The 68,958-nt window shown below is 46.4% G+C and overlaps 3 protein-coding genes across 4 annotated transcripts; all 3 read left to right on the plus strand.

Annotated features, from left to right (window-relative positions):
• Positions 1 to 34,445: 34,445 nt before the first annotated feature.
• On the plus strand, positions 34,446 to 40,677 carry HOXB9 (homeobox B9). Its single transcript, XM_030966050.1, has 2 exons — positions 34,446 to 34,851; positions 40,442 to 40,677. The coding sequence occupies exons 1-2, from the start codon at positions 34,446 to 34,448 to the stop codon at positions 40,675 to 40,677; spliced, it is 642 nt and encodes a 213-aa protein (XP_030821910.1).
• A 10,980-nt stretch (positions 40,678 to 51,657) lies between these two features.
• On the plus strand, positions 51,658 to 53,139 carry HOXB8 (homeobox B8). 2 transcript variants are annotated; one of them, XM_030966376.1, is made up of 2 exons: positions 51,658 to 52,081; positions 52,775 to 53,139. In XM_030966376.1, the coding sequence occupies exons 1-2, from the start codon at positions 51,664 to 51,666 to the stop codon at positions 53,077 to 53,079; spliced, it is 723 nt and encodes a 240-aa protein (XP_030822236.1). In that variant the 5' UTR covers positions 51,658 to 51,663; the 3' UTR covers positions 53,080 to 53,139. The 2 variants fall into 2 exon arrangements, with proteins under 2 accessions (XP_030822236.1, XP_030822235.1); XM_030966375.1 differs by having other exon boundaries at positions 51,664 to 52,081; positions 52,772 to 53,079.
• A 2,385-nt stretch (positions 53,140 to 55,524) lies between these two features.
• On the plus strand, positions 55,525 to 60,536 carry HOXB7 (homeobox B7). Its single transcript, XM_030966364.1, has 2 exons — positions 55,525 to 55,973; positions 60,132 to 60,536. Exons 1-2 carry the CDS (start codon positions 55,574 to 55,576, stop codon positions 60,383 to 60,385), a joined length of 654 nt encoding a protein of 217 aa, XP_030822224.1. The 5' UTR covers positions 55,525 to 55,573; the 3' UTR covers positions 60,386 to 60,536.
• Positions 60,537 to 68,958: the final 8,422 nt, after the last annotated feature.

The following is a 68,958-nucleotide window of genomic DNA, read 5'->3' on the forward strand; positions in this document are numbered from 1 at the left end:
GATTTCCCCCCCATTTTCCCCCATTTTTTCTCCATTCCCCCATTTTGCCTCGATTTCCCCCATTTCCCCCCATTTTTCCATTTCCCCCAAATTTCCCCCATTTCCCCCGTTTCTCCCCCAAATTTTCCCCATTTCCCCCATTTCTCCCCCCAATTTTCCCCCATTTCCCCGAATTTTTCCCCCATTTCTCCCAAATTTCCCCCAAACTTTCCCCCCCATTTCCCCCCATTTTCCCCCATTTTTCCATTCCCCCATTTTCCCCCATTTTTCTCCCATTTCTCCCCATTTTTCCATTTCCCCCATTTACCCAAAATTTCCCCCATTTCCCCCATTTCTCCCCCAAATTTTTCCCCCCATTTCCCCCATTTCCCCATTTTTCCATTTCCCCATTTTCCTCGATTTCCCCCCCATTTCCCCCCATTTTTCCATTTCCCCCAAATTTCCACCATTTCCCCGAATTTTTCCCCATTTCCCCCAAATTTTCCCCAAACTTCCCCCCATTTCCCCCATTTTCCCCCATTTTTCCATTCCCCCATTTTCCCCCATTTTCCCCCATTTTCCCCCCATTTCTCCCCATTTTTCCATTTCCCCCATTTCCCCAAAATTTCCCCCATTTCTCCCCCAAATTTTCCCCCATTTCCCCCCATTTTCCCCATTTCCACATTTCCCCCCATTTCCCCCCATTTCCCCCATTTCCCCATTTCCCCCATTTTTCCCCATTTTCCCCCAATTTTCCCCCCTCTCAGCCCCACACCCGGACCTGGCGCTCTCCTGGCCCCTCTCCCAGCAGGGAAACTGAGGCACGGAGCCGCGACCCTCTCCCAGAAATCCCTTCCGAGCCCTTTCGGAGCCCCCCCCTCCAGCCGCGCCCCCTCTGATTTCATTTTTTTGGGGAACATTCTCCTCCTTTTCTCTCCCCCTTTCCCGCTCCCCTCCCTCCTCCCCGGCACTGAGATTTTCCCTTTTTTCCCTTTTATTATTTTTTCCCACTAATTCCCCATTCCCGCCGCCTCCGGGGCCATAAATCCCGGGATTTTACTGCAGCCCCTCCCTCCCGCTGGGGGACGCGTCCATCCCACAATTCTGCGCTAAATTCCACGGGTTTTTTCCCCAATTCCCCTTTGGGTTTGTTTTTTTTTTTATTCGCGTTTCCAACCCCGCACTCGAGACCGTGACCCGCGGCCGCCGAGGTCAGACGTCTCCAATCCCCAATAAAACCCACCCCCTCTGTCTGTCTGTCTGTCTGTCTGTCTGTCTGTCCCGAAATTCCTCCGCGCTGATCCCTCCTCCTCCTCCTCCTCCTCCTCCTCCTCCAAGGAAGGGGAAGAAGAAAGAAACAAAAAACCCCAAATCGCGGCGCGTTAATAAAAGTAAAATACGGGCCGGCGGCTCCGGGGGTGGGCAGGGACCTTCAAAGGGACCGGAGGGACCTTAAAAGGCCCCGGTGGGCCCGGCCGGGCTGAAACGGGCTCGGGACGGTGCCTCGGAGCCCGGCTCGGCGCTGCCATCCCTGAGGGTCTTTTATTTTATTTTATTTTGGTTTATTTCGTTTTATTTTGGTTTATTTCGTTTTATTTTGGTTTATTTTGTTTTATTTTATTTTATGTTATTTTATGTTATTTTATTTTATTTTATTTTATTTTATTTTATTTTATTTTATTTTATTTTATTTTATTTTATTTTATTTTATTTTATTCTATTTTATTTTATTCTATTTTACTTTACTTTATTTTGTTTTATTTTATTTTATTTTATTTTATTTTATTTTATTTTATTTTATTTTATTCTATTCTATTCTATTCTATTTTACTCTATTTTACTCTATTTTATTTTATTCTTTTTTACTTTATTTTACTTTGCTTTACTTTATTTATTTTACTTTATTTTATTTATTTTATTTTATTTTATTTTACTCTATTTTATTTTATTCTTTTTTACTTTATTTTATTTTATTCTTTTTTACTTTATTTTACTTTGCTTTACTTTATTTATTTTACTTTATTTCTTTTAATTTACTTATTTTACTTTACTTTCTTTTACTTTACTTTGCTTTACTTTATTTCTCTTACTTTACTTTCTTTTACTTTATTTCTTTTCTTTTACTTTATTTCTTTTTCTTTACTTATTTTACCTTCTTTTACTTTACTTCCTTTTACTTTGCTTTACTTTCTTTTACTTAATTTAATTTAATTTAATTTAATTTAATTTAATTTAATTTTATTTTATTTTATTTTATTTTATTTTATTTTATTTTATTTTATTTTATTTTATTTTATTTTATTTTATTTTATTTATTTTATTTTAATTTTATTTTATTTTATTTCATTTTATTTTATTTCATTTTATTTCATTTTTATTTTATTTTACTTCATTTCGTTTCATTTATTTTACTCGGTTCCTCCGCGGTGGATGAGGCACCCGGGAGCAGCTCAGGGATGGAGTTTGGGGGATTTTTTTTTGTGGTTTTTTGGGTGGTTTTTTGGGTTTTGGGGGTTTTGGGGGGTTTTGGGGTGTTTTTGGGGGTTTTGGGGGTTTTGGGGGATTTTTTGGGGTTTTTTTCGCTCCCTTTGGGATCGGAACTTTGCGGAGCGGGAGAGGCTCGGCCGGGTGCGCAGCGCTGACCCCGCGCAGCCCCGAGGGCCACGAAACCCCGGGAAAAGCGGGAAAAAAAGGCCAAAAACTGCCCGGAGAGGGAGGAGGCTCCCCCCGTGCGCTCAAACCGGGGTTCCCCACCCCGGGGCCGCTTTTCCTGCTCCCCAAAACCGCCCGAGGCTCCGAATCCGCGCTCGGCAGGGAAAAGCAGCGAGAGCAGCGCCCGGGAGCGGCTCCAGCTCGGCCTAGGACGGGATTTTCCATCCTCGGGATATCCTGGACCAGCCCGGGACAAACGAGGAGCGCCCCGACCATGGAACCCGCAGGACTCCCGAAAATCCCCAAAAATCCCCCCAAAATCCCGGCTGGAATCCGAGCTCAGCTCCAGAGGCTCCCGAAGCCCCGCGGCTCCAGGCCAGGTGTGAAGCAGCTCTCGCTGCCGGGTTTGGGGTTAAACTCGGCCTAAACCCGGGAGAAACGGCCCGGGGAGGGAAGGGCGGGAGGGAAATTTGTCCCGGGATTGGGACCGGGACGGTGCTTTGTCCCGGGATTGGGACCGGGACGGTGCTTTGTCCCGGGATTGGGACCGAACTTTGTCCCGGGAGTTGGACGGAGCTTTATCCCGGGATTGGGACCGGGACGGAGCTTTATCCCGGGATTGGGACCGGGACGGTGCTTTGTCCCGGGAATGGGACCGAATTTTGTCCCGGGAGTTGGACGGAGCTTTGTCCCGGGAATGGGAGCGGGACGGTGCTTTGTCCCGGGAGTGGGATGGGGCTTTGTCCGGGAATGTGGTGGAATTTTGTCCCGGAATGGGACCGGGACCGAACTTTGTCCGAGGGATTGGGACCGAGCTTTGTCCCGGGATTGGGACCGAGCTGTGTCCCGGGAATGGGATGGAATTTAGCCCGGGAGTGAAACGGAACATTGTCCCGGGAGCGGGACCGAGCTTTGTCCTGGAATGGGACGGAACTTTGTCCCGGGAAAGGGACGGATCTTTGTGCCGGGAGTGGGGTGGAATTTTGTGTCGGGAGTGAGGTGGAACTTTGTCGCGGGAGTGGGACAGAATTTTGTCCCGGGATTGGGGTAGAACTTTGTCCCGGGTATGGGACAGGGACGGTGCTTTGTCCCGGGAGAGGGATGGGGCTTTGTCGGGGAATGGGACTGAACTTTGTCGGGGAATGTGGTGGAATTTTGTCCCGGGAATGGGGTAGAACTTTGTCCCGGCACGGGCTAGGCTTTGTCCCGGAAAGGGGTGGAATTTTGTCCCGGGAACGGGGTGGAACTTTGTCCGGGAGTGGGACGGAATTTTGTCCCGGGAATGGGACTGAGCTTTGTCCCGGGAATGGGACGGAACTTTGTCCGGGAATGGGAAGAAACTTTGTCCCGGGAACGGGACGGAGCTTTGTGCCGGGAGTGGGACAGAATTTTGTCCCGGGAGTGGGACGGGAGCTTTGAATGGGGTGGAACTTTGTCCCGGGAATGGGACCAAACTTTGTCCGGGAATGGGACGGAATTTAGTCCCGGGAATGGGACGGAGCTTTGTCTGGGGAGTGGGAGCGGAGCTTGGAATGGAGTGGAACTTTGTCCCGGGAATGCGGTGCAACTCTGACCCGGGAATGGGACGGAACTTTGTCCCGGGAATGGGACCAAACTTTGTCCGAGAATGGGACGGAATTTTGTCCCAGGAATAGGACGGAACTTTGACCCGGGAATGCGGTGTAACTTTATCCCGGGCTCGTAAAAAGCCCTTCCCGGGCGGTTTCGGGCCAGGCGAGGTGCGCAGTGACTTTCACGAGGGCGGTTTTGCCGAGCAGCGGGGGGAGCGCAGCAGGGCTCGGGGGCCTTGTCCTTCAAAGTGACTTTTAATAATTAAAATTTAAAAAAATCAAAAATTATATTAAAAAAAAAGGAAAGGTCCCTTGTAGCCGAGACACCCTGAAATTTTAATCCCGGGATTTTCCTGATTTCCTCCCGTTTTTTCTCCCCGATTCCCCGACATTTTAATCCCGGGATTTTCCTGATTTCCTCCCGTTTTTTCTCCCCAATTCCCCGACATTTTAATCCCGGAATTTTCCTGATTTCCTCCCGTTTTTTCTCCCCAATTCCCCGACATTTTAATCCCGGGATTTTCCTGATTTCCTCCCGTTTTTTCTCCCCAGTTCCCCGACATTTTAATCCCGGGATTTTCCTGATTTCCTCCCGTTTTTTCTCCCCAATTCCCCGACATTTTAATCCCGGGATTTTCCTGATTTCCTCCCGTTTTTTCTCCCCGATTCCCCGACATTTTAATCCCGGGATTTTCCTGATTTCCTCCCGTTTTTTCTCCCCAATTCCCCGACATTTATATCCCTGGATTTTCCTGATTTCCTCCCGTTTTTTCTCCCCGATTCCCCGACATTTTAATCCCGGGATTTTCCTGATTTCCTCCCGTTTTTTCTCCCCAGTTCCCCGACATTTTAATCCCGGGATTTTCCTGATTTCCTCCCGTTTTTTCTCCCCAATTCCCCGACATTTTAATCCCGGGATTTTCCTGGTTTTCTCCCTGGTTTTCCTCTCCAATTCCCCGCCGGCTCCGGGAACGGGAAGGGAGCAAATGTCGGGAGCGGGGGCACGGCGGGACCGACCCGGGTTTGTCCCGGTTTGTCCCTCTGTCCCGGTTTATCACCTCTGTCCCGGTTTGTCCCTCGGTCCCGGTTTGTCCCCTCTGTCCCGGTCTGTCCCTCTGTCCCGGTTTATCACCTCTGTCCCGGGTTTGTTCCCTCGGTCCCCGTTTTTCCCGGTTTGTCCCTCGGTCCCGGTTTGTCCGTCTGTCCCGGTTTATCACCTCTGTCCCGGGTTTGTTCCCTCGGTCTCGGTCTGTCCGTCGGTCCCGGTTTGTCCCTCGGTCCCAGTCTGTCCATCTGTCCCGGTGTGTCCCTCTGTCCCGGTTTGTCCCCTCTGTCCCGGGTTTGTTCCCTCGGTCCCGGTTTGTCCCGGTTTGTCCCTCTGTCCCGGTTTATCCCCTCTGTCCCGGTTTGTCCCTCTGTCCCGGTCTGTCCCTCTGTCCCGGTTTGTCCCCTCGGTCCCGGTTTGTCCCGGTCTGTCCCTCGGTCCCGGTTTGTCCAGGTTTGTCCCTCTGTCCCGGTCTGTCCGTCTGTCCCTCTGTCCCGGTCTGTCCCTCTGTCCCGGTTTATCCCCTCTGTCCCGGTTTGTCCCGGTTTGTCCGTCTGTCCCGGTTTATCCCCTCTGTCCCGGTTTGTCCCGGTTTGTCCGTCTGTCCCGGGTTTGTCCCTCTATCCCGGTTTGTCCGTCTGTCCCTCTGTCCCGGTTTGTCCGTCTGTCCCGGTTTATCCCCTCGGTGACATTCCAGCCCCGGGATCATCGGCAAAGCGGGGCCCGAGCCAGGGGTGAAAAGTGGGAATTAATGAAGGATTTAATGAAGGATTTAATGAAGGGATTTAATGAAGGGATTTAATTAAGGAACGAGGCACGCGGCTGGGAGAGGAAACGGGAGACAAAAAAATTGGGGGAAAATCGGGGAAATTCGGGAAAAGCGGGAGAAATTCACGGGGAGAGGTTCGGGCAGAGGGGAAGGGCCGGGGAGCGGCGGGGACGGAAAGGGATGGGAAATAAGGGAAAATTGTGGGAAATGAGGGAAAATGATGGGAAATAAGGGAAAATAATGGGAAATAAGGGAAAATTAGGGGAAAGGGATGGGAAATAAGGGAAAATGATGGGAAATAAGGGAAAATTGTGGGAAATAAGGGAAAATTAGGGAAAATAAGGGAAAATCGTGGAAAATAAGGGAAAATTAGGGAAAAGGGATGGGAAATAAGGGAAAGGGATGGGAATAATGGGAAAATAATGGGAAATAAGGGAAATGATGGAAAATAAGGGAAAAAGATGGGAAATAAGGGGAAATCGTGGAAAATAAGGGAAAATTATGGGAAATAAGGGAAAGGAATGGGAAATAAGGGAAAATTATGGGAAATAAGGGAAAATGATGGAAAATAAGAGAAAAGGATGGGAAATAAGGGAAAAGGGATGGGAAATAAGGGGAAATCGTGGAAAATAAGGGAAAAGGGGAAAAGGGATGGGAAATAAGGGAAAATTATGGGAAATAAGGGAAAAGGATGGGAAATAAGGGAAAGGGATGGGAATAATGGGAAAATAATGGGAAATAAGGGAAAAGGATGGAAAATAAGGGAAAAGGGATGGGAAATAAGGGAAAATTATGGGAAATAAGGGAAAAGGATGGGAAAGGATGGGAAAGGGATGGGAAATAGAAAAGGATGGGAAAGGATGGAAAAAGGCGGGGAAAGGGTCGGGAAAAGGCTTGGAACGGGCTGGAAAAGGGTCTTGGAAAAGAGATGGGAAATAAAGGGAAAATTATGGGAAATAAAGGGAAAGGGATGGGAAATGGAAAAGGATGGAAAAAGCAGGGAAAGGGATGGGAAAGGCTGGAAAGGGGGCCCTGGAAAAGGGATAGGAAAGTGATGGAAAAAAACTGGAAAAGGGTTGGGAAAAGAGATGGGAAATAATGGAAAAGGGATGGAAAAGGGCCTGGAAATGGGCTGGGAATGGCTGGAAAAATGTTGGAAAGGGACTGGGAAAGGGCTAAAAATGGGCCTGGAAAAGGGGCCTGGGAAAGGGATGGGAAAGGTTGGGAAAGGTTGGGAAAAGCTGGAAAAGAGATGGAAAAAGGGTTGGGAAAGGTTGGAAAAAGGGTTGGGAAATCTGGGAAATGCTGGGAAGGGGATCCCGGCTTTGCCCCGTGCCCTTCCCCTCCCTCCCCGCTCACCCCACAGCAAAGTTCGGCTCTCTTGGGTTTGGGGGATTCATTTTTTCCCTGTTTGAAGCTCTGATCCTCCCTCGAGCTCCCCAAAATCTGCAAATCCTCACTCGGGCCGGTTTCTCCTTATTTTTCACACATTTTTTATTCATTAGCAGCTGCTTAAATGATAGCATAATGTTATAAAATTAAAATTAGAATTAGAATTAGAATTAGAATTAGAATTAGAATTAGAATTAGAATTAGAATTAAAATTAAAATTAGAATTAAAATTAGAATTAAAATTAGAATTAAAATTAGAATTAAATCTTAAAATTAGAATTAGAATTAAAATTAGAATTAGAATTAAAATTAAAATTTAGAATTAGAATTAGAACTAAAATTAGAATTAAAATTTAAAATTAGAATTAGAATTAGAATTAGAATTAAAATTAGAATTAGAATTAAAATTAGAATTAGAATTAAAATTTAAAATTAGAATTAGAATTAAAATTAAAATTTAAAATTAGAATTAGAATTAGAATTAGAATTAGAATTAAAATTAAAATTAAATTAGAATTAAATTAAAATTAAAATTAAAATTAGAATTAGAATTAGAATAAAAATTAGAATTAGAATTAACATTAAAATTAAAATTAAAAATTAGAATTAGAATTAGAATTAGAATAAAAATTAGAATAAAAATTAGAATTAAAATTAAAATTAAAATTTAGAATTAGAATTAGAACTAAAATTAGAATTAAAATTTAAAATTAGAATTAGAATTAGAATTAAATTAGAATTAGAATTAGAATTAGAATTAGAATTAAAATTAGAATTAGAATTAAAATTTAAAATTAGAATTAGAATTAAAATTAAAATTTAAAATTAGAATTAGAATTAGAATTAGAATTAGAATTAGAATTAAAATTAGAATTAAAATTAAAATTAGAATTAAAATTAAAATTAAAATTAAAATTAGAATTAGAATTAGAATAAAAATTAGAATTAGAATTAACATTAAAATTAAAATTAAAAATTAGAATTAGAATTAGAATTAGAATAAAAATTAGAATAAAAATTAGAATTAAAACTTAAAATTAGAATTAGAATTAAAATTAAAATTTAAAATTAGAATTAAAATTAAAAATTTAGAATTAAAATTAAAATTAAAATTAAAATTAAATTAAATTTAAAATTAGAATTAGAATTAACATTAAAATTAAAATTAAAATTAGAATTAGAATTAGAATTAAATAAAAATAAAATTAGAATTAAAATTAAAATTAGAATTAGAATTAAAATTAGAATTAAATTAAAATTAAAATTTAAAATTAGAATTAAAATTAGAATTAAAATTTAAAATTAGAATTAGAATTAAAATTAAAATTAGAATTAGAATTAAAATTAAAATTAAAATTAAAATTAGAATTAAAATTAGAATTAGAATTAAGAATTAAAATTAAAATTAAAAATTAAAATTAAAATTAGAATTAAAATTAAAATTAAAATTAAAAATAGAATTAGAATTAGAATAAAAATTAGAATTAGAATTAACATTAAAATTAAAATTAAAAATTAGAATTAAAATAAAAATTAGAATAAAAATTAGAATAAAAATAAAAATAAAAATAAAAATAAAAATAAAAATAAAAAAAATAAAAATAAAAAGAAAAAGAAAAAGAAAAAGAAAAAGAAAAATTGAAATTGAAATAAAAATTGAAATTGAAATTAAAATAAAAATAAAAATAAAAATAAAAATAAAAATAAAAATTAGAATTAAAATTAGAATTAGAATTAAAATTAAAATTAAAATTAAAAATAAAACAAAAATAGTAATAATAATAATGATAATAATGATGACAATGATTATAATACTGATAATAATCTATTTCACATTTAGTGCCCCTCATCCATATCCGGCGTTTATAAATGTGATTTATATAAAATATTTACTCTCCAATATTTAACGAATGCTGATCCTGATCCATATCCCGTGTTTATGATATAACATTTAGTGTAAAATATTTAACTTATCGTGTTCCTAACCCGCATTCGGGCTTCATCGTGGCATATTTTATACGGAATAAATTGAATTTATTTCCATTTAATTCAATTTCTTTCCCTGCAGCTGGGCCGCGAGGGTTTTTGATTACATAAAATCTCCTCAAAAATTCCTCAAAAATGGGGGATTTCGGTTCAAACCGCGCAGGGAGGGGTTGCGGGGGCAGCTTTGTGACATTCAATCCTCTCAAACGCGGGAATTTCCCCTTCAAACCGAGCCCGGGGCTTGGGCCGAGCTTTGTTAAACCCGCACTGGGCGGAGCCGGGAATTCCAGGCAGGGACCGCCCACAAATCCCGCCCCGCCCACAAACCCCGCCCCGCCCACAAACTCAGCCCCGCCCCCAAATCCCGCCCCGCCCACAAACTCCGCCCCGCCCACAAACTCAGCCCCGCCCCCAAATCCCGCCCCGCCCCCAAACCCCGCACCGCCCACAAACTCCGCCCCGCCCCCAAATCCCGCCCCGCCCCCAAATACCGCCCCGCCCCAAATCCCGCCCCGCCCCCAAACTCTGCCCCGCCCCCAAACCCCGCCCCGCCCCCAAATCCCGCCCCGCCCCCAAACTCCGCCCCGCCCACAAACTCTGCCCCGCCCCCAAACTCTGCCCCGCCCCCAAATCCCGCCCCGCCCCCCTCCCGCCCTTTTCCCGCCCGGATTTTGGGGGGGAGGGAAAAATAAAAATAAAAATTTTTATTGTTATTTTATTTCATTTTTCTTTTGTTTTGATACATACATTTATTTGAATTTTTTAATTTTTTAAATTTTTTTTATTTTATTCTATTTCATTTTATTTCATTTTATTTCATTTTATTTCATTTTATTTTATTTTATTTTATTTTATTTTATTTTATTTTATTTTATTTTATTTTATTTTATTTTTATTTTTTTTTTTTTTTTAATTTTTATTATTTTTATTTTATTTCATTTTTCTTTTGGTTTTGATATATATTATACAAATATAAATTTCCCAAAATTCTCCTTTTTTCGGCCCAATATTCCCCCGCAATAACTTCTCCAAATTCTCTTTATTCCCCCCAGAACTCCCTCCAAAAACTTCCCCAAATTCTCCTTTTTTCACCCTGAAAAATTTCCCCCAAATTCTCCTTTTTTCCCCCAGAACTCCCTTCATTTACTCCACAAAAATTTCCCCAAATTCTCCTTTTTTTCCCCAATACTCCATCAAAAAATTCCCCAAATTCTCCTTTTTTCCCCCCAGAACTCCCTCCAAAAACTTCCCCCAAATTCTCCTTTTTTCACCCGGCAAAAATTTCCCCCAAATTCTCCTTTTTTCCCCCCAGAGCTCCCTTCATTTACTCTACAAAAATTTCCCCAAATTCTCCTTTTTTTTCCCCCAATACTCCCTCCAAAAACTTCCCCAAATTCTCCTTTTTTCACCCTGCAAAAATTTCCCCAAATTCTCTTTTTTCCCCCCAATATTCCCCCACAAAAACTTCTCCAAATTCTCCTTTTTCCCCCCAGAATTCCCTTCATTTACTCTACAAAAATTTCCCCAAATTCTCCTTTTTTCCCCCCAGAACTCCCTCCAAAAATTTCCCCAAATTCTCCTTTTTTCACCCTGCAAAAATTTCCCCCAAATTCTCCTTTTTCCCCTCAGAACTCCCTTCATTTACTCTACAAAAACTTTCCCCAAATTCTCCTTTTTTCCCCCAGAACTCCCTTCATTTACTCCACAAAAATTTCCCCAAATTCTCCTTTTTTTCACCCCAATATTTCCCCCAAATTCTCCTTTTTCCCCCCAGAACTCCCTGCTTTTACTCTACAAAAATTTCCCCAAATTCTCCTTTTTTTCCCCCAGAACTCCCTCCAAAAACTTTCCCAAATTCTCCTTTTTTCCCTCCAGAACTCCCTTTTTTCACCCGCAAAAACTTCCCCAAATTCTCCTTTTTCACCCGACAAAATTTCCCCCAAATTCTCCTTTTTTCCCCCAGAACTCCCTTCAGAAACTTTACAAATTCTACCAATTTTACCCGAAAATTCCCAAATTCCTTTTTTCCCCCAGAACTCCCTCCAAAAACTTCCCCAAATTCTCCTTTTTTCACCCTGAAAATAATTTCCCAAATTCTCTTTTTTCCCCCCCATATTCCCCCACAAAAACTTCCCCAAATTCTCCTTTTTTCCCCCCAGAACTCCTTCATTTACTCAAAAACTTCCCCAAATTCTCCTTTTTCCCCCCAGAACTCCCTTTTTTCACTCCGCAAAAACTTCTCCAAATTCTCCTTTTTTCACCCTGAAAAAATTTTCCCAAATTCTCCTTTTTTTCCCCCCAGAACTCCCTTCATTTACTCTACAAAAACTTCCCCCAAATTCTCCTTTTTCCCCCCAGAACTCCCTTCATTTACTCTACAAAAATTTCCCCAAATTCTCCTTTGTTTGCCCCAATATTCCCCCACAATAACTTCTCCAAATTCTCTTTTTTCCCCCAGAACTCCCTCCAGAAACTTCCCCAAATTCTCCTTTTTTCACCCGGCAAAAATTTCCCCAAATTCTCCTTTTTTCCCCCAGAACTCCCTTCATTTACTCTACAAAAATTTCCCCAAATTCTCCTTTTTTTCCCCCAGAATCCCCTCCAAAAATTCCCCCAAATTCTCCTTTTTCCCCCCACAACCCCCCGCTTCATTCCACCCAAACTCCGGCATCTTTACACTTAAAAAAAACCCCAAAAATTCAAAAAAAACCCAATTAAAAACCAGCGCTAATTACATTTTAACGAGCAACCCCGCTCAATCAACCTCGTGTCGGAAACGATCTTTCAAACGGCCGAGGCGGGGGAAGAATTTGGGGTTTTTTTCTCCTTTTTATGGCTGCGAAAATCGCTTTTTTTTCCCCCTTTAAAAGGCGTTTTAGGGTTTCCTGCGCGTTGTTTGGGAATCCCGCGTCTCCGCGATTATTTCTTTGTTTTCTTTCGATTATTTCTTTTTTTTTCTTTCCTCCTTTTTGGGACCCGAATTGATCCTTTTGTTCCTTTTGTTCTCCAAGTTCAGCGCGGACGGCGCCCGACAAAACGGCCGGGTTGGAGATTTTGGGGTTTTTAAAAATTTTTTTAGGGATTTTTAGGGCTTTTTTTGGGTATTTTTTAGGGTTTTTAAATGCTTTTTTTAGGGTTTTTAAAAGGCTTTTAAAGGGTTTTTTTAGAGGTTTTTTTTCCGGCTTTTTAGGGCTTTTTTCTGGGGGTTTGGGGTTTTATTTAATGGGTTTTTAGGGGTTTTTTGTTTGGTTTTTTTAAGGTTTTTAAAGGGTTTTTAAAAGGTTTTTTGGGGGTTTTAAAGGCTTTTTTTAGGTTTTTTTTAAAGGCTTTTTAGGTTTTTTTTTGGGGGGTTTGTTTTTTAAATGGATTTTTAGTTTTTTTTTTATTTTAGGGGGTTTTAATAGGGTTTTGGGGCTTTTTAGGGTCTTTTTAAGGCTTTTTAAAGGGTTTTTAAAAGGCTTTTTAAGGGTTTTTTTAGAGGGTTTTTTTCCGGCTTTTTAGGGCTTTTTTCTGGGGGTTTGGGGTTTTATTTAATGGGTTTTTAAGGGTTTTTTGTTTGGTTAATTTTAGGGTTTTTAAATGCTTTTTAAAGGGTTTTTAAAAGGTTTTTTTGAGGGTTTTTTAAAGGCTTTATTTCGTTTTTTTCTGGGGGGTTTTGGGGTTTTTTAATGGGTTTTTAGGGGTTTTTTTGTTTTTTTTAGGGTTTTTTTAAAGGCTTTTTAAGTTTTTTTAAAGGATTTTTTAAGGGTTTTTTTAAAGGCTTTTTAGGTTTTTTTTCTGGGGGTTTTGGTTTTTTTAATGGATTTTTTTTTTTTTTTTTTTTTTTTTCTTTTAGGGGTTTTAATAGGGTTTTGGGGTTTTTTAGGGTTTTTTTAAAGGCTTTTTTAAAGGTTTTTAAAAGGTTTTTTTTAAGGGTTTTTAAGCTTAGGTTTTTTTCGGCTGGGGTTTGTTTTTAAATTTTTAGGTTTTTTATTTTTTCTGGGGGTTTGGGGTTTTATTTAATGTTTTTTTAGGGGTTTTTTTTTTGTCTTTTTTTTTAGGGTTTTAAATTTTGTTTTTTAAAGGGTTTTTAAAAGGTTTTTTTGGTGGGTTTTTAAAGGTTTTTTTTAGGGTTTTTTTAAAGGCTTTTTAGTTCTTTTCTGGGGGTTTTGGTTTTTTTAATGGATTTTTAGGGTTTTTTTTATTTTAGGGGGTTTTTTTTAATTTTAGGGTTTTGGGGCTTTTTAGGGTCTTTTAAAAGGCTTTTTAAAGGTTTTTTAAAAGGTTTTTTAAGGGTTTTTTTAGAGGGTTTTTTTCCGGCTTTTTAGGCTTTTTGCTGGGGGTTTGGGGTTTTATTTAATGGTTTTTAGGGGTTTTTTGTTTGGTTGATTTTAGGGTTTTTAAATGCTTTTTAAAGGGTTTTTAAAAGGTTTTTTTTTTTGGGGGGGTTTTTAAAGATTTTTAGGGGTTTTTTTTTTTTTTTCTGGGGTTTTGGGGTTTTTTTTTAAGGTTTTAGTTTTTTTTTTTGCTTTTTAGGTTTTGTTTTTAAAGTTTTTTTAGTTTTTTTCTGGGGTTTTTGTTTGTTTTTTAATTTTAGTTTTTATTTGGGTTTTTTGTTTGTGTTTTTTTGTTTTAATAGGGTTTTTTTGGGGCTTTTTTAGGGTTTTTTTAAGGCTTTTTTGGGGGTTTTTAAGGCTTTTTGGGGGTTTTTAGGTTTGGGGCTTTTAGGGTTTTTAGGTTTTTTTAGTTTTTTTCTGGGGGGTTTGGGGGTTTTTTTTAAATGGTTTTTTAGAGGGATTTTTTTTTATTTTTTAGGGGATTTTATAGGGTTTTGGGGCTTTTTAGGGACCTTTTAAGGCTTTTTAAAGGGTTTTTTAGGTTTTTTAGGGGTTTTGGGGGGTAGGTTAGGGGTTTTTTAGGTTTTTATAGGGGTTTCTTTTTGGTGTTTTTAGAGGGCTTTTTAGGATTTTTTAAAGAGTTTTTTAGGGGCTTTGGGGGTTTTAAATGGTTTTTTAGGGTATTATTAAGGGGTTTTTAGGGGTTTTATTCGGGTTGTATTAGGGTTTTCTTGGGGTTGTATTAGGGGTTTTTTAGGGGTTGTGTTAGGGAATTTAAGGGTTTTTTAGGGGTTTTTTTAGGGGCCTTTGGGGTTTATTTAGTGGTTTTTATGTTTTTAGGGTTTTTTTTTTTAGGGTGTTTTTAGGGTTTTTCGATGTTTTGGGGCTTTTCCCGCGGCCGGAGCAGAGCTGCCCTGTGGATTAGGTAGTTTCATGTTGTTGGGCTCGCGCTTCAAACGCAACGACATCCAACTGCCCGGTCCACTGCGCTCACTCCTCGGCGCTGGGGACGCCGCAGGCCCCGACTGTCCCCTGTCCTGGGGCTGCCATCCCCCCTTGTCCCCTGTCCTGGGGCTGCCATCCCCCCTTGTCCCCTGTCCTGGGGCTGCCAGCCCCCCGACTGTCCCCTGTCCTGGGGCTGCCATCCCCCGACTGTCCCCTGTCCTCTCACTGCCATCCCCCCGACTGTCCCCTGTCCTGGGGCTGCCAGCCCCCCGACTGTCCCCTGTCCTGGGGCTGCCATCCCCCGACTGTCCCCTGTCCTCTCACTGCCATCCCCCGACTGTCCCCTGTCCTGGGGCTGCCATCCCCCGACTGTCCCCTGTCCTGGGGCTGCCATCCCCCCTTGTCCCCTGTCCTCTCACTGCCATCCCCCCTTGTCCCCTGTCCTGGGGCTGCCATCCCCCCTTGTCCCCTGTCCTCTCACTGCCATCCCCCGACTGTCCCCTGTCCTGGGGTTGCCATCCCCCCTTGTCCCCTGTCCTGGGGCTGCCATCCCCCCGACTGTCCCCTGTCCTGGGGCTGCCATCACTGTCCTGGGGGGGTGTCATCCCCCCCTTGTCCCCTGTCCTGGGGCTGCCATCCCCCGACTGTCCCCTGTCCTGGGGCTGCCATCCCCCCTTGTCCCCTGTCCTGGGACTGCCAGCCCCCCTTGTCCCCTGTCCTCTCACTGCCAGCCCCGACTGTCCCCTGTCCTGGGGCTGCCATCCCCCCTTGTCCCCTGTCCTGGGGCTGCCATCCCCCCGACTGTCCCCTGTCCTGGAGGTGCCAGCTCGTCTTGTCCCCTGTCCTCTCACTGCCATCCCCTCTTGTCCCCTTCTCCGGCTGCCATCCCTTCTTGTCCCCTGTCCTGTGGCTGCCAGCCCCAACTGTCCCCTGTCCTCTCACTGCCATCCCCCTTGTCCCATTCTCCGGCTGCCATCCCCCCTTGTCCCTGTCCTCTCACTGCCATCCCCCCTTGTCCCCTGTCCTGGAGCTGCCATCCCCGACAGTCCCCTGTCCTCTCACTGCCATCCATTCTTGTCCCCTTCTCCAGCTGCCATCCATTCTTGTCCCCTGTCCTGGAGGTGCCAGCTCGTCTTGTCCCCTGTCCTGTGGGTGCCATCCCTTCTTGTCCCCTGTCCTCTCACTGCCATCCCCTTGTCCCCTGTCCTGTGGGTGCCATCCCTTCTTGTCCCCTGTCCTCTCACTGCCATCCCCTCTTGTCCCCTTCTCCGGCTGCCATCCCCCCTTGTCCCCTGTCCTGGAGCTGCCAGCCCCGACTGTCCCCTTCTCCGGCTGCCGTCCCTCCTTGTCCCCTGTCCTGGAGCTGCCATCCATTCTTGTCCCTTGTCCTCTGGCTGCCATCCCCCCTCGTCCCCTCTCCTGGACCTGCCAGCTCCGCTTGTCCCCTTCTCCGGCTGCCATCCCCCCTTGTCGCCTGTCCTCTCACTCCCAGCCCCGACTGTCCCCTGTCCTCTCACTGCCATCTCCCCTTGTCCCCTTCTCCGGCTGCCATCCCCCCTTGTCGCCTGTCCTCTCACTGCCATCCCCTCCTGTCCCTTGTCCTCTCACTGCCATCTCCCCTTGTCCCCTCTCCTGTGGCTGCCGGGCCCTGCTGGCACCTCCGGGGCCGCTGGGTCCCTCTGCTGTGGCTCTCCCGTGTCCCTTTCCTGGGGCCGCGTCCCCTTTCTGAGTCCGTGTCCCCTCTCCTGGGACTTTGGCCCCACTCGGGACTGTGTCCCCGTCCTAGATCCATCCACGGATCCTTCTCCTGGGCCCTATCCCCTCCCAGATCCGTGTCCCCTCTCCTGGGACTTTGTCCCCTCTCCCGGATCTGTGTCCCCCTCCCAGCGCCATGTCCCCACCTGTGACATTGTCCCCTCTCCCGGGGCCATGACTCCTCTTCATCCCTGTGTCCGTGTCCCCTTCTCTGGCTCCGTGTCCCCTTCTCCAGGTCCATGTCCTCTCTCCTGGCTCCGTGTCCCCTTCTCCGGCTCCGTGTCCCCCTCTCCGGCTCCGTGTCCCCACCCGGGTCCGTGTCCCCACCCAGGTCCGTGTCCCCACCCAGGTCCGTGTCCCCATCCTCCACCCATGTCCCTTCTCCCGGGTCCATGGTCCCACCCAGGACTGCGACCTCTCCTCGTCCCTGGCTCCGTGTCCCCCTCTCCGGTTCCCTGACCCAGCCTGGATCTGTGTCCCCTGACCCAGCTCTGTGTCCCCAACCCCATATCGGTGTCTCCCACCCCAACTCCGTGTGCCCCACCCCGTATCGGTGTCCCCAACCCCAAATCTGTGTCCCCACATCTGGTCCCCAACCCCTGCTCTGTACTCCCATTCCATACTGGTGTGCCCCACCCCATGTGTCCCCAACCCCATATCAGTGTCCCCAACCCCATATCAGTGTCCCCACCCCCCATCCCATATCAGTGTCCCCAACCCATATTACCCCATATCCGTGTCCCCCACCCCATATGTCCACATCCAATATCTTCATATCAGTACCCTATATCCGTGTCCCCCGCCCTATATCCGTGTCCCCCACCCCATATCGGTGTCCTCCCCCCATATCCATGTCGCCCTCCACCCCATATCAGTGTCCCCCCCCATATCGGCATTCCCCTCCCCATATCGGTGTCCCCCACCCCATATCGGCATTCCCCCCCCATATCGGTGTCCCCACCCCATATCAGTGTCCCCCTCCCCATATCCGTGTCCCCCACCCCATATCGGCATTCCCCACCACATATCAGTGTCCCCCACCCCATATCGGTGTCCCCACCCCATATCGGTGTCCCCACCCCATATCAGTGTCCCCACCCCATATCCGTGTCCCCCACCCCATATCCGTGTCCCAAAAATCCCCCAGGGGCCAGAAAGGAATTGGTTTTAGGGGCCGTGATCCCCCAGCTCGGGGTAACGCGGCACAAAAGGGCTGGAGCAGCTCTGGGGTTTAATTATTCCCCTCGATAAAATAAGTTTATTAAAATCCCCCCGGTAATTTTTATCGGGACGGGGCTGGGCAGCGAGTCCTGCCCAATTTTCCTATGGAAAAAAAAAATGGGATTTAGCTGTGGGGATATCGAATATTTGGTCACCCAGAGGGGCCTGGCCGGGGATTTGAGGGACTGAGAAATGAAGGCCGGGGAGCTGATTTTTAATTTCATCACCTCTAACTCCAAATTCACCATCTGCAGCATCCTCAGGGTGCAGAAATTTGGCGAATTTCACCCCAAAAAACAAAAAAGGATTTTTTAGGTGGCCGCCGCAGTTTGGCCGCGTCCTTCCTCCCAACGTGCTGCGCGTGGGAATACATTGATTAAAAAATTGGGGAACAAAACCCCAAAACAACCAAGCAAAGCCCTAAAAGTGTAAAATTTCCGTGAGAAAGGCAGAGGCCGGGTTTGTGGGGATGGAGTTCACGCCCTCCCTGTGCCGAGCTCCGGGGGTGTGTGAGCGCGCACGGAACCGGATCCCGAAATCCCGAAATTGGCGATTTGCCCCTCATAAAACCGAATTCCACATGCTCCAGGCCAAGCCTGGCAATTGATCTCCCTGCCGGGTTTAAAGAATTCAACTTTGATACCAAATCCCCGCGCCTCGCCCGCCATCTGCTCCTACTTTTTGTGGCCGAGCCCGTTCCTTTTATTTTTTTTTTTATTTATTTTTTTTTTTAGTTTAAGCTGGTTTTTGGTTTTTTTTTACAATTTTCTTCCGCTGCCGCAAGAAAACCAAACCAAACAAACGCCCGCCTGGGCTGGGGGTTAAAGGCGGTGTTTCAAACCGGTGATTCCCGCCTATAAACAAACATTTATAGGAGGGGAGGAGAGGGGAAAATCAAACAGCGTCAAAGGACCGGGGATTTTAGGGCTCGCGGTGCCTCCCGCCCCGGGAAGCAGGCGCTGCCTCAAAGCCCTAAAACGGAAAAGGACAATCTGGGGAAGTTAATGATAAACCCGGGCTGGGAACGGCCCCAGAGGCAGCCCCGACCTGCCCGGCACCGGCTGCGGCCGCTGCTTCCGATCTCAGCAACGCGGGAGGGGCAGAGATGGGGATCAGCAACCCCAAAGCGGGGGGTTTGGGGCTTGGGGCTTGGGGCTTGGGGTTTGGGGGTTTGGGGTTTGGGGTTTGGGGCTTGGGGGCTCCTTCCCCGGGAAAACCGAGGGCGGAGATGGGGATCAGCAACCCCAAAGCGGGGTTTGGAGGGGCAGGTTGGGGAAGCAACTCAAAGCGGGGTTTGGGGTTTGGGGTTTGGGGTTTGGGGTTTGGGGCTTGGGGCTTGGGGCTCCTTCCCCTGGAAAAACCGAGGGCAGAGATTGGGATTAGCAACCCCAAAGCGGGATTTGGGGTTTGGGGTTTGGGGAGCTTGGGGATGGGGTTTTGGGCTCCAACCCCTGAAAAAAAGGCCGGGGTTTGGGGCTTGGGGTTTGGGGTTTGGGGTTTGGGGTTTGGGGTTTGGGGCTTGGGGCTTGGGGTTTGGGGCTTGGGGCTCCTTCCCCTGGAGAAAACCGAGGGCAGAGATGGGGATCATCAACCCCAAAGCGGGGTTTGGGGTTTGGGGTTTGGGGTTTGGGGTTTGGGGTTTGGGGCTCCTTCCCCTGGAAAAACCGAGGGCGGAGATTGGGATCAGCAACACCAAAGCGGGATTTGGAGGGGCAGAGATCGGGATCAGCCGCCCCAAAGCCGAGTTTGGGGTTTGGGGCTCCTTCCCTGGGAAAAGGGCGAGGGAAGAGATCAGGATCAGCCCCTCCAAAACGGGGTTTGGGGTTTGGGGCTCCTTCCCCGGGGAAAGGGTGAGGGGGGGACCTGGAGGGGCAGAGATCGGGATCATCCACCCCAAAGCGGGTTTGGGGTTTGGGGCTCCTTCCCTGGGAAGAACCGAGGGCAGAGATTGGGATCAGCGGCCCCAAAGCCGAGTTTGGGGTTTGGGGCTCCTTCCCCTGGGAAAACCGAGGGCAGAGATTGGGATCAGCAACCCCAAAGCGGGATTTGGGGTTTGGGGGTTTGGGGCTCCTTCCCCGAGAGGGGCAGAGATTGGGATCAGCCCCCCAAAGCCGGGTTTGGGGTTCGGGGCTCCTTCCCTGGGAAAAACCGAGGGCAGAGGTGGGTCAGCGGCCAAAGCAGCGCTCAGGTTTTGGCGTTTTCCCTGAAAAACCGAGGGCAATTAAAACAAAACCCCAAAAGCGGGAGGGGGCTTACCTGGGAAAACAGCGGGGTGGGAGAACCGCAAAGCGGGTTTTGGGGTTTGGCAGCCGCCGCGCTCCGGGGTTTGGGGTTGGGGCCCTTCCTGGGGAAAACCGGGGCAGATTGGGGATCAGCCCCCAAACCCGGCCTTGGGCTTTGGGGCCCGGCTGATTCCTTCCCGGGGGAAAGGGGAGGGGGGAAGAGTGGGATCACAACCCCAAAGCGGGAAATTTGGTGTTTGGGGTTTTTTTGTTTGGGGCTTCTTCTAAAACCGAGGAAAGATGGGATTCGCAACCCCAAAGCTGGTTTGGGGTGGGGTTTGGCGTGGGCTCCTCCCCTGGGAAAACGAGGGCGACATTCCTCCATCAGCAACCCCGCCCGAACCCGGGATTTGGGGCTTTTGGGGTTTTCCGGAGGTTTAAATCGGAACATACACCCCAAAGCAGAGTCGAGTCGGGGCTCCCTTCCCGCGGAAAGCCAGGATGAGGGGGTTGGGGTTCTTTGGGGTTTTGGGGTTTTGCGCCATTAAAAAGTTATGGGTTTTTAGGGGTATGTCCATTTACACTGCGCGCACCCCAGGGCAACCGGCTTTCAATTCGCCCCAAAACCCCTTGGAAAGCGTGGTGTTTTTCGGGGTTTTTGGGGTTGGGGGGGCCATTTTTGGGAGATTATTTGGGTTTTTTTTGGGGGGTTTTTTTTTTGGAAATTACACTGCCGGCACCTGTAAGGCAGACCTGAATCCCTTAAACGAGAGCTGGATGAAGGGTTTGGGGTTCTTTGGGGTTTTTGGGTTTTTGGGTTTTTTGGGTGATTTTTTGGGTTTTTTTGGGGGTATCTCAATTACACTGCGGGCACCCTAAGGCAGAGCCAGCGGAATCCCCTAAACAAGAGCTGGATGAAGGGTTTGGCGTTCTTTGGGGTTTTTTTGGGTTTTTTGGGTTTTTTTGGGGTTTTTTGGGTGATTTTTTGGGTTTTTTTAGGGGTATCTCAATTACACTGCGGGCACCCCAAGGCAGAGCCAGCTGAATTCCCAAAACGCGAGTTGGATGAAGGGTTTGGTGTTCTTTGGGGTTTTTTGGGGTTTTTGGGTTTTTTGGGCGATTTTTGGGGGTTTTTTTTAGGGGTATCTCAATTACACTGCGGGCACCCCAAGGCAGAGCCAGCGGAATCCCCTAAACGAGAGCTGGATGGAGGTTTTGGGTTTTTTGGGGTTTTTTTTGAGGGTTATCCCAATTAAACCACCGGCACCCCAAAGCAAAACCTAAACACGAGTTGGACAATGGGTTTGGGGTTTTTTGGGGCTTTTTAGGGTGTTTTGGGTTATTTTGTGGAGGGCGATCCCAATTACACCGCGGGCACCCCAAAGCAGAACCAGCAGAATTTGCTAAACGTGATTTGGACGATGGTTTTGGGGGTTTTGGGGTTTTTTTTGTGGGGTATTTTTGGGGATTTTTTGTGGCTTTTTTTTAGGGTCATCCCAATTACACAGCAGGCGCCCCAAAGCAGAACCAGCACAATCTGTTAAACGCAACCTGGACGATGGTTTTGGGGTATTTTGGGGTTTTTTTTGAGGGGTTATCCCAATTACACAGCAGGCACCCCGAAGCAGAACCAGCAGAATTTGCTAAACGTGATTTGGACGATGGTTTTGGGGTGTTTTTGGGGCTTTTTTGTGGCTTTTTTTTAGGGTCATCCCAATTACACAGCAGGCGCCCCAAAGCAGAACCAGCAGAATCTGTTAAACGCAAGCTGGACGATGGTTTTGGGGGTTTTTTTGGGTTTTTTTGAGGGGTATCCCAATTCCACCCTGGGCACCCCAAAACAAAGCCTAAATGCGAGTTGCACAATGGTTCTGGGGAATTTTGGGGGTTTTTTTGAGCTTTTTAGGGTTTTGTTTCGTTTTTTGAGGGTTATCCCAGTTACACAGCCGGCACCCCAAAGCAAACCAGCGGAATTTGCTAAAGGCGACCTGGATGATGGTTTTGGGGTTTTTTGGGGTTTTATTTTGAGGGGAACCCCCGTCACACCCCAAAGCAGGGTCCGGCAGCTCGCGGGGTGCAGAACCCGCCGCAGGAATTCCCTGGAAGCCGAAAAGGGGAGGAGGGAAGGGAACCGGCCCAGAACGGGGGTCCCGAACAACAAACCCGACTTTATTTCCCTTTTTCCCTTTCCCAAATTCCTCCAACAAACCCGACTTTATTTCCCTTTTTCCTTTTCCCAAACTCCTCCAACAAACCCGACTTTATTTCCCTTTTTCCCTTCCCAAACTCCTCCAACAAGCCCGACTTTATTTCCATTTTTCCTTTTCCCAAACTCCTCCAACAAGCCCGACTTTATTTCCCTTTTCTCTTTCCCAAAATTCCTCCAACAAACCCGACTTTATTTCCCTTTCCCAAACTCCTCCAACAAACCCGACTTTATTTCCCTTTTCTCTTTCCCAAACTTCTCCAACAAACCCGACTTTATTTCCCTTTCCCAAACTCCTCCAACAAACCCGACTTTATTTCCCTTTTTCCCTTCCCAAACTCGTCCAACAAACCCGACTTTATTTCCCTTTTTTCTTTTCCAAAATTCTCCAACAAACCCGACTTTATTTCCCTTTTTCCTTTTCCCAAACTCCTCCAACAAACCCGACTTTATTTCCCTTTTTCCCTTTCCCAAACTCCTCCAACAAACCCGACTTTATTTCCCTTTTCTCTTTCCCAAACTCCTCCAACAAACCCGACTTTATTTCCCTTTTCTCTTTCCCAAACTCCTCCAACAAACCCGACTTTATTTCCCTTTTTCCTTTTCCCAAACTCCTCCAACAAACCCGACTTTATTTCCCTTTTTCCCTTCCCCAAACTCCTCCAACAAACCCGACTTTATTTCCCTTTTTCTTTTCCCAAAATTCCTCCAACAAACCCGACTTTATTTCCCTTTTCTCTTTCCCAAACTCCTCCAACAAACCCGACTTTATTTCCATTTTTCCTTTTCCCAAACTCCTCCAACAAACCCGACTTTATTTCCCTTTTTCCTTTTCCCAAACTCCTCCAACAAACCCGACTTTATTTCCCTTTTTCCCTTCCCAAATTCCTCCAACAAACCCGACTTTATTTCCCTTTTTCCTTTTCCCAAACTCCTCCAACAAACCCGACTTTATTTCCCTTTTTCCCTTCCCAAATTCCTCCAACAAACCCGACTTTATTTCCATTTTTCCTTTTCCCAAACTCCTCCAACAAACCCGACTTTATTTCCCTTTTTCCCTTCCCCAAACTCCTCCAACAAACCCGACTTTATTTCCCTTTTTCCTTTTCCCAAACTCCTCCAACAAACCCGACTTTATTTCCCTTTTTCCCTTCCCAAACTCCTCCAACAAACCCGACTTTATTTCCATTTTCTCTTCCCCAAACTCCTCCAACAAACCCGACTTTATTTCCCTTTTTCCCTTCCCCAAACTCACCCACGCTCCCACTTCCCAGCGACGCCGATCCCGAGCGTTTTATGAACTGCCGAGGTTAAAAATCTCATTTTAAATCCGTTTTTTAAGCTTTTTTTTTTCGCTATCTTTTCAAGCCAGGCTAAACTTTCGCTCCTCGGAAAATCGCCCGCATGTGTAAGTTGGTTTCGCTTCTCCTCGGACAAGGAATTCCCCCCTCCTTCCTTCTCCCTCCTTCTCCCTCCCTCCTCCAGCACTCGCGGATTTTTAACAGCCCGCAGCATTCAAACCCAGCACAGGAAATGGCCAAGGTAAATCCTTCGCCCTTTTTAAGCCACAAAAACTCATTTCAGGCTTTTTTTCCCCCAAAGTTTTACCCTTCAGGAGGGAATTTCGCGTGTTGGGGAGCGGGAACTCCTGACTGAAGTTTCTTTCATGATTTAATTTATAAATTATGGCGGGGTTTTAATTCTGTTTTCTGATCTTTAAAAGCCAAAAAAACCACAACAAAAAACCCCCCAAAAACTGTGCTGGTTGTGATTATAATTATTATAATTATTATAATTATTATAATTATTATAATTATAATATTGGAATGTTTAATGCAATTTAAAATAAACGCTTTGAAGGCTGAGTTATCAGGGATTTATCTCCACAGACGTGGAGCTCACCCTCAGATTTGATCCTCCCTTATCAGCTCCCAAACCCAAACCGGCCCAGAAAAAACCCTAAAATCACTCCGGTGGGCGAAAATCCTGGGAAATTCCCCCAAAATCCTGCCCCGGCTGCGCTTCGGGGTGGAGGAAAAACCCCAAATCTCCTCCGGAGCTCAGGAGGTGAAACCGGCCGGAAGAAGTCGCCAGATTTAATAAAAAATAACGAAAAAAAACCCTTTTAAAAAGTGATTTAAAGGCGGTCCCGGGAAGAACCAGCCGCAATTGCTCCTTCTTAACCCAAAAGTTACAAATCAGCGAAAGGCACGGGCCGAAAATGGGAATATTTCAGGAATATTTTGGGTTTGGCAGCCGGGAAATGCCGATCTGCCCGCGAGGAGGGGATTTGGGCAATCGGGAATTTCTGGGCAAAATGTTCCTTCTGTCCAGAGCCCAGAGAGGGAATTGGGATCGGAGAAAGGGAATTGGGATCGGAGAAAGGGAATTGGGATCGGAGAAAGGGAATTGGGATCAGAGAAAGGGAATTGGGATCGGAGAAAGGGAATTGGGATCAGGGAAAGGGAATTGGGATCAGAGAAAGGGAATTGGGATCGGGGAAAGGGAATTGGGATCAGAATTGGGATCGGAGAAAGGGAATTGGGATCAGAATTGGGATCAGAGAAAGGGAATTTATATCAGAGAAAGGGAATTGGGATCGGAGAAAGGGAATTGGGATCAGAGAAAGGGAATTTATATCAGAGAAAGGGAATTGGGATCGGAGAAAGGGAATTGGGATCAGAATTGGGATCAGAGAAAGCGAATTGGGATCGGAGAAAGGGAATTGGGATCAGAGAAAGGGAATTGGGATCAGAGAAAGGGAATTGGGATCGGAGAAAGGGAATTGGGATCAGAGAAAGGGAATTAGGATCGGAGAAAGGGAATTGGGATCAGAGAAAGGGAACTGGGATCAGAGAAAGGGAATTAGGATCGGAGAAAGGGAATTGGGATCAGAGAAAGGGAATTGGGATCAGGGAAGGGGAACTGGGATCGGAGAAAGGGAATTGGGATCGGAGAAAGGGAATTGGGCTCAGAGAAAGGGAATTTATATCAGAGAAAGGGAATCGGGATCAAAGAAAGGGAATCGAGATCAGAGCCCGGCCCCAGAACATCCCGAATTTTCCCTCCCAGCCAAATCCGCCCCGCGCTGACTCAGCAAAGCCCGGCAGAAGTTTTCCGCTCCGAATTTTATTTTTTGTTTTTTAAAAACTTTTCCCTCTTCCACTTCCCTCCCACCCATCGCACTCACATCTCCGCAATTAACTCCATTCCCAGGCCCGGCCAAACTCGCCTTTCCTGCCTCGTTTCTCCCCAGAAATTCCGACTTTTCCACGCCGCTCCTCGAGTTTCCCTTTCTCCGATTTTGGTTTTTGTTTCGCGAGCAGAGCTCCTCATTTCATCTCCGCCGCCTTTTAACGCGGCATCCCAAATCCAGCTCTCCCAAGCCACAAACCCCTCTCAGAAAAAGGTAAAAAACCAAACAAACAAAAAAAAGAGATGAAAGGATAAAAAAATATTAAAAAATCAACTCGGCGGGAGCGAGAGCAAAGGGATTTTGGGGATTTTTGGGTGAGGTTTGGATCTTTCCGTGCACAGGGATGGAAAACGAGCTCGGTTTCTCTCTCCCGGCTCCTTCCTGGTGAAATTGATTTTCTCCACGCTGCCGCCAGCAGCTTGATTTATAGGAGGCGCGTCGGGAGAGGTTTTAAAAATTATTATTATTATTTCTCTTTGCCTTGCCGGGAGTGTATTTATTCCAGGTGAGACGGGGCCGAGCGCAGAGCGGGTGTTTGCCGTCAAGAATTCCATTTCTCTCCGATTTTGTTTTACGGCCGTTTATCCCTCAGCTGCAGAAACAGCGGCGAGTTTCCACCTTCAATTTTAATTTATTTTTTTTTTTCTCGGTTCTCACGGCGTTTGTGGAATTTCCGACGAATCGCTTCGCGGAACAGCCTGGTTTGATGATTAAAAAATTATATAATAATGATAATAATAATGATAATCATGATAATAATGATAATGGTAATGATAATAAATAAATAAATAAATAAATAAATAAATAAATAAAAAAAAATAAATAAAATAATAATAATAATAATAATAATAATAATAATAATAATAATAATAATAATAATAATAATAATTTCTGAGGGGTAATAAAGGGGAGAAATGTGACAGGGCGAGCTGCCCGCTCGTATTTCACCGCGGTGACGCGCACGGGGTTTTCCCTCCCTGAATCTCCTCGGCTGGTTTAAAACAGGAAGGGGGAAATAAAAATTAAAAATTAAAAATTAAAAATTAAAAATTAAGAATAAAAAATAAAAATAAAAAAATAACAAATTAAAAATTAAAAATTAAAAATTAAAAATTAAAAATTAAAAAATGAAAATAAAAAAATAAAAAAATAAAAAATTAAAAATTAAAAAAAAAAAAGAATAAAAAATAAAAAATTAAAAATAAAGAATAAAGAATAAAAATTTAAAAAAAAAAAAATAAAAAATAAAAAATAAAAAATAAAAAATAAAAATAAAAAATAAAAAAAAAAAAATAAAAAATAAAAATAAAAAAAAAAAAAAAAAATAAAAATAAAAAATAAAAAATAAAAAATTAAAAAATTAAAAATAAAAAATTAAAAATTAAAAATTAAAAAATGAAAATTAAAAAATAAAAAATTAAAAAATTAAAAATTAAAAATAAAAAAAGAATAAAAAATAAAAAATTAAAAATAAAGAATAAAGAATAAAAATAAAAAATAAAAAAAAAAAAAAAAAGAATAAAAAATAAAAAATAAAAAATAAAGAATAAAGAATAAAAATAAAAATAAAAAAATAAAAAATAAAAAATTTAAATTTAAAAAGTAAAAATTAAAAATAAAGAATAAAAAATAAAAAAAAAAATAATAAAAAATATAAAAAATTCAAAATAAAAAATAAAGAATAAAAATAAAAAATTAAGAATAAAAATTAAAAATTAAAAATTAAAAATGAAATGAATCAGAAAAAGTTTGGAGAACTCGGGATTTGCGCGGCGGGAGCGAGCAGCGGATTTGGGGCGTTGCTCACCAGTGAATTGTTCGTTTGCAGCGATCCCGGCAAAGGAGGGGACGCCTGGCGGTCACTGACCTGGGGACAGCCCGCTCGGCTGGGCCCACCGTGTCCCCAGAGTGTCCCCAGAGTGTCCCCAGAGTGTCCCCAGAGTGTCCCCAGAGTGTCCCCAAAGTGTCCCCAAAGTGTCCCCAGAATGTCCCCAGAATGTCCCCAAAGTGTCCCCACAGTGTCCCCAAAGTGTCCCCAAAGTGTCCCCACGGTGTCCCCAGAGTGTCCCCAGAGTGTCCCTGGAATGTCCCCAAATTGTCCCCAAAGTGTCCCCAAAATGTCCCCAAAGTGTCCCCGGAATGTTCCCAAAGTGTCCCCAAAGTGTCCCCACAGTGTCCCCACAGTGTCCCCAGAGTGTCCCTGGAATGTCCCCAAATTGTCCCCAAAGTGTCCCCAAAATGTCCCCAAAGTGTCCCCAAAATGTCCCCAAAGTGTCCCCAAAGTGTCCCCAGAGTGTCCCCAGAGTGTCCCCAAATTGTCCCCAAAGTGTCCCCCGGAATGTCCCCAAAGTGTCCCCGGAATGTCCCCAAAGTGTCCCCAGAGTGTCCCAGAGTGTCCCTGGAATGTCCCCAAATTGTCCCCAAAGTGTCCCCGGAATGTTCCCAAAGTGTCCCCAAAGTGTCCCCGGAATGTCCCAAAGTGTCCCCAGAGTGTCCCCGGAATGTCCCCAAAATGTCCCCAAAGTGTCCCCAGAGTGTCCCCAGAGTGTCCCCAAAGTGTCCCCAGAATGTCCCAGAGTGTCCCTGGAATGTTCCCAAATTGTCCCCAAAGTGTCCCCAGAGTGTCCCCAGAATGCCCCAAAATGTCCCCAAATTGTTCCCACAGTGTCCCCAGAATGTCCCAAGTGTCCCCAAATTGTCCCTGAAGTGTCCCCACAGTGTCCCCAACTTGTCCACAAAATGTCCCCAAATTGTCCCCAGAGTGTCCCCAAACTGTCCCCAAAGTGTCCCCAAAATGTCCCCACATTGTCCCCAGTGTCCCCAAAATGTCCCAAATTGTTCCCAAATTGTCCCCAAAGTGCCCCCAAATTGTCCCCACAGTGTCCCCAACTTGTCCACAACTTGTTCCCAAAATGTCCCCAAAGTGTCCCCAGAGTGTCCTCAAAGTGCCCCAAAATGTCCCCAAAATGTTCCCAAATTGTCCCTGAAGTGTCCCCACAGTGTTCCAAAATGTCCCCAGAATGTCCCCAAATTGTCCCCACAGTGTCCCCAAACTGTCCCCAAAATGTTCCCCAAATGTCCCCACGTTGTCCCCAAACTGTCCCCGGAGCTGCCCAAACCGAGATGAACCCCGACTTTCGGCCTCTCCGCCGCTCGCCCGGGTTCATTTCCCTTTTAACCAACCCGAGCCCCAAAATCGCCTCTTTTGGAGGAAATCGGGGCAGGGGGAGAGCTCCCGTTGGGGATGGGGGCTTTTCATCACCTTCATCATCATCATCATCATCATCATCATCATCATCTTCATCATCATCATCATCATCATCATCATCATCATCATCATCATCTTCATCTTCATCATCATCTCCATCATCATCATCATCTTCATCATCATCATCATCATCTTCATCTTCATCATCATCATCATCTTCATCATCATCATCATCTTCATCATCACTTCATCATCATCATCATCTTCATCATCATCATCATCATCATCTTCATCTTCATCATCATCATCATCACCTTCATCATCTTCATCATCATCTTCATCATCATCATCTTCATCATCATCTTCATCATCACCATCATCATCATCACCATCATCATCATCATCACCTTCATCATCATCATCTTCATCATCATCACCATCATCATCATCATCATCTTCATCATCATCATCATCATCATCATCTTCATCATCTTCTTCATCATCATCATCAATCATCATCATCATCATCATCACCATTATCATCTTCATGCCATCAGGATTATCTTCGTCTTGATCATCATAATATCTGTCATCTTCATCATCATCATCATCACCATCACCTCCTGTGGGATGGAAATGGGCAAAAATTCCAATTTTCCCTCATTTTAGTGCCCGTGCAGGATTATCCCGGGCCTGGAAATGAAAATTTCTGTGATTTATCCCCAGAAAAGAAAATTTCTGTGATTTATCCTCAGAAATGAAAATTTCTGTGATTTATCCTCAGAAATGAAAATTTCTGTGATTTATCCTGCCCGGAAAAGGCAAAAATTCGAATTTTTCCCTCATTTTAGTGCCCGTGCAGGATTATCCCGGGCCTGGAAATGAAAATTTCTGTGATTTATCCCCAGAAATGAAAATTTCTGTGATTTATCCTGGTCGAGGCGATTTTCATTTTAGTGTCCATGCAATTATCCGGGCCAGAAACGAAAATTTCTGTGATTTATCCCCAGAAACGAAAATTTCTGTGATTTATCCCGGTCAGAAAAGGCAAAAATTCGAATTTTCCCCTCATTTTAGGATTGCAGGATTATCCCGGGCCTGGAAACGAAAATTTCTGTGATTTATCCTTAGAAACGTAAATTTCTGTGATTTATCCTCAGAAATGAAAATTTCTGTGATTTATCCTCAGAAAAGAAAATTTCTGTGATTTATCCCGGCCGGAAAAGGAGAAAATGCGATTTTTTTCCCTCATTTTAGTGCCCGTGCAGGATTATCCCGGGCCTGGAAACGAAAATTTCTGTGATTTATCCTCAGAAATGAAAATTTCTGTGATTTATCCCGGTCGGAAAAGGCAAAAATTCGAATTTTCCCCTCATTTTAGGATTGCAGGATTATCCCGGCGGAAATGAAAAATCCTGTGATTTATCTCAGAAAATTTCTGTGATTTATCCTCAGAAATGAAAATTTCTGTGATTTATCCCCAGAAACGAAAATTTCTGTGATTTATCCCCAGAAAAGAAAATTTCTGTGATTTATCCTGCCTGGAAAAGGCAAAAATTCGAATTTTCCCCTCATTTTAGGATTGCAGGATTATCCCGGGCCTGGAAATGAAAATTTCTGTGATTTATCCTCAGAAATGAAAATTTCTGTGATTTATCCCCAGAAACGAAAATTTCTGTGATTTATCCTCCCCAGAAAATGAAAATTTTTCCCTCATTGTAGGATTGCGGATTATCCCGCCGGAAAGAAAATTTCTGTGATTTATCCTCAGAAACGAAAAGGCAAAATTGATTTATCCCCAGAAATTTTAGGATTGCAGGATTATCCCAGGCCTGGAAATGAAAATTTCTGTGATTTATCCCCAGAAACGAAAATTTCTGTGATTTATCCTTAGAAATGTAAATTTCTGTGATTTATCCTCAGAAATGAAAATTTCTGTGATTTATCCTCAGAAATGAAAATTTCTGTGATTTATCCTGCCTGGAAAAGGCAAAAATTCGATTTTTCCCTCATTTTGGGATTGCAGGATTACCCGTGCGGGATTATTCCGGGATTACCTCAAATGAAAATTTCTGTGATTTATCCTCAGAAACGAAAATTTCTGTGATTTATCCTGGAGGAAAATCTCGCTTGAAACAGCCCCGGGAAGGGAATAAAGGAGGCAAATTGAGCCCAAATGCAGGAAAATCGCTTAAAAAACAAATTTATTTTCATTTTATTTTCCCCGGGGTCATGGGCAGCACCTTTCCCTTCAATGAAGCCGCAGAACCCCTGGAAATAAATCGATTTATGCTCAGGATTTAGGAGCACTGAGGAGTTAAAAAACCACTCCGAAATCTCAGATTTTGGGGGGAAAAAATGGGGGAAAAATGAGGGAAATTGAGCCCGACTGTTCTGGCCCAAATCAGGAAAATAATTTCTTTTTATAGTTTATTTTTGTTGTATTTTATTTCCCCCGCATCATGGGCAGCGATTTCCCTTCACCCAACATTTACGAGGCCGCAGAACCCTTGGAAATAAATCGATTTATGCTCAGGATTTAGGAGTAAAAAAAACCACTCCAAAATCTCCGGTTTTGGGGAAAAAACATGGAAAAAAATAAAAATAAAGAGAAACAAATTGTTCCAGCCCAAATCCCGGAAAATCACTTTTTATTTTATTTTATTTTATTTTATTTTATTTTATTTTATTTTATTTTATTTTCCCGAGATCGAGGGCAGCACCTTTCCCTTCGCGCAACATTTACGAGGCGGCAGAAATAAATCGATTTATTTACGATTCGGGAGCACCGGGGAGTTAAAAACCACCCCGAAATTTCAGATTTTGGGGGGAAAAATATTGGAAAAATAAATGAGCGAGGTGGGGGCAGTGTGGGCACGGGGTCCCCTTTTTTTCCCTTTTTTTCCCTTTTTTTTCCCTTTTTTTTTCCCTTTTGTTTCCCCTTTTTTTCTTTTTCTTTTTCCCCTTTTTTCCCCTTTTTTCCCCCTTTTTTCCCCTTTTTCCCCCTTTTTTCCCCTTTTTTTCCCCTTTTTCCCCCTTTTTCCCTTTTTTTCCCTTTTTTCCCCTTTTTCCCTTTTTTCCCTTTTTCCCCTTTTTTTTTTCCCTTTTTCCCCTTTTCTCCCCTTTTTTCCCCTTTTTCCCCCCCCCTTTTCCCCCCTTTTTCCCCCCTTTTTTCCCTTTTTTTCCCCTTTTTTCCCCCTTTTTTTTCCCCTTTTTTTTCCCCTTTTTTCCCCCTTTTTTCCCTTTTTTTTCCCCTTTTTTCCCCTTTTTCCCCCTTTTTTCCCCTTTTTCCCCTTTTTTTCCCTTTTTTTCCCCTTTTTTCCCCTTTCCCCGGGCAATAAATCCGCGGCTATAAAAATCAAAGCGGCCCAATGTAAGTTTTATGAAACTCTCGCAGCATCTCGAGTTTGGGGCGTTCCGGAACAAAGCTCTGCCTTTTACTGGCCTCGTAAACTTCGCGAAAAACTCCTGAATTTCAGCCCCGCCGAGGGGGAATTATCCCGGCTTTTGTCCAGCCCCGGGGGAGATTTCCAATTTTTAAAATTTATTTCGAAGAAAATCCGACGGCAGCGAGCCCGAGGAAGGCGCTGGGGCTGCTTTAAATCGAAATATTTGAAATTTTATTTATGGAAATAATTGAAATTTCTTTTTTTTGGTTTTTTTTTTCGGCGTGTTGAGCATCACTCCTCCCGTGCCGGACGGTTCATTATTTATAATTACTTATAATTATTTATAATTACTTATAATTATTAACAATTATTTTTATCGTGCTCCCCAGTGCTCCGGGCGCGGTTTTGCTCCCAAAAAAAGCGAATTTTTGCGCGTTTTGATGCGGATGTGCGACCATAAAGAAATCGCGGCCGGGAGGGGTGGGTGGGGGCGGTTCGTGTTTATTCCCTTTATTTTATTTATTTATTTTTTTTTTTTTTCCCCTGTGGTTCTGCAGAGCCCGAGCGGTGCAGAAATGAAGAAATGGCTTTTATCTCTATTCCCCCGCGAGCGTTATGAGAGGCAGAGCCGGCGCATTAAAAAAAAATAAAAAATAAATTCCAAAATCTCAAATCCCACCCCTTCTTTCCTTTCCTTTCGGATCCCTCCCCGCCTTATTCCGGCAGCGAAAACTGCGCGGTTCAACAGCACAAAAAAAATTAAAATAATTAAAATATTTTTAAAAAAATATATATATTGCCCCGTGAGCGTTATGAAAGGCAGAGCCGGCGCATTTAAACAAAAAATAAAAAATAAATTCCAAAATCTCAAATCCCACCCCTTCTTTCCTTTCCGACCCCTCCCCGCCTTATTCCGGCAGCGAAACCCGCGCGATTCTACAACACAAAAAATAATTAAAAAAAAATTAAAATATTTTAAAAAATAATTCCCCCGTGAGCGTTATGAGAGGCAGAGCCGGCGCATTTAAAAAAAATAAAAAATAAATTCCAAAATCTCAAATCCCACCCCTCCTTTCCTTTCGGATCCCTCCCCGCCTTATTCCGGCAGCGAAAACTGCGCGGTTCAACAGCACAAAAAAAATTAAAATAATTAAAATATTTAAAAATATATATATATTGCCCCGTGAGCGTTATGAGAGGCAGATCCGGCGCATTAAAAAAAAAATTAAAAATAAATTCCAAAATCCCAAATCCCACCCCTCCTTTCCTTTCCTTTCGCATCCCTCCCCGCCTTATTCCGGCAAAACAAAATAATGCGCGGGGTTGAAGGGGGGAAAGAAGAAAAAATCAAAACCATCCAAACCCTCCTTTCCTTTCGATCCCTCCGCCTTACCGAGCAACTCGGGGGCCGGGGGAGTTCGTTGTTTTGAAATGATTTTTTATTTATTTATTTATTTTTTTTTTTTTTTTTTTTTTTTTTTCCTTTCCCTGACGTTCGGCAGCGGGGCAGGCTGGCTGCGGGGTGCGCGGGCGGGTGACAGCGCAGCGCGGCCCCCTCGGCCCGATTGATTTACGCGCTCCCGGCCGCTTTATCAGGCTCGGGGAGAAAAGTTGGAGCGATCATTGCAGCGGCGGCGCACGCTCGGCAGCCCCACTGTACTTTCTTGGCCGGGAACTTGGGCAAAGAGCGCAAATCTCTCTCCTTCCGCACACAGACCCTTTATTTCTTCCTTTTTATTTTTTTATTATTTTAATTTTTTTTTTTTAAATTTTTTTTCATTTTAATTTTTTTTCATTTTAAATTTTTTTCATTTTAATTTTTTTTCATTTTAATTTTTTTTTCATTTTAATTTTTTTATTTTAATTTTTTTTCATTTTTTATTTTCATTTTTAAAATTTTTTCTAATATATTTTAATTTTTTTTTTTATTTTTTTTTTTTTTTAATTTAAGGGTTTGGGTTTTTTTTTTATTTTAGGGTTTGTTTATTTTTATTTTAGGGTTTGGGTTTTTTTTTATTTTCGGTTTTTTTTTATTTAGGGTTTTTTTATTTTAGGGTTTTTTTTATTTTAGGGTTTGGTTTCTTTTTATTTTCGTTTTTTTTTAAATTTACGTTTGTTTTTTTTTTAATTTAGTTTTTTTTAATTTAGTTTTTTTAATTTAGTTTTTTTTTATTTTAGTTTTTTTTTATTTTAGGCGTTTCTTTCTTAATTTCAGGGTTTGTCCTTTTTGTAATTTTAGGGTTTTTTTTTTTTTAATTTTATGGTTCCTTTTCATTTTAGGGTTTCTTTTCTTTTCACTTTATGGTTCCTTTTCATTTTAGAGTTCCTTTTCTTTTCATTTTAGCATTCCTTTTCTTTTAGCTTTATGGTTTATTTTCTTTTAGCTTTATGGTTTATTTTCTTTCGGCTTTATGCTTTATTTTCTTTCCGTTTTATGGTTTATTTTCTTTTAAATTTTAGGAGTTTTTCATTTTAATTTTAGCGTTTATATACCTATATATACATTTAATTTTAAGGTTTTTTTTTTAATTTTTCCCCCCCCATTTTAAATTTTTTCCCAAGCACCGCCCCGCGCTCCATACGATGCCTCACAATGTCCATCTCTGGCACCCTCAGCAATTATTATGTCGACTCCATCATAAGCCACGAGAGCGACGATTCCCCCTCCTCTAAATTCGCCCCCGCTCAATTCGCGGCGCCCCGAGGTCCCGGCGAAGCCCTGGAGTTCCCCTCGTGCAGTTTCCAACCCAAACCGGCCCCGTTCGGCCCCTCCTGGGCCGCCCCCGCCGCCTTCCCCGCCTTCCTCCCGCAGCCTTGGCTGGAGCCGGGCCCCGGCTCCGCTAAACCCGAGCTAGGCCGGGCTTTGGACGGGCCTAAGGGCGGCTTCGCCTTGGAGCAGCCGCGGGAAGCGCTGGGCATCGCCCCCAACCAAAGGCGGGGAGGATTCGAGGATCGTAAAGCGGGCGAAGGAAGCGAAGACAAAGCCGGCCGAGATCAAAGTAAGTGATGAAAGTGAGGAAGAGGAGCAATAAAAATAAAAATAAATAAATAAATAAAAAGGGATAATTGAAGGGTGGGAGAGGGGGGGAGTTGAAAATGGGGAGGGAGGGGAAGGGGAGGAAATGAAAATAAAATGGGAATTTGGAGCTGCCCCGAGCGCGAGTGCGGAGAGGAGAGAGCGCGGGAGGGAGTGAGGCGCACAACGGCAGGAAAACGCAGGAAAATGGGAAGAAAACGGCAGAAAACCCCAGGAAAATGCAGGGAAAGGGGGGAAATTACGCGGTCGCGGGAGGAGAGGCAGCGGGAAGCGCGGAAACGCCGCGGGGAGGGAAGAGAGAGGAAAAAAGGGAAAAAAGGAAAAAAAGGAAAAATTGATGGGAGAAAGTTCATCGGGGGGAAGAGCGGAAAGTCCGCGGGGTGGAAAGAGAGAGGAAAAAAAGGGAAAAAAAGGAAAAATTGATGGGAGAAAGTTCATCGGGGGGAAGAGCGGAAAGTCCGCGGGGTGGAAAGAGAGAGGAAAGAGGAAAGGAAAAAATTATGGGAGAAAGTTCATGGCGGAAGGAAGTCCGCGGGGTGGAAAGAAAAGGGGAAAAAAGAGGGAAAATCGCCGGGAAAAGTTCAGCAGGGGGAAGCGCGGAGGAGGAAAGGGAGAGAGAAAAAAGGAGGAAAAATAAAAAGGAGGGGAAAAAAAGGAAAAATCTCCAGGAAAAACTTCCCTGGGAGGGAAGCGCGGAGCAGCGCGGAAATGCCGCGGGGGCGGAAAGCGAGCGAGAAAAAGGGAGGAAAAATGGGGGAAAAAAGAGGGAAAATCGCCGGGCGAATGCTCACGGCGGAGGTTCCGCGCTGCCTCCCGGCCGCGGCGTTCATTTATTTGCGCCGTTAATTGTTTGTTTATTAGCGGGTACGAATATTTCAGAGTGACGCTCCTTCCCCGCTTTGAAATAAACCAAAATACAACGGGGGAAGGAGGCAGGGGGGCGTTGGAGTTAATTAGCTTTTATATCAGCTTTTATATCGCTTTTATATCGCTTTTATATCGGTTTTATATCAGCTTTTATATCGCTTTTATATCGCTTTTATATCGGTTTTATATCAGTTTTTATTCGTAATTTAGCCAGATTGGGAAGACGCTTAAACTCCAGCCCGGGTTTTTTCCGCGGGCGCCTTTTTTCCGCTTGAAATATGTATTTAAAATAATCCCAATCATCGGCCCGGGGGTGGTTAGTGCTGTTAATATTATTAGGATTGTTATTTTTAATGAGAATATTTGGCTTGGAGGGAGCGGCGTTGTCACCTCCTGCTGGCACCTGGTTCTGCTCCAAGGTGACCCCGGAGTGGTTTTACCCTCCCGGGAAAGATTTTTTCCATAAAAAACCCGAAATTTTCCATTAAAACCCTGAAATTTTCAATTAAAATCCTGAAATTTTCTATTAAAAACCCGAATTTTTCCTTTAAAAACCCGAATTTTTCCTTTAAAAACCCGGATTTTTCCATTAAAAAAAACTGGTTTTTTTCCATAAAAACCCGGATTTTTCCATTAAAAACCCGGATTTTTCCTTTAAAAACCCGATTTTTTCCTTTAAAAACCCGATTTTTTCCATTTAAAAAACCTGTTTTTTCCATAAAACCACGAATTTTTCCATAAAAACCCGAATTTTTCCATTAAAAAACCCGGTTTTTCCATTAAAAACCCGATTTTTTCCATAAAAACCCGAACTTTTCCACAAAAACCCGATTTTTTTTCCACAAAAACCCGATTTTTTCCATCCTGGCAGAGCAGCAGCGCCCGGCCGGCGTGGAAATTCCCATTTTTCCTCCCTTTAAATGAACTTTTTTCCCCCCATTAAAAACACGGAATATTCTCTCTCCCCACTCTCCATTTCCTCCCGCGCTCTCGCTGCGCGTTCTGGTGGCGCTTTTCTTTAATTTGTGCTGTTTTTAAATTCACTTTTAATTTATTTTCCCTTTCCCCTCTCAATGAACTCGCCCGCAGACAGCAGAAGAAAAATCTTTTTCTATTGCGCTGGGCAGGGATCCAGAACAAACTCCAGCCGGGCGCGGAACCATCGGGCCAAACAAAACACCCGAAAATGGAACATTTTGTCCCAAAATAATCCCATTAAAGCCGCCAGCGTGGGCGCGCTCTGCTTTCCGCGTTTGCTTTATTTTTGTTTTAAATAACAATTAAATTTCGGGCTGGCCTTCAGAGCGAGTTTTAATTCAGATTTTCCCATTTTCCCTTTTTTTTTTGTTGTTGTTGTTTTTCTCCTAATGAATCCCTGCCTGGAAGCTGTTAATTTATTTTATTGGATTTTCGAAAAAAAAATAAAAATAAAAATAAAAGAAGTGTCAGGACCTCTCGCCATTCTCTCTTTCCTGCCCGGGGATTTGTGAGCAGCGAAGAAATAAAAATCCATTGCAACGACCCCAAAATGCCCCAAACGCGCCCGCTCTGGAGCGCAGCCATTAAAGGATGGCGAGCAGGATTAACAATATCAATTATTAACAGCTTTCCTCCTCTTTAATTATTAATTCCGCATATTAGATCAAGTCAATTCCGGGGAGGAAACAGCCCTGCAAAACTCGCAAGGGGCAGGACTCGCAGGGGTTGATATTTTATAATTTTTTTGGTGTTGGAAATATTCAATATATTGAATTTTTTTTTGGAGATGTTTGTGGTGGCCCAGGAGTTTCTGCGCGGCGTTTTGGCTCCAGCCGTAATTCCGGGGCAGAAAAGGGAAGAAAAGAGGAATTTGTACCAGAACCCCGCGCGTTCCTCCCTCCCCGTCACCGATATTTGCGCGTGATGAGCGAAAATCCCAATATTTACCCTAAAACCGCGATTTTCGCCACCTCGGCCTCTGCCAGCGGGGCGGGTTTGACTCCCAAAAATTTCGTGTGTCCCTCCCCTTCCCCGCGTGGAAAAAATTCCCGAAATATCCCCCAAAATCATAATTTTTTCATTCCACCATTCCCACGCAGCTTCTCCCACCCGCGAGCGTGACGGGCAGGCTTTTATTTATTTCTATTTTTTATTATTTTTATTAATTTTTATTAATTTTATTAATTTTAATTTTTATTAAATTTTTATTAATTTTTTATTAATTTTTTAATTATTTTTAATTTAATTTTATTTATTTCTTTTTAATATCATTTATTTATTTATTTACTTGCACGTCTCCGTTTTAAATTTGATTTCTTTCAGAAATTCGTTTCTTTGGTTTTAACCGTTATTTGTTTGTCTTTATCGACAGCGTCACCTAATTTAAAAATAAGCGCAATTTTTGTAAAAAAATTTATTTATTTATCTTATTTTTATTTTTATTTATTTATTGTTTTGGCTGCACTTCCAGCCCTGCCAGACCTCGGGCAGCCAGAGAGGGATTTTGGGCCAGATTGCACCAAAAAAAAAAAAATTAAAAAAAAATAATAAAAATTGCCAGGATTTGTTCAGGAAAAGCCCCTCCAGGTCTCTCCTCCCTGCGTGATGGGGCTGGGGGAGCAAATCCTGGGGAAAATGGGGAGAAAAGGGAAAATTTGGGGTTGGTTTGTTTGTGTGGAATGTGGGGGGCTGGGGTGAGACCCAAAACCCACAGAAATTCAACCAAAAACCCCAGGAAAATGAACCTAAAACCTGGAGAAAAGAACCCAAAAGCCCCGGAGTGCACCCCAAACCCACAGAAACTCACCCCAAAACCCTCGTGGTGCACCCAAAACCCGGAGAAACGAACCCAAAATCCACAGAAATTCACCCAAAAACCTCTGGGGTGGGACCCCAAACACCTCGGGGATGCACCCAAATCCCCCAGGAATGAACCCAAAACCCTCGAGGCGCGCCCAAAACCCGCAGAACTTCCCCCAAAACTCCCAAAAATTCACCCAAAACTCTCTGGGATGCACCCAAATCCCCTAGGCATGAACCCAAAACCTGCAGAAATGAACCCAAAACTCACAGAAATTCCCTCAAAAACCTCCCCTAATCCCTGTGCCCCCAATCCCAGCCCCGCTGGAATTTTTGGGGTTTTTTTGGGCTTTTTGGGTTTTTAAAAAGGTTCTTTCTGGATTTTTAGGGCGGTTTTTGGGCCTGGGGATTGGGGTTTTCAGTCGTTTTTATTGTTTGTGGTTTTGTTTTTATTTTTGTTCTCCTTTGGGTTTGGTTCAGTTTGGTTTTGGCTTTGGTTTTGGTTTTTCCGTTTGGTCGGTTTGTTTGTTTTCTGTTGGTTCGGTTTTAGGTTTGGGTTTGTGGGGTTTTTTTTGTTTGGTTGGGTTTTGTTTTGTTTTGATGTTGGGTTTGGTTTGGGTTGGTTTGGTTTGGTTTGGTTTGGTTTGGTTTGGTTTGGTTTGGTTTGGTTTGGTTTGGTTTGGTTTGGGTTGGGTTGGTTTGGGTTGGGTTGGGTTGGTTGGGCTGGGTTTGGTTTGGTTTGGTTGGGTTGATTGGGTTTGGGTTGGTTTGGGTTGGTTTGGGTTGGTTTGGGTTGGTTGGTTTGGGCGGGTTTTTGTTTTATTTTTGGGTTTGGTTTGGTTTGGGTTGGGTTGGGTTGGGTTGGGTTGGGTTGGGTTGGGTTGGGTTGGGTTGGTTGGATTGATTGGGTTTGGGTTGGTTTGGGTTGGGTTTGGTTTGGGTTGGTTGGTTTGGGTCGGTTTTTGGGTTTTTCTTGCGTTTGGTTTGGTTGGTTTGGGTTGGTTTTTATTTTTGGGTTTGGGTTGGGTTTGGTTTGATTGGGTTGGGTTGGGTTTGGTTTGGTTGGTTTGGGTTGGTTTTTATTTTTGGGTTTGGTTTGGTTGGGTTCGGTTGGTTTGGGTTGGGTTTGGTTGGGTTCGGTTGGGTTCGGTTGGTTTGGTTGGTTGGGTTTGGTCGGGTTTGGTTGGGTTCGGTTGGTTTGGGTTGGTTTTTGGGGTTCTTTTGCGGTTGGTTTGGTTTGGTTGGGTTGTTTTTGTTTTAGCTTGCTTTCGTTTGGTTGGTTTTTGTTTCTTTTTTGGGTTTGGTTTGGTTGGTTTGATTGGGTTGGGTTGGGTTGGTTTGGTTGGGTTGGGTTTGGTTTGATTGGTTTGGTTGGGTTGTTTTTGTTTTCGTTTGGCTTGGTTTGGTTGGTTTGTGTTTTGGTTTTGGGTTGGGTTGGGTTGGGTTTGGTTGGGTTTGGTTGGGTTGGGTTGGTTTGGTCGGGTTGGGTTGGTTTGGTTGGTTTGTGTTTTGGTTTTGGGTTGGGTTTGGTTTTGGGTTGGGTTTGGTTTGGTTGGGTTGGTTTGGTCGGGTTGGGTTGTTTTGGTTTTGGTTTTGGGTTGGGTTGGGTTTGGTTGGGTTTGGTTGGGTTTGGTTTGGTTTGGTTGGTTTGGTCGGGTTGGGTTGGTTTGGTTGGGTTGTGTTTTATTTTCGCATTTGGTTGGCTTGGTTTGGTTTCGTTTGCTTTTTATTTCATTCCCTTTCATTTCCCCCTGCTTCATTTCCTTCCATCATCCCCCAACACCCCCCATCTCCCCTTCAAAAACCAAAAAAACCCCCAAAAAACCCAAAAAACCCCAAAAAAACCCCAAAACTCTAATTTCTCCCCTTTCCCCCCGTTTTTTCCCCAAACTCTCCCCTTCCCTCAGCCAACCCCGCCGCCAGCTGGCTGCAGGCGCGCTCCTCGCGCAAGAAGCGCTGCCCGTACAGCAAATTCCAGACGCTGGAGCTGGAGAAGGAGTTCCTGTTCAACATGTACCTGAGCCGTGAGCGGCGGCACGAGGTGGCGCGGCTGCTCAACCTCAGCGAGCGCCAGGTCAAGATCTGGTTCCAGAACCGCCGCATGAAGATGAAGAAGATGAACAAGGAGCAGGGCAAGGAGTGATGGCGCCCCCCCCAGAACTCAGAGGTTTCCCCCCCGCGCTCTTCCAGCTGAAGTTTTTGGTTGTTTCCCCTCTTGAAAAATCTGGTTTTGCTTCAGCCCGAAGCGCGGCTCCTTTTGGGGCGAGCAGTGAGACGAGACAGAGGCAGCGCTCCCAAAACTCAGCGTTTTTCTCCAAAAGCAGCGCCGGATCCTCCCCCAGTCCCAGCTCCTCTGTCCAGATGCAATTCTGGTTATTTTCCTCTTTAAAAATCTCTTTTCGTGTTTTGGAGCAACTCATCCCAAAGCGCGGCTCATTTTGGGGCAAGGAGTGCCAGGAGAGGCAGCGCTCCCAAAACTCAGCGTTTTTCTCCAAAAGCAGCGCCGGATCCTCCCCCAGTCCCAGCTGTGCTGTTCCAGATGCAATTCTGGTTATTTTCCTCTTCAAAAATCTCTTTTCATGTTTTGGAGCGACTCGGCCCAAAGCACAACTCATTTTGGGGCAAGGAGTTCCAGGAGAGGCAGCGCTCCCAAAACTCAGCGTTTTTCTCCAAAAGCAGGGCCGGATCCTCCCCCAGTCCCAGCTGTGCTGTTCCAGATGCAATTCTGGTTATTTTCCTCTTTAAAAATCTCTTTTCGTGTTTTGGAGCAACTCATCCCAAAGCGCGGCTCATTTTGGGGGGGGCCCCCCCCGCGCCCCTGTTGCTTGGGGCAAGGAGTGCCAGGAGAGGCAGCGCTCCCAAAACTCAGCGTTTTTCTCCAAACTGCCCCAAAAGCAGCGCCGGATCCTCCCCCACGCTGTTCCAGCTGAAATTTTCATTATTTCAAATATTTAAATCTCTTTCCGCCTTCTGGAGGTAACTCAGCCCAAAGCGGGCTCCTTTTTGGGGGCGAAGAGAAGCAAAAGAGAGGAGAAAGTGGCAGCGCCCCCAAATCTCAGCGGTTTTCTCCAAACTGCCCCAAAAGCGGCGCTGGCAGCTCCCCCAGCCTGTTGTTCCGGCTGAAATTTGGGTGATTTTCGGTTTTTAAATCTCTTCCAGAGAACGGAGGTAAAAGGAGCCCAAAGTCCGGGTCCTTTTAGGGGCAAGGAGTGCCAGGAGAGGCAGCGCCCCCCAAATCTCAGCGGTTTTCTCCAAACCGCCCCAAAAGCGGCGCTGGATCCTCCCCCAGTCCCAGCTCGGCTGTTCCAGATGAAATTTTCGTGATTTTCCTCTTTTAAAATCTCCTTTTTTTGGTCTTCTGGCGCAGCTCGGCCCAAAGCGCAGCTTCTTTTTGGGGTGAGGAGCGAGCAGGGCAAGGAGCGACAGGAGACACCGAGGCAGCGCCCCCAAATCTCAGCGGTTTTTCCTCAAAATTGCCCCAAAAGCGGCGCTGGATCCTCCCCCGGGCTGTTCCGGCTGAAATTCTGCTTCTTTCCCTCTCTAAAAATCTGTTTTCTGCCCAAAACTCAGCTCTTTTCGGGGCGAGGAGTGACGGGACAGAGGCAGCGCCCCCAAATCTCAGCGTTTTTCTCCAAACTGCCCCAAAAGCGGCACCAGATCCTCCCCCAGTCCCAGCTCGGCTGTTCCAGCTGAAATTTTGGTTATTTTCCTCTTTAAAAATCTCTTTTTTGTCTTCTGGTGCGACCTGGCCCAAAACTCAGCTCTTTTTGGGGCGAGGAGTGACGGGACAGAGGCAGCGCCCCCAAATCTCAGCGTTTTTCTCCAAACCGCCCCAAAACCAGCAGCGGATCCTCCCCCAGTCCCAGCTCCGCTGTTCCAGCTGAAATTTTAGTTATTTTAAATATTTAAATCTCTTTTTCTTCTTCTGGTGCAACCCAGCCCAAAACTCAGCTGCTTTTTGGGGTTCATTTCCCTTCCCTTTTTCCTTTTTGGGGTTCATTTCCCTTCCCTCGTTTCCTTTTGGGGTTCATTTCCCTTCCCTCGTTTCCTTTTTGGGGTTCATTTCCCTTCCCTCGTTTCCTTTTTGGGGTTAATTTCTCCTCCCTTGTTTCCTTTTTGGGGTTCATTTCCCTTCCCTTTTTTCCTTTTTGGAGCTCATTTCCCTTTTTTCCTTTTTGGGATTAATTTCCCTTCCCTTTTTTCCATTTTGAGGTTAATTTCCCTTCCCTCGTTTCCTTTTTGAGGTTCATTTCCCTTCCCTCGTTTCTTTTCGGGGTTAATTTCCCTTTTTTCCATTTTGGGGTTCATTTCCCTTCCCTTTTTTCCATTTTGGGGTTCATTTCCCTTCCCTCGTTTCCTTTTTGGGATTAATTCCCCTTTCCTTGTTTCTTTTTGGGGTTCATTCCCCTTTCCTTGTTTCTTTTTTGGGGTTCATTTCCCTTCCCTCGTTTCTTTTTGGGGTTCATTTCCCTTTTTTCCTTTTTGGGGTTCATTCCCCTTCCCTTTTTTCCTTTTTGCCTTTTCCCCTCTCCATTTTCCCCCTCCCCAGCATCGCACCAACTTTTCCCCTTTTCAATTTAATTTCCTCCCCCCCCAAAAAAAAATTTTAAAAAAACCCCGACCCCAACCCGGCCACCCCCAAACCTCACCGTTATTTCCTCTTTCTCTCCCAAAAATTTTTGGGTTTTTTTTGCCCCCAAACCTTCCCAGACGCTTTAATTAAACTCCAAGACAGACACATTCATTAAGGCTGCCTTTAATTACACCCGATAAATCATTTACAGCCCCAACCCGGGCTGGCCGCTCCTTCACAGCCCCAAATTTGGGGTCCCCCCCCTTTTTTTTCCCCCCTTTTTATTTCATTTTTTAATCTCGATTTGCCATGCAGAATTCGCATTATTTGAATTATTCGGCGGGATTTGGATTCCGGCCGCGCTTTTGGAGGAAATTTGGAGTTGGAGGAAAAGTTTTTTTGGGTTTTTTTTTTTTTGGGGGCGGAATCGCCTGGATTTGGGTGTTTTGTGCCGGGAAGGAGAAAAATAAAAAAGAGATTTAGAGAAAGGAAGGGAGCGCCCCCCGAGCCGCCTCGTAAATGATTGAGGAGAAAAAGAAAAAGGGCGGAAGAACCCCCGCCAACCGATCCCGAACTTTTGGGAGAGGAGGAAAAACGGGATTTTCTAGTTTAAAAATTAAAAAAAAAAACAACGAAAGAAACAAAACAAAAACAAAATAAAAAAAAAACACAAAAAAAAAATTTAAAATAAACTACCTTAGCGGAGCTTTCAGGGAGGGCCCGGGCGTTGGTAGCGCTCGATATTTATAATTTATTGAGGAATTTTGGACTTTTTTTCCTGGAGCTGCTGCAGAGATAAAAGTGCCAAACCCCAGCCCGGCTTTTTTTTTTTGGTGAATTCTTATTTTTGAATACTTGAACTCACCGGGTTCGGGGGGAACCCCCGCGGGATTTTTTTTTTTTTTGGTCGCTTCCAGCGCGGATTTCCCGAAGTTTCCCCCGCGGAGCTCCATCCTCATCCTCACCCCGGCACAACGAGGCTGCAGCGCGGATCCAGGGCGGGGTTTGGGGTTTTTTTGGGGGTTTTTTGTCTCTTTTTTTGGGGTGAATTTGGGGTTCGGGGAGGGATGGGGAGGGGCGGGGAGGGAGGTTTAGTTCAGCTCGGTTCCGTGTGGGTGTTTGTGACCCGTGTTCGTGCTCGTGTTTCTGTCAGTGCTGTGGCTTTTCATTCCTGTTTTTAATAATTTTTTAAAAATTAAAAAAGTTTTTTTTTTTTGAAGAGTTCTGCCGTTGGTAGTGGCTGGGAAAAAAAAAAACGGAAAAAAAAAATTAAAAAAAAATCGAAATAAACTTCTCCAGTTCGCTCCGCGCGCGGAATTTGGACTTTGAGGCTTTCGAGGAGCTCCGGGATGGGGAGAGGGGAGGAAAAAAAGCACAGAAAAGTCATTTTTCCCCCTGCAGTTTATCAGGAGGAACCAGCGCAAATCTGCTTCCAGACTCCTCGCGTGAAAGTTTTATCAGCGGGGCCGGGGCCGCTCTGGGCGGCGGCGATAGCGAAACTCCGCCGATTTGCAGTTTTGGAAATTGCTCCTACTTTCTTTTCTCTGTTTTGGTTTTTTTCCTGTTTTTTTCCTGTTTTTTTCCCTGTTTTTTTAATATATTTTTTCCTTCCCCTCCCTCCTCGATCCCGAGATAAAACCCGAGGAGCTGCGCTGAAATCTCCGCCGCTCCAAACCCTCTCAAAAAGGGTTAAAAAAACCCCCCAAAAACCCCCAAAAAACCCCAAATTATTTCCCCTCTTTGCAGAGAAACCAGAGCTGAAGGGTTTGAGAGAATCCCCCAGAAATTTGTTTCATTTTTGGGGTTTGTATTTTGGGGTTTTCTCTGTGAAACTTCCCAAATTTAACCCTTCTGCTGCCGGAGGGAGTTCAGCGCCACCCAACTTCGCTCTGGGTTTAAAATTTAAAAAATTTCAAATTTTTTTTTTTTGAGGCGTTTTGAGCTGCGGCCAGCAGGAAGATTTCCCTAAATGCTGATTTTTTTTTTTTTAAAAAGCGATTAAATGAATTAAAAACGGGTGGGAAATGATGTTTGAGAATTTTCCAGGTCGGTTCGGTTCTCCTCGAGGGCGTCTCCAATGGAGCCCGGATTTGCCCAAATCCTCTTTATTTTCATTTTTTGCCTCTTTCATTTTCATTTTTTTGACTCTTTATTTTCATTTTTTGCCTCTTTATTTTCATTTCCAGGCGCGTTTCCCGCGAGTTCCTCGATGTTTCGCGACCCCATCGGCCACAGGGATTTAGGAGCGGTTTTGTTTCTCACTTTTCCTTAGAGTTGTGCTAAAGAGCAGATATTTTTAAGATGAGGATTAAGAGGTTCTTTGAGAATAGAATGGAAGATGTTAGCTGATTTTATTAGGAAATACTCTTAAAAAAAAAAAAAAAAAAAAAAGAGAAAATGTTGGAAAATTTTGTTTTCTGTAGCATCAGCCCGGATGTATTTTCCAGAGATGTTTTAATGCTCCAGAATAAAAATCGATTTTAGAACAACGAGCAGCGCTCTGTCTTTGTGTTCCTCCCCCCAAATCCCGGAATTATTCCCGCCCTGGTTTTTCCTCCTTTTTTTGGGGGGTTCAGATTACCAAAAATCAGCCCAGGAGAAGTGGAAATAATTCCGAAATAATTCCGAAATAATTCCAAAATAATTCCAAAATAATTCTAAAATAATTCCGCTCGGGAGCAGCAAGTGTTTGCTGGGTCCCACCCAAACTCGCTGCGCTCCCCAATGTTCCAAAATCAAAATAATCGATTTGATTTTCAATTCCGGCACCCGAGGTCGGGGCTGCCTTTCCCCCTTGTTCGCGGGTTTATTTCTCATTTTTGGAGCTTTCGTGTCTTTATTCCCTCCCCAGCCTGATGGGAAAAGGCTCAGTGCGGATTTTCTGCCTTTCCTCGCTTCATTCTCCTCTCGCCCAAGGAAAAACTTTTCCCGAAAAGATTAAAAATCCCAAAAACCCCAAAAAAAACCCCCAAAAAACCCCAAAAACCCCGCCCGCCCTCCCCGCTCGGCGTCACCTCGGCTTTGACGCGCGGTTCCTTTTCCAGGAGCGATTCCTGCGATTCCCTCCCGAAATTCCTTTGAATTTTTATCGCTCGTGAAGCCCCGCAAGTGCCTGGAAAACGATTTTATATAAAAAAAAAAAATTAAAATAATAACAATTTAAAAGCGCCGAGCGAGCCCCGAGTCCCGCTGACCCCGCAGCAAACAGGTAGCGAGGATCAGGACCCAGAATCTCCTTCCCAGTAATTTTTAACAAAACGAGCCGCTCTAAAGGGCAATATTTCACTTCTTTAGGGGGGGAAAAAAAGGGGGGAAAAAAAAGAAATCTCCTTTCTTTGGGGCAGCTCTGAAAAGAAAACAAAAGAAGAAGAAAAGAAGAAGAAAAGAAGGAGGAAGATTTTTTGGGAGCTCGCGGAGGGAAGGGAGAGAAAGGGAAGGAACTTGTCATAAAGAAAGGAAAACTCCGCGCAGCGCGCTGCCATAAAAGAATATGACCGCTATAAAACTTTATAGGGTATAAATTTCTGAAGGTTAAGGAACTGAGCGGCTGTAAAGGAAACAGCGCAAGAAAACTTTCAGGAACTCCTAAATTACTGCGAGGAGCGGGAGCGCGGGGAAGCCCCGCGCGGAAAAGCGCTCGGGCTGCCCCTCACCAGCTTCCCCGCTTTTTACTTTATTTTCCTTTGCTTTTCCTTTTATTTTCGTTTTATTTTCCTTTGATTTTCCTTTGATTTTTCTTCTTTTTTTTCCCCTGAGGGAGGGGCAGCTCAAAAAAAAAAAAAAATCAGAATTGGGGAAAAAAGGAAAAAAGAAAAGCTGGGGAGGGACTTTTGCTAATTTATTCTTCTCTTGCAGATGCCGTGAAAATCCAGCGCTCGGGACGATTCCCTTTGTTCTTTTTTTGTTTTTTTTTTTTTTTTTTTTTTTTTTTAACCTTTTTTTTTTTTTTTTTTTCTCCTTTAAAGCAATTCCAGGCCTGCACACAACAACAACAACGCACGCACAGAAGGCACCCCCAGCGCTCGCACACTCGAAGTTCTGGCGAGACGTCTGGGCTGGGGAAGCTCTTTATGACTTTACAGCCCCGGCCGTGCCCCCCCTCGCCTCCCGGGCAGCAGAATGACCAATTGTTTCGTCTCGGAATTTGAAACAATAGCGCGTTTCAAAAGCGAGCCCACTTCGCCTCTTCTTTCTTTTCAAATTTTATTTTTTTATTGCCGCACTTTGAGAAAACTCCAGCGAGGCGGAGAGGCGACAAAAAAACCCCTCATTCTCGTTTTCCTCCTCTTTTCCTCCCTCTCCTCCCTTCCTTTTCGCTTTTTTTTTTTTTTTGCGCTGTTTTGTCCTCCCAGGGAGGATAAAATTCTTTATTTTGATGGTTTTTTCCCTTTTTTTGGGGTTTTTCCCCGCCGGGGAGGCTCCGGCTGCAGTTCCGCGCGCGGCCGCGAGGTGGCGCCGTTGCTCCACGTTAGAGGCGCCCCCTGGGCGCGAACACCTTGATCCCATTAGGTAAAATATTGGGTTAATTATCGCTGCTTCGCCCGCTTTATAGCTTACATCTCCTCTTTTTTTCTCATCCAGGCTAAATTATGTGAGGCTGGGAAGGGGAAAAACACCGTGGCCGAGCTGCGGGGTGAGGTGGGGCGCGCATCTCCGCTAAATGTTGGTTTAAAAGGGAATAAAAAAAGCGCCGGGTTTTGTTTTCTGCTGCTCCGGAGGTGGGAGGACAGCTGAAATTACCCCAAGGCCGCAGATTTACGCTGGCGGGGTTGAAAAAAGAGAGCGGCTCGAAGATTTCGGGGAGAAAGGGACGCGCAGAGCCGGGACAATATTTTTCCTCTTGGCCGTTAGGATGATCTGCGCTTCCCCCGCTCGATATTTTATGTGTTTTATAATCCCAGCCACCGCAAGATTAAAAAAAATTAAATAAAACAAAAAAAACCAACTCAACCATGCAACAAAACAAGAGCATTTGGTTTTTTAAGAAGTTGAACACTCATTTCTGGCGTGGCCGCCCCATCTTTTGGCACTGCTGATGCTCTTCGCTTGAATTCTTCGCTTTAACAGCTTCAGAAATATATTTTTTAAATGCCACAAACGAGTAAATGAACCCAAAATGCTCTTAAACCACGGCGGTTTGGGGCACATAGGAATACACCCCCGATGCGGCGGCAATAATGTCAACTTTTAACTCCACCAGTTCACTTTGATTTCGGCCTTTGATTCCTCAGAATTACGAGGCAAAAAAAAAAAAAAATTACTCAGATGCTGTAAATTCTTCCCCTACAAACGGCGGCAATAATTTCAAGATGGGTTTTCTTTCAAATTGGTATAATCGGGGTTTTTTTCCCTGACTGAGAATTGCTCCCAAGGTCCACCAGAAACCGCTCCCGCCGCTCCCAAAAAATCAAGATTTTGGGTGAGGGCGGAACAATTCCAACCCACACGCAGCAGCTCAGGGTGGGCAATCTTATTTCAAGAGGCAAAGTTTCGGCATCTCGAGGCTCCGTTTCATCGCCACGACGTGAAATACGAGCGCGAACAGAAAGAAATGAGCGAAATGAAGAAAAATCTCGCCCCTGTGCATTCGGCGAGAGGCAGAGCAGAGCAAACTTGAGGTTTAGCAAGGAAAGGATTTGAGGATCTTTCCGTTTTTTTAAATTTTTTTTTGCCTTATGAATTCCCAATAAATCTTTCCCTCCGCTGGGTATTTATAAATTATCTCTGCCCGACACCCAGCCCGCGCACTCGCTCGGTTTTCCTTGGAATGGAAACATTTTCCTTTCATCGGGAGCCGAGCGCGGCGCGGCGATGATTTAGGATCAGCCATTGATTTCTGGGCTTCGCTGAGCTCCCGGCGCACCCAAATCCTCCCGCACTTGGGCAAAATGTTCCTTTCCCAGCCCAACTTCCCCGTTCCTGCCCCTTTTCCCTTCCCAAACTTCGGGCGCGCACGCGAGGAGAAACTTCTGCCCTAAATCCACTTCCACTCCATCCCATTTTCATTTTATTTTTTTGTTTTCTCTCCCCTGAATATTCCCGCATTCCCCCCTTTGCCAGGTTCCAAAGCTCTGTTTACTTCTCCGCACCATTTTCGGGGCTTTTTTTTTTTTGATGGTTTTATGAAAACCCAAATCCGCTCGATCGGCAATAAAAGTGGGGAGAAAAAAGAAAATGTTAACTCGTCTTTTAGAGGGGCGAGAAAAGCTTTAATTAGAGCGCTGCAAGTGCTCCAGCAGCAATAATTACTGGGAAAGGCTCTTAGGCTCGGCTGGAATTATCCCTGCACAAAATAAAGGAAGCGTATTTACTTAAATTATTTCTCTAAGGATGCCTTTAAAGTTTTATTCCGTTGCTATCTTGCTTTTCTTTCTTTTTTTTCCCCCCTCTTCCTTTCTGCCTTCTTTCGCTCCCTCCCTTTCCCCACTGAGGATTTTTAACATTTTTTTTTCTAACCAAGGTAGAAAAACTGAAATATTTCAACTTTTCCCTCTTTTTTATTGCGGTGGAGGTTGGATTTTGTCCCTGAGCTGGAGGGGAACCTTCCTAAAATTCAGTTTTTGCCTCCAGCCCCGCTCGGACGGAAGGGATGAGAAAACAGCACAAACCCAGGCGGGGCAAAGCGAGGGAAAAAAAACCAAATTGAGGTGGAAAAGATGGAAAAGAGAGGCTGGAAAGGCTGGAAAACCCATCTGGAATGGCGGGGGGCTCTGGGGGGCCGGGGCAGCGCTCGGGCTGGGAGGGTTCGCATCGTTATTAACCGAGAACCGTCTGGGTAATATTTGCTGAGTGCGAGAAATGAATTTCCAAATCTACCCCCTGTGTGTTCCCGGCGCTGGAAAATTGCAGCGCTGGCATCCGAGGGGCAACTTTGGCTCCGCTCTTCCCAAATGCCAATAAAAGAGAAATTTCTCTGCTCTCCCCTCTCTCTCCCCACCGCCCGGGTTTTACCCTGGGAAAAAAAAAAAAAAAAGGGGGGAAAAATGAAATAATAATAATAATAATAATAAAAAGAACGAAATGAAGAATAATGAAATAAAGAGGTGGAAGTTGTGGGGGCGAGGGGGCGTTGGAGGGGAGGGGGCGACGGGAGCCTCAAATTTGGAGTTTGGAGTCATCCCCGAGCGCATCCTGGGCGAGGAGGAGGAGGAGGAGGAGGAGGAAGAGGAGGAGGAGGCAGCGAGGGCGAGCGGCGCGGAGCCGATGTTCTAGATGAAAAAGCGCGACGATTTTAATTCAATATTGACACCTCCGCGCCCGGCCGCGGCCGCGCAAGGCTCCCGCGGAAAGCTCGGGCGTTTTACGGCGCTGGAGGAGCGGACTCGTAAAAGCCGAGCGGCTTTTTATGGAGTGCGGCATAAACAACAACAACATCCCCGGCTTTATGGCGCTTTATAGTTTGTTAAACAGTTTACAGCCTTTTTTGGGGCCGTTACAAACGCAATTCCCCTCATGCGATAGTTAAACCTTTATCAATAATAAGGAAATTGATCATTAAAATGTTAAATATGACTACCTCGTTTGTTTTAAAATATGTTTAGGATAAGAAGCTGTATGATTTGATAACTTGTATTAAAATACCAATTACATTTATAGGACCTTTTAAAACTGGTAGCAATTAAATCGTGTTCTTTTACAGTTTTCCAAAGCGACCCTGACATTTAAAAAGGCTAAAACTGCCTCGTTAAAATTTCCAAATTAACGACTGCGAGCGCTCCTCTTTAATTTTCCAACACTCCCCAAAAATCAATCTTTTGGGTGGTCTAGGTACGTGATTTGTTGTGAGGCGAGCGGTACCTCATTAATGGAGGTAGTTAAACATATTTAATCCGTATATTCACCCCACCTCCTTCTCCCTTCCCCTCTCCCTCCCTCTCCCTCTCTCGCTCCCCCTCGCTCGCTTTTCCTTCTTTATTCTCCCACACTCTTCCTTTCACAATCATGCGGTGCAGAGTCCGTGTGGAGTAAGGAGAAGCCAATAGGATGAGGTTTTGGTAATAGATGCAAATGATCATGAAAAGACACTGCAAAATATGAAACAACTCATTTGCGCTGAAGTAAATCACTGAAAACTGTTTATGAACTGGCATCTCTTCTTGGAAATGTAAAGGGAGAACTCTTTAAGTGGCGATTTTTTTTTTTTTAGGGGTGGGGGGGGAGGAAAGAATTCAATATCATGCAGGCTTAGAGTTTTGATTATATCCTCCTTTTATATTCCTGGAAATCACAAACTGTCGTTGCTTAGCATCTTAGCGCTTTCTTTTTTTGCTAATAGATTCTCGTGCTCTGGTTTGTTGTGGGGGTGATTTTTTTTTTTATATATTTTTTAAATTTTTTTTTTTTTTTTGGCCGCCTGCTTTGGAAAAAAAAACAGGACAAAAAAAAAAAAAACCATAGATTTTTTTGCTAATAGAGTCTCGTGGTCTGGTTTGTTGTGGAGGTGATTTTTTTAATATATATTTTAAATTTTTTTTTTCCGCCTGCTTAAAAAAAAAAAAAAAAGAGAGAGAGAGAGAGAGAGAGAGAGGGAGGAAAAACCACGCAATTGAAATTAAAATGAGCTCCTATTTTGTCAACTCACTCTTCTCCAAATACAAAACCGGCGACTCCCTGCGCCCCAATTACTATGACTGTGGCTTCGCGCAGGATCTGGGGGGCAGACCCACCGTGGTGTACGGCCCCGGCGCGGGGGGCACCTTCCAGCCCCCGCCGCAGCTGCAGGAGTTCTACCACGGCGCCTCGTCGCTCTCCAGCTCGCCGTACCAGCAGAACCCGTGCGCCGTGGCGTGCCATGGCGAGCCGGGCAACTTCTACGGCTACGAGCCGCTGCAGCGGCAGAGCCTGTTCGGGGCGCAGGAGCCCGAGCTGGTGCAGTACGCGGACTGCAAACTCGCCGGCGGCCTCGCCGAGGAGGCGGAGAGCTCCGAGCAGAGCCCTTCTCCCACCCAGCTCTTCCCCTGGATGCGACCGCAAGGTGAGCCCCCAGCTCCCCTCCCGCCCCTCGGGGTTTTTTTGTTTTTCTTAATTTTATTTTTTTATTGTTGTTGGATTTTGCTTTTCTCTCTGTCCTTTCTTTCGCTGCCTTTCCCTTTGAGTTTGTATTTTACTGCTTTATGGGGGTAAACTTTTGCACTTGTAAATTGCTTTACAGTTTAATTACCCTGAAGGAGACCTTTTCTTCTGGGGGGCTGAGCGAGCCGGGCTTTCTGTGGAAGGAAGCGTCCTTAAAGTTTATGGCACTTTTATAGCCTTCAAAAGCCCCTTCATTTTTGTTCGCCGCTCGCTCCGGGCTCTCGGCCGCGCTGCCGCCTCTCTCCGGGCTGCAGATCTTTATTTATTTTAATTTTTGGGGTTTTTTTTTTGGGGGGTGGGGGCTGGGGGTGATAATCAGCGTGCAAAGCGCAGCTCCAGCCGGGCTGCTGGGGAGGGCTGAGCGTGACCCCACCACCTCCACCTCCTTCCCCTCCTCTCCGTCCCCTTTTTTCCCCTTCCCTTCCCTTCCCTCAGCACCATCTCCCCGCTGGAACTCGGAATTCCCTCCGCTGCCCTTCCCGCGGGGGCTCGCGGTGCTCGCTGCCTCTGCCCGAGCCTGGTTTATGTTTTTCTCAAGCTCCTTCTCTCCTCTCCCCCTCCTTCTCCCACCCCAACCTTTGCCATCCCCCAGCAGCCGCCGGACGCAGGAGGGGGAGGCAAACCTACAGCCGCTACCAGACGCTGGAACTGGAGAAGGAATTTCTATTTAATCCCTACCTGACCCGCAAACGGAGGATCGAGGTCTCGCACGCCCTGGGATTGACAGAGAGGCAGGTCAAAATCTGGTTCCAGAACAGGAGGATGAAATGGAAAAAGGAGAACAACAAAGACAAGTTTCCCAGCAGCAAATGCGAGCAGGAGGAACTGGAAAAACAGAAAATGGAAAGGGCCCAGGAGGTGGACGAGGAAGGGGAAGCACAGAAGGCGGACAAGAAATAAAGGGATTTTTGAGGACTGAAAGGCAAGAGCTGCTGGGGTGGAGGAGCCCCCGAGCCCCCCGTTAATGGCACTTGGTGTAAGGGAGGGCTGGGGGGCAGGGGACACACACACACACACACACAAAAAACAACAAACCAGAAAAACAAAGCGTAGAAAAGAGAAAAGGAAAAAAAAAAAAAACCACAAAAAAAAAGAGAAAACCCTCAAAAAAAAAACCCCAACCCCTTTTATTGCTGTAAAACAATATAGCTGCGAGCACCACTTTGCCGACGATGCTCGGTACAATGAGCAGGAGGCGGGAGGCGCGGCGAGCTCTCCGCTGCCTTTTGCCAGTTATTAACTAGCGGTAGTGTAACGCAATAGCTTCTGTAAAACATGACTGTGAAATTCTCTCTCTCTCTCTCTCTCTCTCTGTCCTTCTCTCTCTGTCTCTCCTCTTCTTTCCGGGGGCGTGGGGGGTGGGTTGGTTAACATAGCTTTCAGCGCTAGAGGAGTTATGTGATATTACATTCGTGCACTTTTTGTTTTTTATTATCTTTTTTTGTTGTTTTAAATTCGGATTTTAGTTCATTTCCCGGCCCTGGTTTTTGTTGTGGTTTATCTGTATGTACTGGAGGTAGCTATTGAGACAAACATCCCAACAACATGAAACTGCCTATTTATGCTATAGTTATCTCTCTCTCTCTCTTTCTCTCTCTTCACTTTTCCCCTCCTCTTTGCCTCGGTTAGGGTTTTTTTTTTTTTTTTTTTTTTTTTTTAATCCAATTTTTCAATGTCTCTCCCGTAAGAAAAAAAAAAAAAAAAAAAGGAAAAAAAAACAAAAAAAAAAAGCGTTTTTCTCTCCTTTAGTTAGCATGCGCACAGTGAAGCAAGTTGTAAAGTGATCTTTAGGTTAACTGTGAAAAAGAATGTATACTGTATACGTGAATTACTTTATTGGGGGAACTAATGCTATATTTTGTTGTCCTTTCACCACTTTGTTCTATTGTCTAAACCTGGAAGCGGCGGAAGAAAAGTTACAATAAAGTTTACAAGCGACAATTCCGTGACATCATTCTTTTCGCCCTGCTCCGCTTCCTCCCGCAAATAAAAAAACCTCAAATTTGTGCGCGGACAAAAAGGAGAAAGCTCGGCCGGGCAGGGCAGGGCTGGGGAGGGGAAGGGCCCGGGGAGCTCCTGCTCCTCTTCCTCCTCTTCCTCCTCTTCCTCCTCTTCCTCCCGGCCGCTGACAGCTGCTGGAAACCCCCTCTGCAGGTAACCTCCCGTGAATTCGCGGCGGTTTTTTTGGGGGTTTTTTTTTGTGACTTTTTTTCCCCTTTTCTATGCCCGCCCTCCGCCGGCAGCCCGGGGCGCTCCTGGGCTCGCATTGTGAGCAGCGCAGCTGAGCCGGGGATGCTCGTAACCTTGGGGAAGGAGAGAGCGGCGCAAAGCCCGCACCATTGTCTGCTTTTCCTGCCTCCCCGAGCGCCGTTTGGATTTCTCTCTGCTCCCCCATCCCCGTCCCAGCCGAGCCGGGGCCGCCGCCTCCTCGCACAGAATTAAAAAAAAAAAAAATAAAAAATAAATTAAAAAACCAGAATCAGATCGCGGTTTTGGGGGTGGTTTGTGCGCCTCTCCAGCAGGAATTCAATTCTGCTCAGCTCCGAGCCCCGCGGAAGCGCTGACACGCGGAACGAGCCGGCCCAGCGCTCTTTATTTCCTTTATTTTTTTGCCGGCAAGAACAGCAAATGCCAGCTCGGTGCGCAGCTCCCAGCCCGTGGCACTGGAATCAATCAGATCTGGAGCTGAATGGCATTTGGGGGGGTGGGAAAAAAAAAAAAAGATGCCTGGAACTATTAGGGATCAATGAGACATTTGTCTTTTTTTTTTTAATTTTTTTTTTTTTTTTTGGGGGAGGGGGTGAGGAGGGGGCGAGGGTCCAGGGGGAGGGGAGGGAATTATGGACAAGTCTGGAGAAAAAAGTAGCTCGGAGCCGAGGAAATGGTGCGAAGGAGGGAAATTTAGACGGGATCAATAAAGGGATAAATAGAACTCCCTTCCCTTTCCTCCAGCAGAGAGAGACCGAGAGAGCCTCGCTGGTTTGGCAGCAACGTGCTTGTAACCCCCTCCCCTTTTCCATGTATTTTCTTTTTTTTTTTTTTTTTTTTTTTTTTTTTTTCCCCCCCTTTCTCCCTCGCTCCGAGCTGAAAACTGATTACAGGTTGCTTATCGACCCCCAGCCCCATTTCACCCCTTCCAGCAGAGATCGCGCGGGGTTTTATACGGCATCAATTATTTATCATATTTGATCAATCCAGCCGCACAGTCCCGTGCCCCCGAGGAGGGGGCGGGCGGCGATTGGCGCCGGCGCGGCCACGTGCCCGCGCGTCACCGGGGCCGGGAGGAAAAAGGCTCCTTTTTGGTGTAAATCTGGACTCTAATTCCGTAATATATCACGGTACCTCGTAAAACCGACACTAAAACGTCCCGACCTACAAATCACCCGGCCAAATTATGAGCTCATTGTATTATGCGAATGCTTTATTTTCTAAATATCAAGCCGCAAGTTCGGTTTTCCCATCCGGAGTCTTTCCCGAGCAAACTTCTTGCGCTTTCGCCTCCAGCAGCCAACGCGCGGGCTATGGGGCCGCATCCACGCCTCCCTTCGCCGCCTCCATGCCCGGCCTCTACTCCGGGGGCAGCTCCGTGCACCCGCAGCCCCCCAGCGTGTACCCGCAGGGCTACGGGCTGGAGCCCGGCTCCTTCAACGTGCACTGCTCGCCTTTCGAGCAGAGCCTGCCCGTGATGTGCCCGGCAGACGCCTCCAAGCAGAGCTGCGGCAAAACGGACCAGAGGGAGCCGGAGCTGCCCGGCGACAGCAACTTCCGAATCTACCCCTGGATGAGGAGCACAGGTAGGGCCGGGCAGGGGGCTGGGGCTCGCCCGGCAGGGGGAGGACCCGGGGAGGGGGTTTGGGGGTGGGGGGAGTGTGGATTATTTGCTGGAGGAGGAGGAGGAGGAGGAGGGTGGGTGGTGGGGGGGGTCGTCCCCAACTCCTTTGGTGACGTTTCACTCTTGGATAGAGGGGGGGGGGGGGCGAGCCACACACCCCCACCCCCCCTGTGTCCCCCCCACGCCATAAATCCGCGTAAATATTCATCGGGGCTGTGTCTGTTTGTCTGCGAAGGGACAGACGGAGCCGCGGCAGTCACGGCCAGCCCCTTCTCCCGCCGCTGCTGCGCGGACGGACAGAGGGACTCGGGGGGTCAGACTCTGCATGCGGGGCGCTCTGAGGGCTCGGGGTGTTTCATTTGGGGCCCCCAGAGCTCCGTCCCGCAGCCCCTCGCGGTGTCGCGGGCAGCGGAGCAGCGCCTCAATCGCCGCTCCCTGCAAACCCCGAGCAGCGACAGCCCCAGCCGGGACGGACAGAGGGACGGAGGGATGGATGTCGGATTAAAGGGGGCGCGTTCTGCCCCCAAACCCTCTGGAAATCCCTTTTGGAGCTGGAGGGGCTCCGGGGGCGGCCCCGCGCCCGTCCCGACCCTCCCGGAGCCTCCGGCGCCCCGCGCGCTCCGTCCCGGGGCATGAACGTCAATTAACGATTCACAAATCTCCCTTTCATTAATAAAGATCCCTTTCATTAATAAAGATCCCTTTGCCCCGCGCTGGAGGGGGCCCCGCTGCCCCCGGAGCGCCCCGGGACCGGGCTGGGCGCTCCCCCCGCGGGAACGGCCCGTTCCGCGCCCGCGGTCACTCGTGGGGCCGGTCAGGGGGTCCGCGGTCACTCCTAGAGCCGGTCACAGTGTCTGTGGTCACTCATAGGGGTGGTCACGGTGCCCGTGGTCACTCATTGGGCTGGTCACCTTGTCCTGGGGCCGGTCAGGGGGTCCGCGGTCACTCCTGGGGTGGTCACAGTGCCCGTGGTCATTCGTGGGGATGGTCATGGTGCCCATGGTCACTCCTAGAGCCGGTCACAGTGTCTGTGGTCACTCCTGGCATGGTCACAGTGCCCGTGGTCACTCATTGGGCTGGTCACCTTGTCCTGGGGCCGGTCAGGGTGTCCGCGGTCACTCCTGGCGTGGTCACAGTGTCAGTGGTCACTCGTGGGGATGGTCATGGTGCCCGTGGTCACTCATTGGGCTGGTCAGGATGCCCATGGTCACTCCTGGAGCTGGTCACAGTGTCAGTGGTCACTCGTGGGGATGGTCATGGTGCCCGTGGTCACTCCTAGAGCTGGTCACAGTGTCAGTGGTCACTCGTGGGGCCGGTCAGGGTGTCCGTGGTCACTCCTAGAGCTGGTCACAGTGTCTGTGGTCACTCCTGGGACTGGTCAGGGTGTCCGTGGTCACTCCTAGGGCTGGTCACAGTGTCTGTGGTCACTCCTGGGACTGGTCACAGTGCCCGTGGTCACTCGTGGGGATGGTTACGGTGCCTGTGGTCACTCGTAGGACCAATCACGATGTGAGTGGTCACTCATGGGGCTGGTCACGGTGTCCATGGTCACCCCTCGGGCCGGTCAGGGTGTGAGTGGTCGCTCGTGGGGATGGTTACGGTGTCTGTGGTCACTCATTGGGCGGTCACGGTGTCCTGGGGCGGGTCACGGTGTCTGTGGTCACTCCTGGGGATGGTCGCAGTGTCTGTGGTCACTCCTGGGGCCGGTCACGGTGTCCATGGTCACTCCTGGGACTGGTCACGGTGTCCATGGTCACTCCTGGGACTGGTCACGGTGTCCATGGTCATTCCTGGGGCCGGTCAGGATGCCCATGGTCACTCCTGGGACTGGTCACAGTGTCCGTGGTCACTCCTGGGGCCGGTCACGGCATCCTGGGGCCGCTCACAGTGTCCGTGGTCACTCCTGGGACTGGTCAGGATGCCCATGGTCACTCCTGGGACTGTCACGGTGTCCGTGGTCACTCCTGGGGCCGGTCATGGTGGCCGTGGTCATTCCTGGGACTGGTCACAGTGTCCGTGGTCACTCCTGGGACTGTCACGGTGCCCGTGGTCACTCCTGGGGCCGGTCACGGCGTCCTGGGGCCGCTCACAGTGTCCGTGGTCACTCCTGGGACTGGTCAGGATGCCCGTGGTCAGTCCTGGGGATGGTCACCGTGCCGGGGTCACTCCTGGGGCCGGTCACGGTGTCCTGGGGCCGGTCACGGTGTCCGTGGTCACTCCTGGGGCCGCTCACAGTGTCCGTGGTCACTCCTGGGGCCGGTCACCGTGTCCGGGGTCACTCCTGGGGCCGGTCACGGTGTCCTGGGGCCGCTCACAGTGTCCGTGGTCACTCCTGGGGCCGGTCACGGTGTCCTGGGGCCGCTCACAGTGTCCGTGGTCACTCCTGGGAACGGTCACAGTGTCCGTGGTCACTCCTGGGGATGGTCACCGTGCCGTGGTCACTCCTGGGGCCGGTCACGGTGCCCGGGGCTCCTCACGCCCCCGCGATGCCGAGAAGAGCCAGGAAGGCGCCGCTGCCCCGCCTGGCAGCGCCACGGGTGGGACACAAGGCGTGAGCTCCTTTTCCAGCTCCAGAGCATCATCCCCGCTCCGCGGCCGCGGAAAAATCCGCGGGAGGGCTGGTGCGGAGCGCTGGGGGCCGGCGGGGAGCGGGAGAGCAGCGCAGCAGCCGCGGCAGAGCGGTTCGGGCAGGCAGGAGCTCCCCTCGCGCTGATTTGGTGGTCACCTCTTCCCATTACCTGCTCCATCATTCATCCGCTTTTACAGTTGATTTATCAAAGACCAAATATTTCTGGTCGTAAACACTTCATCCGTGCTTTTATCCCACTTTAGATTTAAGGAGCCCTCCCCGCTCACTCCTCTCTCAGCCCGTGACGCTGCGAGGATCAGCAGCGGGAAGAAACAGAGCAAAACCTCCAAAAAAACCCCCAAAAACCTGGATGTTCTGGGGTCAGCTGAGCCTAAAAGCACAAAAACTCGACTTGGGGTGTCAGAGCGGGGGTGCCGCCCTCGCAGCCCCCCTTGCCCGGCCGTTCCCGGTGGCCGGGGTGCGATGCGGGTGCTGGAATTCCATGGCCGAGCGGAGATAGAGTTGTCATCCCCATTCAGCCCTTTATGGCTCTCCCCTCGGCGCGTTTTACAGCCCGCATTCCACGACCTGCACATTTTTACTTTACAGCTTCGCCAGGCCTATTTCCCCCTTTTATTTCCTTTTTTTTTTTTTTTTTTTTTTTTTTCCTTTTTTCCCTTTTCCTTTAAATGACTGGATCTTTTCTTCTTAAAGAAGAATTAAAAAAAAAAAAAAAAGGAAATAAAAGGGTTGAGTTTGGTGGGGGGAAAAGGGGAGAAGAAGGAGAAGAGGTGGAGCGCAGCGGCTGCTGCCCGGGGGAAGAACACGTTCTGAGCAGAGTTTACACCCCGCGATCACAAACACCAGATTGTAGAATAATTCCCCGCCAGGAATCCAGGAAATGTCGGGTGGAGGGGAAAATCAGGAGCTGGGCCCTTCGCAATTCCGCCGGGGGCTGGCGGCCAATGTGGGGCGGGAGCTGAGGCTCTGCCCATCCTCACACCCCAAAAAAGAGCGGCCTGGGAGGGGGGAAAAACCCTGAGAGCCCCCAAAAATCCCCCGAAATGACTAAAAGCATCTCACACCTTCCAGGTGGAGGAGGGAGAGGACAAACACTGCGATTTGTGCGGGCAGCCGATGTCTCCCCCTATTCCTCCCTCTCCTCTCTCTGCCCGGCTCTTCCCGCACCCATTTCCCCCCAAAATCATCCCAAATTTCTGGGGGCTGCATGGAAACGCAGAGCCTGGGAGGGCAGGAAACTTCGCGAACTTTGTTCTTGCCTCGGGGACTGCGCTGGCCCCGAGAGGGAGGGAAATTAAATTTGGGGAGTTTGGGGTGTTTGGGAGGGGGCTGCAAAGGTGGGGGAAGCCTCGAGCAGCAGGAAAAATTTTTGAAAAAATCCCTCAAAATGAAAAGAAATATTGGCCCAGGCTGTGATTTTGGGTGGCGCAGCAGAGGAGCAATTTTGGGCTGTGCAAAAAACCAAAACAAAACCAAATTGAATCCTCCCAAAACGCCCCGAGCTGACCCAAATCTGCGTTTATTCGGCAGGGACGGACAGAAAACGCGGCAGACAGACGTACACCCGCTACCAGACGCTGGAGCTGGAGAAGGAGTTCCACTACAACCGCTACCTGACGAGGAGGAGGCGCATCGAGATCGCCCACGCGCTGTGCCTGACCGAGCGCCAGATCAAGATCTGGTTCCAGAACCGCCGCATGAAGTGGAAAAAGGAGAATAAAAGCGCCGGGCCCGGCTCCGGAGGGCAGGAAAAGGCAGAGGCCGAGGAGGACGAGGAGGAGTGAGGTGGATGCAGGAAGCGAGAGGAAGGAAAAAGGGGGCGAAACGCAAAAACACGCGTTAAAAACCACACAAAAAAAAAAGACTTTATATAAAAATAAATGATAAACGCATCGATAATGAAACCCCTAGGAGTGATACCTTGCGTTCGATGACACTGAGGAAAAAAAATACTACCTATATTAGAGTCTCTGTTTTGGTTTTTTTGGTTATTTTTTTCTTTTTGTACAATAGAATATCTACCTATTCAATGTGGCTTTAGAGTCGGGATAGACACATTTGTTTTTTCCTACGTGAGCCTCTCCCTCTAGCAGCAGTAATTTGTAAATCGCTGTAATTTGTACTTGGCTGTGTACTGGGGTTTTTTGGGGCGGGGGTTTATGAAGTAACGTGGTCGTGTTTAGCACCTTTAATTTAGAAAATGTGACCCGAAAGCCCGAATGCAAATTACATTTAGCGCGTAGAGTCCTGTACATAATAGGAATTATTATTCCTCCTTCCTCCCTGGAACCTCCGCGGTTCTTTTCTCCTTGCGATGCTCTTTTGTCTGTGGATATTTTTACTTTCGTCGTTCGAGCCTCTATAGGGAGGGGAAAAAAAAGAATTAAAAAAAAAAAGAGAAAAAAAGCAGAGGAATTAATATTGTGCTACGTCAAATGTTGTATATCGAAGTAGCAAATTATTTAATGGCGGCGCGTTGTTTTTTTGTTATTAATAATAATTATTATTATTATTATTTTCCTTCGTCTGTGATTATTATTCTTCGAAATAAAAAAGAGATCTCCAACAATCCACAGCGCCTTGGGTGCCTCCCTCTTTGCCTCGTTAAAAACAACAACAAAAAAAACCCACATTTTTTTGGAATGGCTTTGAAATAAAGGCGATGAAATTTCCTTTTACCCCGCTTTGCCACCCGAATTTCTCTCCTTTTCTCCGGCACAGCCAACCCATGGGAAATCTCGGTGTTTTTCCGCAGATTTGGGGAATATCCTGAGCGAGAATTGATTTTCGGGGCTCTGGAAGTGCGGGCTGGGCTCTCTCCCCTCTCTCCCTCTGTGCTTGCGCTGGGGTTATTCCTGAGGAAGGCAAAAACGGGGGAAAAAAAGGAATTTAAAGAAAAAAAAAAAAAAGGAATTTAAAGGAAAAAAAAAGGAATTTAAAGGACAAAAAAAAAAGGAATTTAAAGGAAAAAAAAAAAGGAATTTAAAGAACCCAGAATGGCCCCAAATAATCCCCCCGCTCCTCGCTTCAATTCTCTCCCTCTCGGAACTCATTTGCGCCGAGCCGATCCATTCCGCCGCGCCTTTGGCCATTTTATTTCTTTATTATTTTCTTTTTTAAGGTTCTCCCTCCGCCCTTCAATTACTTTACTGCGGACTGGAACTCTTTCATTAGCACCAAATAACGCCGAGCATCAAAGCGCGCATAAAATAAATTAAAGCAATTAAACGCGCGCGAGGGAAGAAGGAGAGAAAGGGAAAAAAAAATTAAAAAAATCAACAAGGCAAAAAGAAAAGGAGAGGAAATTTAAGCACTTGCGTCTCGGCCGCGCTCGGCCCCTCCTCGCCTTTTTATTTTCTTTCTTTTTTTAAATTTTTTAAAAAATATTTATTTATTTCCGCTGCGCATAAAGGCGCGGGATTTTGCTCGGCGAGATGCGCGGGGGAAGGGGATTTAAAAAAAAAAATAAATAAAAATTAAAATAATAATTAAAATAAGCAAAATAAACGCCGAATTCAGGGGAGGAGCTGGCCATGGCAGCCCCGCACCTTCCTCTTCCTCTCTTCCTCCCCTCGCTCCTTTTCCACCTCCCACCACCCCCGCACCATTTCGTTCCCCGCCGCATCCTCGGGCACATTTTATTTTTTAATTTTCTTTTTTTTCTCTTTTTCCCCCCCACCCCAAAAACCCGGCGCTACGTCAGGCAGCTGCGCGCCCCCACATTCGCTGCTGGCCCTAATTATGGAAATCCCCTAATTAATAAAGGATCCGCTCGCCCGCTTTTCCCCCCAAATTCCCGCCTGGAGGGGAAAACCCGGGGAAAACCAAGGGGGGAAAATCCGGGGAAAATCAGGGAAAAATCCCTTTTTTTCCCTCAGCAGCGCTGGGTGCAGAGCCAGCTTGGGGTGTGGGGGTGAAATAAATAAAAAAATGAAGCCATTCCAGAATTTTCTGGCCCCTCTGCTGCTCCCGGAGCCCCCCCCCATCCCCGGGCGAGCGGGAATTGAGGCCAATTCCAGGGAAAAAGGGCAAAGCCAGGCTGGGGTCGGTCAGGGACACCCCAAAATCCGCCCTGGGGACACCGGGGGGACAGGGCGGGGTCCCGGGGGGTTCGCAGCCCCCCAAGCGCCGAGCCCGAGGCTTTTCAGCCTTTATTTCGCCCCCCCCAGGCTCCTTTCAGCCCCTTTCAGCCTCCAAGGTGCCAATTGTGACCCCAAAAAAAAGGGAAACGAGCCCAAAACTCGCGAACCCCGCTGTTTTACTGTGCCTGTCCCCGCTCCCATCGCTCCCAAACCTCCGGCTCTTTATTCTGGGGGGGTTTTATTGTTCGGCAATTTCAGGCGTTATTTCATTTTTTTTATCCCCAACGCCCCCCCCCATATCCAAACCAGAGGTGGGGTGAAAAAAATGAAAAAAAAATAAAATCCCGGACCCCTTTTTTTGATAATTTTTTTTTTCTTTTAATATATTTTTTTTTGGTTAAAAAAAAAAGATGGCGGCTAAGAAAAAGACTGCTGTTAAACCGGTCATGAAGAAATGCAATAAATTCCTTGTTGTTTTATGAAAATTTACAACTTTGTGATAGAACTTTATGAGTGGCTGGGTTCTGGGATTGGCCAGAGCCGGTCATGTGGACTGCTAACCGTGAACATGAACTTTTTATTATTTCCCATGTGGTTATATTGCACCATTCTTCTGTCCGCTGCACCTTGGGTCGGATCAGTGTCCTCCATAGGGCTCTCGCCCTCTCTCTTTGCATTTTTTGACTTTCGCGGGTGCGCTCGGCAGGGCCGGAGCGGGGCAGAGGGGCGGGGGGGCCGCCCGAGCCGCACGCACCCCCGGGCTCCCCCCTCCGCTCCCGCCATCCCAACCCCTCCAACCAATTTTTCATTTTTTTCCCCCTAATTATTATCACCGTTTCCCCCCGCTATTTTTAATTTTTTTTTTAAAAATTTTTTTTTCCTAATTTTTTTTTTTTTTTGGGTTAATTTTTTAATCCCGCCCCCACCCCCGCCCTGAGTTTCCCCGCTGCTTTTTGGGATCGCGGCGCTCATGGAAGGGCAGAGGGGATTCTTTTTTGCTTTTTGCTCCTTTTTCCGGGCAAGTGACGGGAAAATGCGAGCGGCCCCGAGGAGCCCGAGGGGCGACGGACGGCTCTCAGGTTGGGACAAGATTTGGCAGCCACCAGATAAGCGCAGGCTTATCTCTGCTGGCCCAAAATTCCCACCCATGCCACAGAAAAGGACGGCAAAAGGTAAGGGCAGAATGCGTTTTCTTCGTTTATTATTATATATGTAAATATATATATATATATATTTTTGAATTTTTTTCAATGAAAAAATGGATTTGTCAAGCTGCTTTTTAATTTTTTTTCCCTGTTTAGTCCCCATCTCCTGCCTGGGGAGGAGGTGGTGGAGGGGGGGGGATGGAAAAGGGTGCGGTGGTGAAGAAGGGAGGAATGAAAGGCTTTGGAAATTTGTTCGAGCGGCAATTTCAGCCGGGAAAAAGCGGGATTCGAGGTGAGGAAAAGAGAGGAATAAAGGTGGGAAAAAAAAAAAAAAAGGGAAAAGATAATCCAGAGGAGGGCGAGAGAAATAAAGGTGGAAAAAAAAAAAGGGGAGAGAAAGAAAGCGAAGGGAGGAAAGGAAGAAATCATGAAAAAAAAAATAAAAGGAAAAAGAGAATGAGAAAAGAAAAAGGGAGGGAAAACGAAGCAAAGAAATGGAAAATAGGAAGAAAAAGGCAACGAGGGGCTGGGAGGATGAGCAGGAGCCGGGTGAGGTCACCTGGAGGCAGCAGCCGTGCGAGGCAGGGCTCGGACCGTGCCTGGAGCCCTTTGTGGGCACTTGTCGCGTTTGGTTCTGTCGCTTCGCGTTTGTTTTGGTTTTATTTTTCCCTCCCCCTGGCAGAACCCGCTGCCAGGTTTGTGTGTCGAAGCGGGCGCGGGGATTTGGCGCAGTTTCCGCGGGAGCCGCTCGGGTTTTGCGCCGCTCTCTCCAGGGGCGTTTGTTGCGCTGGCGGTTTTTCCTTCGAGGAGAGGGGGGCAGCTGGCGGAAACCTGAAAGTCAGCCTTGAAAAAAAGAAAACGAACCAAAACAACAACAACCAAAAAAAAATAATAATAAACAACGAAAAAAAGGAGGGGAAAGGAAAAAAAAAAAAAAAAGGAGGAGAGAAGAAAAATTAAGAATGGAGGAATGGAGGCAGCGCAGAGCGCAGCGCTCTCATTGTGATTTTTTTCCCCCTCTCCCCAAGTCCCAAATGAAGCTGACGTTGGGAAGCAATAAAGCTCCTTGGATTTTAATTGCGTTCTGCAGCTCGAGCGCCGCTTTAGGGCTGGGTTTCAGCCCCTCGCTCCTGCGGGGCTTCTCCTCGCCAGGTTCCGCGCAATTCGCGCTCTCCTCCCGCACCCCGCGCCCCAAACCCGCCGCTCTCTAAGGGAAATGTTCACCCCGAGGTGACGCCGGGTTCCACGGCATTGATTTCATTTTTTTTTCCCCTCGGTATTTCAAGGGTGGGGTGTGAAATACCCGTAGGAACGGCCGCGGTTCCGAGGTGGTTGTTAAATGAGATGATGAAGGAGCGGGATGGAGGGAGAGCGGATTCGTGATTTCAGCATAAACCATTTTGTGACGCGACGATTGATCGCAGCCGCGCCGGAATATTGTGTGCGAGGGGGTAAATGATGGCGAGCCGAGCGAGTCATAAACACAAAAGGCATTTTTAAAAGCGATTTCTTCCCCGAACCTGTTACATTTTTCATCAATCACCGGCCGAGGGTGCAGAGAAAAACCGACGCGGGTTCAACCTCCTGCTCTCCCTTTCCCCCCATCTTTTCTCTGCGGTGCTTTTTGGTGTTTTTTTTTATTCCTGTTCGCGTAAGGGATGAAAAACCGAATTAGAACCAAATCATTAAAGGCAGAAACCTGGATTTTATGCCGATTCTTCCGCACCTCGCGTGGGCACAACCACTTGTGGAAGCGCGAAGGGTTTTTAACCATTTCTCGGCGGCGCTTAGCGAGCCTGAACCCCGCGGTTGCGGGGGGATTTGGGGGTGATTTGGGGGTGATTTGGGGGTGATTTGGGGGTGATTTGGGGGGGATTTGGGGGTGTCCCCGCCGCTTCATTTGGGGAAAAGTGAATGAAACCTCCCGCGGGGCCCCCCGGTCCGCGGGCTCGCCCATTCCGCGCCGTCTGCTGCCATCTACCGTCGGCGGCCGCGGGCACCGGGGGGCACCGGGGGGCACCGGGGGGCACCGGGGGACACCGGGGGACACCGAGGGGCTCCCCCAGCACCGAGACCCCTCCCGGGGCGTCCCCACCCCGCGTGGCCCGGGGGGAGCGGAGCGTTCACCTCCCCCCGGAGCCCCCGCGGGTTTTGTTCCGCCTGGAACGGGCGGAAATTCGGATTTTTGGTGGGGGGAGGTCGGAGAGAGCTGAGGATTTTTTTTTCTGTCGCAACAGCCCCAAAGGTGGGCGCGGGGATGGGAAATCCCACCGGGATGGCAGAGTTTGGGTGCGCGGGTGCGGAGGAACGCGGCGGGGCTGAGATGGGCCTGGGGGTGGGGGAGTTTGGCAGCTCAGCATTAAAAAAAAAAGGGGGAAAAAATAGGGAAAAAATGGAAATAAAATGAAAAAAATGTAAAGTGAAAGAAATAAGGAGAAATAAGATGGAATAAAATGGAATAAGGTGGAATAAAATGGAATAAGGTGGAATAAAATGAAATAAAGTGGAATAAAATGGAATAAAGTGGAATAAAATGGAATAAGGTGGAATAAAGTGGAATAAGGTGGAATAAAATGAAATAAGGTGGAATAAAATGGAATAAGGTGGAATAAAATGGAATAAAGTGGAATAAAATGGAATAAAGTGGAATAAAATGGAATAAGGTGGAATAAAGTGGAATAAAATGAAATAAGGTGGAATAAAATGGAATAAGGTGGAATAAAATGGAATAAAGTGGAATAAAGTGGAATAAGATTAAAAAAAAATAAAGAAGAAGAAAGAAAATGAGAAAAATAAAATAGAAATACAATGACATACAATAAAAATAGAATGAAAAAAACCATAAAGAAATAAGAAGAAATAAAGAGAAATAATCCGCAATAATCCGCAATAAAACGCAATAAACCGCAATAAAACGCCATAAAGTGCAATAAAACGCAATAAAATGCCAGGCAGGGGAGCCTTGGCCCCTCCCTGGCCCGCAGCGGCCGCTCGGGGCTGGGGACAGGGGCAGACGAGGGGTCACTTTTAAGTTTCTGTAGGCCCGGCAGGACAATGCGCGCCTGGTATTGCCAGAGCTCCCTCCCTCCCTCCCTCCCGCTCCTTTTCCCCCTTCTCGTTTTCTCCTCCTGCCCCGCAGTTTCCTGGCAACTGTTCGGCTCCGCGATCATTCTGGTTTTTCCCCCCCAGAAAATGCCGCGCTCCGAGGCTCTGGGAGAAACTCCAAAAAAGAAAAAAACCCCAAAAAAACAGCAGGAAAAAAAAAAAAAAAGGGAAATCAATGGATTTCGTGCTGGGAGCAGCCGCAGCCGCGCTGGAGTTGTTCCGCGCTGGAATTCCCACCGCGCTCCCCTCTCCCCACTCATTTCACCCCCTCTCCCTTCCCAGGGGGGAAATATTCGGCTCTGGGCGCCTTTGGGTTCCCTCAAAGTGCCCCCGCTCCCCCTCCTCGCTCCCCCGCTTTTTGTTTTTTCCCTGATTTTCGCGTTAATAATTAGCCGCGCTGCTTAATGGAACAAAGGCAGATGATTATTGCCGCTTTTCCGAGCTGCCATTAACCAGGTTATTACGCGCTGCGCGGGAAGTCAGGTAAATTAAACTCCAATTGCTGGAAATTAACTTTCAGGCGGGTTTGCGCTGCGACAGAGGCGATTTTTTATTTTTATTTTTCTTTTTTTTTGTTTGTTTGTTTAACACCTTCGGGGCTCATTGTTTTAAACGCTCCGAGCCCGCAGCTCGGGTTTATTTTTCCGAAGCGATTTTTTTGGCTGCGCAGGAGAGTTACAGGGCTGCCAATGGGTTTCTGTGTCTGGCTTCCGAGAACAAGGGGTTTGTTCAGCTCTTTTCGTGCTCTTTGGCTCGACTTTATGGTCCCTCGGTGGGGAAACCCCCGCCGCGTTCTCACTTCTGAAAGGGTCGGCAAAAAAAAAAAAAATTAAAATAAAAAGGAGGAAAAAAAAAATTAAAAAAATAAAATAAAATTTAAAAAATAAAGGAGTTTCATTTTTTTTTTTTTAATTGGAAGCAGCAGCGCAGAACTTTTCCCAGCGGCTCCAGCTCGGCACAAGCCGCGCTCTGTTCTGCCGGCCTGGCCAAATATTTGGGTGTTGTTTTAATCCCCAGCTCTGCTCCGGCTGCGGGCCAGGAAAACCACGCGACAAAAAAAAGAAAAACCCGCCCGCAGAACTTGTCCGAGCCCCAAATCCTCCTCGTTATCTTGATTTATCTCGATTTACCTTGATGGATGCCCTGAGTGACAGCTGTCACAGGGGAAATCGGGGGCTGCGCCTTCTGCCGCCTCCTGCGCAGACCCCGAGCCTGGAATTTGGGTTTTTGGGGGAAAATGAGGCCAAAATCTGATTAAAGCTGAGCCCCCTCCCATTTTATTGCTGCTCCTGTGGAGACCCCGAGCCTGGAATTTTGGGGTTTTTTGGGGAAATGAGGCCAAAATCTGGCTGAAGATAAGCCCCCTCCTCACTTTATTGCTCGAGCCTGGAATTTGGGTTTTTTAGGGGGGAAATGAGGCCAAAATCTGATTAAAGCTAAGCCCCCTCCCCATTTTATTGCTGCTCCTGCGCAGACCTCGAGTCTGGAATTTTGGGGTTTTTTTGGGGGGAAATGAGGCCAAAATCTGATTAAAGCTGAGCCCCCTCCTCATTTTATTGCTGTTCCTGTGCAGACCTCAAGTCTGGAATTTTGGGGTTTCTTTGGGGGAAATGAGGCCGAAATCTGATTTAAGATAAGCCCCCTCCTCATTTTATTGCTCCTCCTTTGCAGACCTAAGGTCTGGAATTTTGGGGGTTTTTTTGGGAGGAAATGAGGCCGAAATCTGGCTAAAGATAAACCCCCTCCTCATTTTATTGCCCCTCCTATTGCTCGAGCCTGGAATTTGGGGTTTTTTGGGGAAATGAGGCCAAAATCTGGCTAAAGATGAGCCCCCTCCTCACTTTATTGCTGCTCCTGTGCAGACCTCGAGTCTGGAATTTTGGGGTTTTTTTGGGAAATGAGGCCAAAATCTGATTTAAGATAAGCCCCCTCCTCATTTTATTGCTCCTCCTTTGCAGACCTAAGGTCTGGAATTTTGGGGTTGTTTTGGGAAATGAGGCCAAAATGTGGTTAAAGATAAAGCCC

Source organism: Camarhynchus parvulus, chromosome 27 (assembly GCF_901933205.1).
Source record: "Camarhynchus parvulus chromosome 27, STF_HiC, whole genome shotgun sequence".
NCBI classification, from domain to species: domain Eukaryota; kingdom Metazoa; phylum Chordata; class Aves; order Passeriformes; family Thraupidae; genus Camarhynchus; species Camarhynchus parvulus.

Coding starts and splice junctions, on each gene's coding strand:
- HOXB8 (XM_030966375.1), top strand. CDS start 51,664: ATGAGCTCCTATTTTGTCAACTCACTCTTCTCCAAATACAAAACCGGC. Junction 52,082..52,771: donor CCCCTGGATGCGACCGCAAG/GTGAGCCCCCAG, acceptor GCCATCCCCCAG/CAGCCGCCGGACGCAGGAGG.
- HOXB9 (XM_030966050.1), top strand. CDS start 34,446: ATGTCCATCTCTGGCACCCTCAGCAATTATTATGTCGACTCCATCATA. Junction 34,852..40,441: donor CAAAGCCGGCCGAGATCAAA/GTAAGTGATGAA, acceptor CCCTTCCCTCAG/CCAACCCCGCCGCCAGCTGG.
- HOXB7 (XM_030966364.1), top strand. CDS start 55,574: ATGAGCTCATTGTATTATGCGAATGCTTTATTTTCTAAATATCAAGCC. Junction 55,974..60,131: donor CCCCTGGATGAGGAGCACAG/GTAGGGCCGGGC, acceptor TTTATTCGGCAG/GGACGGACAGAAAACGCGGC.